The sequence below is a fragment of the Capricornis sumatraensis genome, chromosome 11, assembly GCF_032405125.1.
Source record: "Capricornis sumatraensis isolate serow.1 chromosome 11, serow.2, whole genome shotgun sequence".
Lineage (NCBI taxonomy): Eukaryota > Metazoa > Chordata > Mammalia > Artiodactyla > Bovidae > Capricornis > Capricornis sumatraensis.
Window position 1 is genome coordinate 80,476,291 of NC_091079.1, and position 71,515 is coordinate 80,547,805.

At 44.7% G+C, this 71,515-nt stretch overlaps 1 protein-coding gene across 3 annotated transcripts; it reads left to right on the forward strand.

Annotated features, from left to right (window-relative positions):
* Positions 1-9,891: 9,891 nt before the first annotated feature.
* AZIN1 (antizyme inhibitor 1) lies at positions 9,892-40,655 on the forward strand. 3 transcript variants are annotated; one of them, XM_068984028.1, is made up of 12 exons: positions 9,892-10,241; positions 15,240-15,377; positions 28,498-28,695; positions 30,048-30,221; positions 31,229-31,401; positions 32,962-33,096; positions 34,699-34,780; positions 35,148-35,222; positions 35,809-35,971; positions 37,097-37,212; positions 37,794-38,008; positions 38,227-40,655. In XM_068984028.1, exons 3-12 carry the CDS (start codon positions 28,594-28,596, stop codon positions 38,336-38,338), a joined length of 1,347 nt encoding a protein of 448 aa, XP_068840129.1. In that variant the 5' UTR covers positions 9,892-10,241; positions 15,240-15,377; positions 28,498-28,593; the 3' UTR covers positions 38,339-40,655. The 3 variants fall into 3 exon arrangements, with proteins under 3 accessions (XP_068840129.1, XP_068840132.1, XP_068840130.1); XM_068984031.1 differs by having other exon boundaries at positions 37,100-37,212; XM_068984029.1 differs by having other exon boundaries at positions 28,516-28,695.
* Positions 40,656-71,515: the final 30,860 nt, after the last annotated feature.

Consider the following 71,515-nt stretch of genomic DNA (forward strand, 5'->3'; position numbering starts at 1 on the left):
TGTTATAAAGTAATCAGAGGTCTATGTTCAAGGCACTGTGCTGAATGTTCCATCAGATTAAAGAAGAAAGAATAAAATGCTTGCCATTAAGAAACTTAATACCCTGTTGGCAAAGTTCAGAAAATAATTACAGTAACATAAGACAAGAATCTAAAGGGGATTCCATGGACTGTATAGTCCCTAGGGTCGCAAAGAATTGGACATGACTGAAAGGGGCCATAGAAACAAACCAAACCTCTTGGAAACTCAAGGCTAGGAATGAGGTAGAACATAGCCAAGGGGACCCACTGGACCTAGTTCTGTTGTCTGGACTGACTCTGTGGTTTCTCTTGTCCATGTGTAGAGGTGACATATTTATAGATGAGTCAAAGAGGCAATGTAGTTGAGCAGCCTGAAGCTGGGTCTAGGGCATTAGACATCTTTGGCTATGAAGCTGGACCTTTTCTTTCTTAGCTGCATCACCTTGAGCAAGTTACATAACCTCACTATACTTCCAGCATTTGTTATTTTTTTAATATTTAGTTATTTATTTAGTCTGTGTCGGGTCTTAGTTGCAGCACGTGGGACTTTTGTTACGGCCCGTTGTTCTCTCTAGTTGCAGCCTGGGGGCTTGGTTGCCCCTTGGAATGTGGGATCCTAGTTCCCTGACCAGGGATGGAACCTGCATTCCCTGCATCACAAGGTGTATGCTTTACCACTGGACCACCAGGGAAGTCCCTGTACTTCCATTTTTTAATTTGTAAAATGGGCATAGTAAGACCTACCTGACAAACTTATTGAAGAATTAAATGATAATATAAGGGACTTTAGAGTAGTGCCTGGCACCCAGTGTATTAAAAAAATCATAGCTGTTTGCTTTTATGTTTTTCCAATTTCCCTCTGATTTTCCCATTTTTTTAAACTATCAGTTCGGTTCAGTTGCTCAGTCGTGTCCGACTCTTTGCGACCCCACGAATCGCAGTACGCCAGGCCTCCCTGTCCATCACCAATTCCCAGAGTTCACCCAGACTCACGTCCATCAAGTCAGTGATGCCATCCAGCCATCTCATTCTCTGTTGTCCCCTTCTCCTGCCCCCAATCCCTCCCAGCATCAGAGTCTTTTCCAATGAGTCAACTCTTCGCATGAGGTGGCCAAAGTACTGGAGTTTCAGCATTAGCATCATTCCTTCCAAAGAAATCCCTGTGACTATTAAAGTTAATGCCTATACAATGCCTGGCTCAGAACAGATTTATAGAAAATGTTAGGTTAATTCCACTGGGGACTGTTAATAACAGAATATCATAAAATGGACAAGCAATAGAACTTTATTTTTCACAGTGCTGAAGGTTGGAAGGCTCAGATCAGGGTGCCAACCTGGTTGGCTGATGGCTCTGTTTCAGGGGGCAGACTTCTTGTATCCTCACTTGGCACAAGAGACTTGGGGTCTCTCTGGAGCTCCCCCCAAATTATGTCTAACATTTCTATCACTCCTATTAGCATGTTGTCTTCTAGACCTCCTCATCTTTATGGCTATGCTGTGCTGTGCTGTGTCGCTTCAGTTGTGTCCGACTCTTTGCAACCCTATGGACTGCAGCCCGCCAGGCTCCTCTGTCCATGGGGTTCTCCAGGCAAGAATACTGGAGTGGGTTGCCATGCCCTCCTCCAGGGGATCTTCCCAATGCAGGGATTCATCTGGCATCTCTGATGTCTCCTGCAGTGGCAGGTGGGTTTTTTACTAGTGACACGTGGGAAGACTCCATTTTTATGGTTATCCTCCAAACTATCTAGTTTTCATTCTCCTGTATAATGTGCTAATTATAATGTGCTTTACAACAGTAAAACTTTCCCTTCCCAAATTTACTATTTTCTGACCAAAACAGTAAACCAAGCTGTTACCTTCCTTCTGACCTGTAATTTGTCAATGCATTAATTTATTGAATGTCCCAAATTATTGTATTCAAGTGTTTTTGGTTTTTGGTTTGTTTTTAGCAATTCAACACATGCCTTTTTGGTTCATGGCCAGCTGTGGTCAACTATCTTTTCTAGATAGTATTTCTTTTTATTTTTTTAGGTAGTATTTAGATAATCAACAATCAGGTCTCTCCTGTCTTGTACTTCTGCAATTGATTTTTGGACTCTAAATGAAGATCTTTTCTTTTCATTCTTTTGTGTAGGCCAGGATTCTTGGTTGCAAGTAAGAGAAAACTAGTTGGAACTAACTTAGGTAAGAAAAACAATTTTCTCTGTTGGTATAGCTGAAGAACAAGAAAAATGGGACAACTAGATTGTTGACTATTCCTTTTTCAAGATGAGGGGTGGCTTCATTTTCTCACATTGCTTTCTCCTAGGACTTCTGTGCCAGCAGCTCCTGGTTCACACTGTCATGAGATGACAACAGAAGAAATGATTCCCTCATCCACTCCTTCTTCCAACCAAGGTCTGAATCAAATATGTACCAATCGTTATTGAGCTGCCTCTACAACCAAGATAGGGTGAGAATCTATCAACCTGTAAACCGGTTACTGTGTCCCAGGAAGTCAGAGGGTTGAAAAGATTGTAGTGCCCAGCAGAGTTCAGGGTATGGCAGGGAAGACGTTCTCCCAAAGGAATGAGGAATACCTTTTCTATAAGCAATGGAGGTGGTGTAACAGGAGGGAAGAGGGCAGGGCACAACTTTCAAAAGAATGACACAGCCCAAGGACACAACATAAACTGATTAGAATCTAATGGGGCAGACAAGACTCCTCAATCAGCAAGTGAAATGACACACCCAGAGGTGCCAGGACCAAGGAATGGGCGGTGACCAAAATCCTGGAAATCTCCACCCTTTCCCACAAATAGTTAGAATAATCCTCGAAGTCATTAGCATATGAAATTACCCAGCCTATAAAAACTAACCACGCCACATTTCGCCGCCCTCTGCAATGGCCCACACTGTCTGGAGTGTGCTTCTCTCTGAATCTAAATAAATCCACTTCTTACCTATCTGGTGGCTCAGAGGTTAAAACGTCTGCCTCCAACGCGGGAGACCTGGGTTTGATCCCTGGGTCGGGAAGATCCCCTGGAGAAGGAAATGGTAACCCACTCCAGTATTCTTGCCTGGAGAATCCTATGGACAGAGGAGCCTGGCGGGCTACAGTCCACAGGGTCACAAAGAGTCAGACACGACTGAGCGACTTCACTTCACTTCTTACCTATCACTTTGTCTCTCACTAAATTCCTTCTGTGATGAGACATCAAGAACCTGAGCTTCAGTAGGTCCTGAAACCAGGTACTGTGGATTTTGGCTGGGTTCAAGTCCCAGCCATGTGGGTTCAAATCCCAGTACATGGGTTCAAGTTCGAGTCTGTGGTAAATGGTTTCAGCAGGGCTTCCCTTGTGCCCAGTGGTTAGGACCCTGTGGGCACAAGAGCATGGCTTCTAACCCTGACCGGGGAACTAAGATCCTGCAAGCCACTGGCTGCAGCCAAAAGATTAAAAAAATAAAAGCAGTGGCTTAAAATTAAATGACTTAGCTAAGAAACACCAAGATGAAGGAAGGTTTTCAAATTACTACTACCAACAATGAAGGTTGATACAGATGGTTGAATGACACAAAAATATTATTTTTGTGAAATCCAACCATTTATGTTTCTTCTCCCTATTTTAGTAAAGAAGCAACTAATCTTTTTGTTTTTATGGCAAGAGTTTTTCTCATTTTCATTAGTATTAGGTAGAGCAAATTTAAATAGCTATAGATGTTTATCACAGAACTTGCAAAACTTCAAATTAAATGACAAAGGAACAAAATGTAGCCTGCCCACTATTAACAATCATTTAGGTGCTTATGTGGCAGCAACTAGTCTATTTATTTAAAAAAATAGAGCATATCATAATTCACATTGGACAAAAATAGATTTCAGAGCTCCTATTTTCTATGACCTGAACGAAAAAGTTTAGGATATCTGCCAGGCAGCTGTTTGGAGACAAGCCTATCTTGCTATGTATTACCCAACAAACAAAATACTTATCAGATAACACCTGACAGTAAAGTGAAAATGAGATTAATTTTCCAAGCATTTCCTAACTCCCAAAGATTAGAGGAAGATATGAGGGAGCAAACTCATGTGTCAGCCCACTGATTATTCTAGTCATGTGTGTTACATTTAATTTGTAAAACTGGATTACTGCTTTGCCCTTTAATATGGGTTTCAAAACAGTCCTCTTAAATTAACGGTGAATAGTTTGTTGTTTCTCAAAGTAATAAAAGATGTTAGTGTACAGCTTATGACTTGCTTATCTTAGAAACCACCCAGAATCACTTACTGAGCTGTACCTAATGACATACATTGCCACTGACATGAAAATAGAAATTCTTTTCCCTTAGACTGGGTTTGTGTCTGGACTCTATCATCCTTTGCTTGCCATGCTTACCACTGTCCAACTCTTTGCAACTCTGAACTGTAACCCTCCAGGCTCCTGTGTCCACAGGATTCTCCAAGCAAGAATACTGGGGTGGGTTGCCATGCCCTCCTCCAGGGGATCCTCCCGACCCAGGGATGGACCCAGTGGCTCCTGCACTGAAGGCAAATTCTTTATTTCTGAGCCGCTGGAAAAAGTCAAAGGACAAAGACATGGGTGATATCAAAGATACCAGCGCTGGAATGCAGGATGCCTGTTTTGGGATGCCACAAAACCCTACTGACCCAATCCCTAAATTTTGTGAGAAAACAAAAACATGACAATAAAGTCTCCTTCCAAATTAAGTGAGTCCTCATTAAAAAGCAAGCGTCTTTTAATTTCATGGCTGCAGTCACCATCTGCAGTGATTTTGGATTTTTACTAGTCTATGAAAGACATAGTGCCAGATTCTTGATACTGCTAAGTCACTTCAGTCGTGTCCGACTCTGTGCGACCCCATAGACGGCAGCCCACCAGGCTCCCCTGTCCCTGGGATTCTCCAGGCAAGAACACTGGAGTGGGTTGCCATTTCCTTCTCCAATGCATGAAAGTGAAACGTGAAAGTGAAGTCGCTCAGTTGTGTCCAACCCTCAGCGACCCCATGGACTGTAGCCTTCCAGGCTCCTCCATCCATGGGATTTTCCAGGCAAGAGTACTGGAGTGGGGTGCCACTGCCTTCTCTGGATTCTTGATAAGCAAGTTGCTTTTATGGAAGATTATCAGTGTACAAAAAGATGTGGTGGACAACTGAAAAAGTGTGAATGTTTTAGCTATTCAAAACCTATATATTTTGGTTTTCTATAAAATATACTCTAAGAATGTATCTTAGTAGTTGGTGACAAAAGCTCAGCTTCTCTGTACACTGGTGCCGAATCAAACCTCAGAGACAGAGTTTTGGGTGAAGCAGAAAAGTTAGCGTAATTGCTTTGCCAGGCAAATAGGGACACAGTGGGCTCATGCCCTCCAAACTAGGTGTCCCAGCTTGGGGAAAATAGTGACAAGTTTTACAGTAATTATTGAAAGAGAGTATGATCAGCTTGTGGACATTCTTCTGATGGGTTGGCAGTGAGCTAACTAGGAGTCGGCATCATCCACCTTCACGTCCAACAGGTCTGGGGTTTACATGCTTTGGGGCAGCATATCATCACTGATCGGTAACTTCTCCCTCCCGGAAGGGGTTTCAGTATCTACAAAAAAGCTCGAAGATATTGCTGTGTATATCCATTAGTGGGTTTCCCTTGTGGCTCAGCTGGTAAAGAATCCACCTGCAATGTGAGAGACCTGGGTTGATCCCTGGGAGATCCCCTGGAGGAGGGAAAGGCTACCCACTCCAGTATTCTGGCCTGGAGAATTCCATGGACTCTATAGTTCATGGGGTTTCGAAGAGTAGGACAGGACAGTGACTTTCACTCACTCACTCTTATCCATTGATGGGAAAATACAACCTTGCCCCAAGGCTACTCTTGATTATTTCTCCCTGGTCTTGCATTCCCCTCCCTTCCTTAATTAACAACAGCCTGAATCTGCCCCCTGCACACTAAGGCAAGGTCATGGAGGCTAAATGAAGGCGGTTTTCCATAATCAAAGAAATGAGGGACACAGAAAGCCTCTGTGCCCAGGTGCTCCACAGGGCCCTGCATGGTATCACAATAAAAATTCTTATTAAGCTCTTTTCAAATATTCCTATTAAATTATGATTTTCATGCTCAATTACCATTGGACTGTCACATTTATATATGTGACTATAAGATATTTCTATTATAGGCTGATAATTTTAGGGTTACCCATTGTTTTTTGAGTGACTTGTCTTTATCAACGATCTAATTCATTCAGTCTTTTACACCTATTGGCACAAAAGCAAACAAGTTTGAATCAATAAACCAGGATGATCTAAGTGAATGGTATTATTTTATCTTAAGGCTCTCTATTTAATAATAATACTTTCTCTGGCACTACCTGTGATTTGTGTATGAGTAACCTGACTTGGCAAAAAACCCCAAACCTCAAACCCGAAACACAATTAAACATGCTGTTCTCATTAGGCAGCTATCATTCTGTTAAAGTTACCTACTATGCTGTCTAGTTCATTGCAGTACAGTTTTTAAGGCTCTGTTGCATGCAATAAAAGCTAGTATGATTTAGATTTGAATACACAAATACTAATTGTGAGAGTACATAGTTTGAGTAATAAATTGTTGTGTTGCTTCACTGTATAAACAATGATGGAGTAGGGTCTAGTCCAGTCGAAAGAGTGGACATTTGCTGACTTCATCTCAGCTTCTCTTAACTCGAATCTCTGCCATGTGTCAGTGCCTCTCACTCCACTGAAGTTATTCAGTTAAAGGTCACACATAATTTCTTTCCAGGCCCTTATCATTCTCCTACTGGATCCTTATGTCACACGAGTGTATGTTCCTCAGTTCTTTGTCTCGTCACAACAAAGATTAGGAGTGACGCTTATATAGCTTTCCAAGTGTTCTCCCTGCCACAAATATATAGTCCCTTTTCTTCTCACCCTTACACTCTCCCCTTTTCTAAAATTCAATTCACTCTTATGACTGAAACATTTTTGGCTAAGAATCCAAACTTCTTAACATGAATTTGGAGTTTACCGATGACATGCCATTTTCCCAAATCAGAAGAATCCCTGTCAGGAATATGACATTCTGATCATTCATTCCATCTTGGAACACCCTCCATGTTTCAAGTGCTTGACCTCGCACTATTGTGATTCTTCTCCTACTCCTTGGGCTGGTCCTCTTTCTCTCCTCCCTATCATTTCTCTAAGTCCTGTGCTTAGATCCCTGTTCCTTTAGACCTTAACATTTCCTTAATTACCATGTCTATAGGAGAGGGTCCCAAATTTACAGCCAAAAGGGCTCCAGATCTCTGTGTTTTCAGAGGCCTTTGGACCATTTTTACATGAATATCCTATCGACAGCCTGGACTATGCTCAAGGAAGGCTCATAGTCTTCCTCCAAAACTGGGACTTTCTATTTCTCCGTTTGTGATTCCAGAATTCTCCCTGTTGATTAGTTTCATATCCCCAAATAATTTGCTAACTTCTCCTCTGCCTTCCATTCCCTGATAGCTCAGATGGTAAAGAGTCTGCCTGCAGTGCTGGAGACACAGGTTCGATCCCTGGGTCGGGAAGATCCCCTGGAGAAGAAAATGGCAACCCACTGAAGATCCCCTGGAGAAGGAAATGGCAACCCACTCCAGTATTCTTGCCTGGGAAATCCCATGGATGGAGAAATCTGACAGGCTACGGTCAGTGGGGTTGCAAAGAGTCAGACACAACTGAGTGACTTCACTTCACTTCCTCTCCCTTAACATTCAAAATTATCCCTACTCTCTACGCCTTCATCCATGCCTTCCTCTCTATCCCACATTTCCTGCTTCTCTTAACTATGTAACAGCCACCTTCATTGTTTCCTCTCTTCTAAAACTTTCTATTTTCAATCCCATTGATGCTAGAGAAATCTTAAAAAAAAAAAAAACTTTGAGTATATCATGTTCCCAATTAAATGGTTCCGAAATGAAGTCCAAGCTATGATCCCTACGTTTCACGTCACCCTCCTTTTCAATCTCATTTGCAACCGTACCTATGCTGGAGCCAGAAAGCTAGTTCACAGTTCTTTGAACTGGCCCATTTCTGTGCCTTTTCTTAAGTAGTTCCCTTGCCTGGAATATCTGCTCTCAAAAGTCACTTATTTCCCATGTCTGGAGTGTCTGCTCTCAAAATCTCTCTCCACCTTTCCCCAGTAGCCTTTCTCTCACTGAGCTGCGGTTACTTCCCCCTTTCACTAGATTCCACACAGCATTTTATCTGTTTACAACAATTACTTAGTTATTTGATGTAGTGTTATTTCCCCTGCTAGACTGTTATCAAGATTTCAAGTGTATTCATTTCTAGCCTTCCTCCCTCCAGCAGGGGGTCTAGTAAAGTGCTGTGCTTGTAAATGTTCTGAAACGAAAAGAATTTTTAAGGAATGAAAGAGGAAACCAAGAGACAGCACAGTGAAATATGGAAATATGAAATCGGGAACAGAGTCCACAGCCCCTAGTTTTTTACCTAGTACTTTCACCTCAGAGCCTATGTTCAGCATTGCTACCTTCCTACCCAGGAAAGCTCTCTCTTCCTTTCATATCTGATTTGTAGCAACCACAGTGCTACAAAGTAAACAGATGGTAGGGAAATGCCAGTGGAAAAAAGTCTGTCTTTATCGCAAAGATTTTGGAGTGTGTGTCAATACATATTTCATTTGTGCCGTTGCATCTGAGTTGCAAGGCATTAGCACGGGAGGACTCAGGGTTTCTGATGGGGAGCGCGACGACATTTTAAAAACATGAGAATAAACTAAAAGCCATGTAGGTCGTCCTAGGCTCCCCAGTAAAAATAAGTTTGCTCTGTATGGCAACCCCGTCCAGTGTTCTTGCCTGGAGAATCCTAGGGACGGGGGAGCCTGGTGGGCTGCCGTCTATGGGGTCACACAGAGTTGGACACGACTGAAGTGATTTAGCAGCAGCAGTAAAATTAAAATGACCGCGCAATGAGACGTAGGGAATTGAAGTACTGTGCCCTTGCAACGTCGGTAATGCCCTCTCCAATACAGGTCCTTCATGAATAAGGACCGGGTCGCCTGGCCTCAACCATTCTAAAAAGAAAGCCATAAAAGCCACACTCCTTAAAAAAAAAAAAAAAAACCCTACTGCACCACACTGCAACGTGCGAACACTGGGGACATGCCCACGCGGTCACGAGCCCCTGCAACCACCCGAACACTGGGCCGAGCCGTTCTGGCCCTTAGGAACTCGCTTCCCAAAAAAAGGAGCGCCGCATCCCGCGGGGGCTGGAGCTTCACCCCGGGAGGGCAGTCCCCAGGCGTAGCCTACAGAGGCCGCAAAAAGCGGAGAGCTCTCGAGGAGGTAGGGGGGCGGGAAGCTCCAGGGGTGGCCCCCCTCTTTCACCCTCTTCCAGGCAGAGCAGGTTCCAGGCAGTGCAGGCGTCGCGCCAGCTTCGGGCCCGGACCGCGCTTGGCGCCGCGGCCGCTGGGCCCAGCTCCCAAAGCGCCCCGGCCCGCCTCGGGCGTGAGCGCAGGCGCCCGGGCGGCGGGGGCGCGGGCGACGCCGCGCTCTGTTCAGGTCACCTCCCTTCTCCCCCGCCCGCCCACGTCCGCGCAGCGGGCCCTCCACCGGCCGGGGAACGGGTGAAGGGCGGGAAGTAGCCGGGGGCGGGGGGCGGGGGAGACAGGCACCTGCACCGCGGGGTCGCCCCGCCCCACCCGCTTCGGCTCGCCCCGCGCCGGCCCCCTCTCTCTTCCGCCCGCTTCCCTCCTCTCAGCGCGGCGGCCCCGCGCCGTCCGGCTCGCGCGGCTGGCTGTGACGTCACCAAGCCCCGCCCCTCAGTATAAAGCCTGGCGTTGCCGGCGCCGCCTTCCCACACTCGCTGGCTCTTCGCTGGGTTGCTGTGTGTTTCCTTTTTTCCTTTTTTTTTTTTCCCCCTCCGCTTTCTCTGCCTCTGCCTCATCCTTTCTCGCTCTCCGGCTCTGCGGTGTGACGAGGCCGAATCCTCTCCGCACCCAGCCCTCTCGCCTTTCTTCTTCCTCTGCCCGCGCCGTTGTTCCATTTCTCTCCCTCGGCCGCCGCCGCCGCTGCTGCACAGCTGGTGTCGGTGCCGCGCTTTCCCCCCCACGTCGTCCCCGCAGCCTATGGCCCAGGCCGCCTTGGGTATTTCTGCTCAAGGTAACCACATCCCTCTTTAAAAATTCCGCCGAAAAAGAGAAGACGCTTTACCCGACTCTTTGGGCCGTTATCTCACGTGAGTAGTGACCCTAGGAGCGCGGGCTGGGCCGGTGCCGGGGCGCGGGGCGCCGGGGGGTGGGTCGGCCTGGGGAAGCTGTCGGCCGCCTCAGGCTGGGCCCCGCCGACCGGCCGGCGTTCCTCCGCAGCGTCCCCGCGGCCGGCCACCTCGAACATGGCGGCTGGCGGCGTGTGTGGCGGCGGCGGCCGGTGGCTCGGCGGCGGCGCGGCGGGCTGGGGCGGCTGGCGCGCCTCGGGTGGCCGCCGAGCCGAGCCCCGAGCGGCCGCGGTTGGGTCGAGGGGGCGTGTGCGTGTGTGTGGACTGGGGGGCGCGCTCGGGGGTCTCGCCGCCGCGGGGCTCGGCGTCGCCTCCCGGCGGCAGGCGGCCCCCACCCCGCTCCCGTGGTGCATTGCTGTTTCCGGGGAGGGGGCCGGGCTGCAGCCCCGAGGGGCCCTGGTGCAGCCGCCCGGCCCTGAGCGGCGCCGCGCCGCGCCTTCGTCTCCGGATCCCGGGCTGGCGGCGCGGCCGGCTGCAACCGTCGCGGCCTTAGGTTATGAATGGAGCGGGGCGGGCCCGGCGCCGGCCTCCTGTGACAGCTGCCGGGGGAGGACGGGTGCCTGAGGGTGCGGAGAGCGCGGCCCTCCCTTCTCTGCCGGAGGAAAGTTGACGCCGCCAAGGGGCCCGGCGGCGGGGAAGCCCCGGTGTCAGGTAGCGAGCAAGAGGCCTTTGGCCCCTTCTGGAAGCCTCGGGGCTGCCGCCCCGCCCCCTGCGGCGCTGGCGATTGGGCCGAGTCGCCTTCACTCACCCCGGGCTGCCTCCTGGAGCCCAAGGATTAGTCACCATGGCTTCGTTTTCCCGTCCGCGCCACGATTCCTGGGCCGAGAGAGAGAGAGCGGTGGGCTTCGATGGCTTATCAAGTACTATTTTGGCAATTAACGGTGGTGTTTCAGTACTTCCCTGGTTGCTCAGACGGGTAAAGAATCTGCCTTGCAATGCAGGGAACCCAGGTTCGATCCCTGGGTCGGGAAGATCCCCTGGAGAAGGAAATGGCAACTCACTCCAGTATTCTTGCCTGGAGAATCCCATGGACGGAGGAGCCTGGCGGGCTACAGTCCTTGGGGTCACAAAGAGTCGGCCACGATTAGCGGCTAACAATTTCCACCAACGGTGGTGTTTTAACAGCCTTACCAAGTGTATATCCTAAACGTGTGTGTCTTAGGCTAAGCTACTGGTTCGGCAACCTGAAAAGGTCGGGCGCACTGTTAACGGCCCCAGAATATTTCAGCAGCTTTAACGGGATTTTGTGGTTGCATCGTGGACACATTAAGATATTTTGTGTCCTGTCGTGTTTCCACCCTTCAGCCTTTTGCTTGGATAGGAACCTGAAGGCTCAAGGGAGAGAGTCGATAGGTGACGAGAAAAGGTTGTTATAGATGAGCCTGGCAGAAATACGGCGAATGACTATAGGGCAGAGCCCTGCCAACCCTTTGATTTCTTTTACAAATATAGGATGCAGATGCTGGTTATGAAGGCAAATAAGCCCTGAAGAGTTAGTGGGAAAGATATAGGCTCCTGATGGTCATAGGTGATAATGGAAGGTACCGTAATCAAGTAATCAGTGCCGTCCCTCTTGCCACTCAGGTTTAACTTAAACATTTTCAAACATATAGAGGGAGTGAAAGAATTGTACCCTCACCTGGATTCAGTAAACGATTAACATTTTGCTGTGCTTGTAATTGCTCTATTCATTCATCAATCTTTATTCTGTGTATTTCAAAGTAAGTTGGAGACACCAGAACACTTTATCCCTTCAACTTCAGTATGCACATATCATTAATCTAACACTGTTTTATCTGGTAAATTTTACATAACAGCAAAAACCACACGTCTTGAATACACCATTTGACGAGTTTTGACAAAAATACAGCTGTGTAATACAAACCTTTATCAAAGATGAGAAAAGTGCCATCAAACCCAGAACCTTCTCTTTTGCCCCTTCAAGCTCCATCCCTCACTGCCCACAAAGGCATTCACTGTTCTTTTTATTAACCATAGATTAGTTATTATGGAAGTCTATTCTAGAACTTCCATATAAATGAAAGTATATATTGTGTGAAAGGTTTCTTTAACTCAGAATGTTTTTGATATTCATCCATAGTGCGCTCACCAGTAAATTGTTCCTTTTAACTGCCGAATAGTGGTCCATTATAAGAATACCTTGCTTGATTTTTTTTTTTCTTTAAACAACTTTATTTTGGAATAATTACAGATTTGCAGGAAAGTTACAAAGATAATACAGAGTTATTCATACTTTTCACCTAGTTTACCTTATAAGAGGTGGTACATTTGTCAAAATTAAGAAACGGACTTTGATACATTCAGTTCAGTTCAGTAGGCCAGTCCTCTCCGACACTTTGTGACCCCATGGACTGCAGCATGCCAGGCCTCTCTGTCCATCACCAACTCCCGGAGTTTACCCAACTCATGTCCATTGAGTCAGTGATGCCATCCAACCATCTCATCCTCTGTTGTCTCCTTCTCCTGCCCTCAATCTTTCCCAGCATCAGGGTCTTTTCAGATGAGTCAGCTCTTCACATCATGTGGCCAAAGTATTGGAGTTTCAGCTTCAGCATCAGTCCTTCCAGTGAACACTCAGGACTGATTTCCTTTAGGATGGACTGGTTGGATCTCCTGCAGTGCAAAGGCCTCTCAAGAGTCTTCTCCAACACCACAGTTCAAAAGCATCAATTCTTCTGTGCTCAGCTTTCTTTATAGTCCAACTCTCACATCCATACATGACCACTGGAAAAACCATAGCCTTGACTAGACGGACCTTTGTTGGCAAAGTAATGCCTCTGCTTTTTAATATGCTGTCTAGGTTGATCATAACTTTCCTTCCAAGGAGTAAGCGTCTTTTGATTTCATGGCTGCAGTCACCATCTGCAGTGATTTTGGAGCCCCCCAAAATAAAGTCAGCCACTGTTTCCCCATCTATTTGCCATGAAGTGATGGGACCAGATGCCTACCACCTAAACTCCAGATTTTCTTTGGATTTCACCAGTTTTTAATTTCCTTTCTGTCTAGAGGCCAATTAAGGTGCCACATTTCCTTTTAGTTGCCATGTCTTTGACAGTCTAGAGAAGTGCCAGCCAAATATCCAATAAAATGTCCCCCATTTGAATTTGTTTGATAATTTTTCTCATGATTAGGCTGGGGTTTTGGAGTTTTGGAAAGAATACCAAAGTCATTGATAAAGGCAGTGTAAGGTGAGACATACTGATAACTTTGGGTTTACTGAGTTTCTGGGTAGTTACTGTCAAAGTGATGGGAGGTTTTTAGTGCTTTTTATTGGTCAGCTGCTGACTCAGTTAACTCTAGTTCTCTCTGTGCTATTTGCCAAGATAGTATAGCAAGGGACATCCTCTTCAATCAACTAAGAGATTTGATTGCAGTGTTGTACATGATCCAACTGATATAAACACCACTCTAAATGAGAAAAATAAAGCATTCCCTGTGTCTTCTCCATGCCCCCGCTCATATTTTTATTTAACCTCCTCTTATGGTTGGTTAATCTTAACTGTACAAATGAACATTCTGTTTATCCTGTAAGTAAATGATCCTGTGCCCCCTTTATTTATATTAAAACGTGCCTTTCGAAATTCAGAGCCTTCATTTCCTATCTTTTCTGTTAGGTGGAAATGTTTTAGAGATACTACTGAAGAACATTTGTGAATTTCTGAAGTTTAATATCATTAACATTTCACAGCACTGCTCTTAAGTTGCACTGAGCAACAAAATAGCTACTGATATGTGGGGGGAAGGGGATATCTCAGCTAGAATAATTATCCTGTTCCAAAGAATAGTTGAGAATAAACTCACTCTCTGTCTCCAGTGGCGATGGCTTTTAATTTACTGAAATTACGTTGGTTTGGGGAGAATTGGAACCTTTGTTTTGGAGTATTTAGTTGGAATCTAATGTGATGTTAATAGTCACTGTCACATGTTGATATGGATTCTTTTCTAATTATCCGTGTCATTGAGTATGTGATCAGGATACCCCTAGTAGATTGGAAGAACATTTTACTTCCCCTAAGGGTGCCTCTATCCTGGTTGAGATACGAGATATACTGAAGATGTATCTAGAGTGCTTCTGAAATCTCAGATTCTTATGATTCCTATGTTTCATCATTTTTCTGGTTTCATTCTTACCCCCATCTTCTAGAAATACTGTCAGGTTATATTACTTTAAAATAGCAATCACTGAAGTACAAATAGAAGTGTAGCTTTAGTTGTTTAGGTTAGAGGTGATAAGTCTGTTCAGTCAAACCTTAATAGGTAAAAACCATTTCTAAAACTTAATTATCATTTTGTAGAGTGCCAAGCATGTTTACATTCATATGTTGTTCCTAGTGATAGTAGAGTGACTTAGATGTAAATAGGTTAGGAATGAGAAGGAGGTAAACATCTGTTACTTGTCAGATATGTAAGGCAGGTCTCAAAAGTTATTTCACAGGTATACATAGTGTACTAGTTAAGTCACAAAAAATGTTTTTCTTTTTAATATGTAGTTGGATTTTATACTTAAGCAAAGAAAAACTTGGAATTTGGAAAGTAAAGGAAAGGTTCTGGTTAGTTTCAGATTATTAGATACACAGTGAGAGCACTTGTACATTTAAAAATTTTAGGCCACTTACAAATTTGGGTTTTGGAGTAAGTAAAAGCAAAAATGAAATTGAGTGAGGCCTGGAAACTGAGTGAGGTAGAGCCACTTGTAAGGTGACCATGCCCTCAAATTCAGTTTTGTGTTCTTGCAGCTTGGAAATGCTTACTGTATAAAAACAGCATTTGATACTGTGATAAGCCCTTTGAAAACATCATTTTGTGTAGTGTGCTTTAATGAAACACTTCAAACTGAAACTTCTTCCTGAACTTAATCTTTACATCAGCTTAGCCTTCTTGAAGCACAACCTAGCATTTTTTAACATATGACTTATATATTTTTATTTTCTTCTTTAGGGCGAACTTTCTGACCAAGTATACAACTACCCAGAGGGCCTAGGAGAAGTGCTGTATAGAGAACAGTTCGACTTCAACGCTGAGCCACCTTGGGAACCTAGCTGATGATAGGGGGGTTCCATCTCCTAACTTGTCCATGTAAGTATTTTCACATCTGTGCAGAGGCTGAGGGAGGGTCTTGTAAAGTAGAAGTAAAGGATTCTTGTTCAGTCTTTTCAGAACTCTAAATTGTATTTACCACTTACTCCCTCCCCAACTATTCTTGGGCCATACATTGCAGCTTGCGCCATATCAGTTCCCCTGACAAGGGGTTGATCCCAGGCCATGCCAGTGAGAAAGCCTGGAATCATAACCACTAGGCTATCAAGGAACTTCCCTACTTAGCCATATAGTTGATTCAGTTGTGCACATTATTACTATATTTAAGTATATACTGCAGGCTAAATTTCAATTAAATCTTATTAGTCCAGATTTTAATATAAGTTGGAGAGATGGTTTTTTATTTTTTTAATTAAATGTGGGTGGTAACATCACACCATTCAACCATTTAATTTGGGCTTAAGTCAGAAAAGAAAGTTTATTTTTGAATATAGTAAAAGATTCTACTCTCCATTCCACTCAACAGAGCACTATCCTAAAGCATTGCATTTAAGAGGTGAATCTTAATTCTTGTTTTCTGGTTATGAGCTTCTTGCCAGATACAGTGTGATTTCTAGAGTTTATATTCTTTTTCACAAAATGTGTAATACTCATCTGGTGGAAAAACTGGTTGTTTTCAAAGGTCTTATTGAGAGATGATGATGCATGCTTAGCTCCCAGCATACTGCCTTCCCAAGAGATTTTTAAGGATAGTTTTTGACTTCGCTTACTTGATTTTCTGTGTATGGATTTAACTTTGAATTAAACCTCTGTGCAGAATGCAGTTTCATAGTAAAGTGTTTGAATGTGTGCTGCTAAATTTGTGTGGGTCGTTAATTAAAATTGTTTTATTATTTGTAGATCTTTAGCTGTTGAAATTTGGGTTTAGGTGTTGAGATTTGGGTGTTTTTAAGTGGGCTAGAGAACCTGGAGGAAGTAACACAAGAAAATTTCAAGAAAGAGATCTAATCGGGTAGAGTGTGTTAAAGGAAACCTTTTCAACACATTTACTGTTAATTACTCAAATTACAATCTTACATTTTGTCTTTTAAGTCTTAAACAGAGAAAAATGATTTCTGAAAAGTTCTATTGACTTAAAATCCAGATTGGGGGGTTTCCCATACTGGTCTTCTCCTGGCTATGTGAATTTGAGCAAATTATTTATTTTTTAAATCACAGCTGAGAAATTCAAACTAGAATAGTTCCTTTAACCCTAAATAGGTTGATTTCTCTTTTTTTGAGTATTTTAATCATGCTTTGTTAATGCAGTGTCAACTTTGGAACATTAGCATAACCTAGAATAGAACTGCAGACACTGGATTCCACGCAGACCTGAATCAGAAATATGCATTTTAACCAAGTGGCTTGTATGCATATTAAAAAAAAGTATAGTTGTCACCAATTCAGTGCCAAGCCAGTTAGTTCTTACATTTCATTGGTCATCTATTCTACTTCCAGCATATCTGATATTTTCTCCTAAGTTGGCTTGAAGATTTAAAACTCTTCTGGGTGGGGTATACTTGATTCCATAGTCAGAAGTAGATTCTAAGGTGGAAATTTCATTGCAAGCTTCTTGTTTTAAGCAAGACCGTATTAAAGGATGACTTTATTTCAAATCTCTCTTAATGAAAACTTAACTTTGCATTATATGTCATATTTCTAGTACTATTTCCTCTTAGACTTGAGAAACCAGTATCAGTGAGCTCATACATTGATAAATGATTCAGCTTAAGGAAAAGTCTGTAGGGTAATTAATACTGTAGAATTCATAAAGTCTATAATTTCTTGCTTTTTTGTGTGTGGAGATGTTGTGGTTATAGGCACAGATAGAAAATGCTAACAGTATTAATTCTGCAGGTTCTGGCAGCCAGAGTGCCTGGCTTATTCTGCCCGGGTACAGTATATAGTAAGTGAAACTTTTAATTCATAGTACTTTGCTACAGCCACAATCTCTTAATCATACAATTCTAAAATCAAAAGGTTAAAAAAAAATTATAGCTTCCTTGATATGACCTAACCTGATTTGGGAACAAAAAGTTGACCTGAATCTGAGCTGAATTTGAAGCTATTTTTATTTTGACTTATCCCATTTAGTGCTAATATTCCTGAATTTTGCTGCAGAAGTATTCTGATAAGCATGTTGACTCAGCCTCATGGAGACTGTTAAATAATATATTAAAAGTATATAGATTAAATTGCTATTCTAAAATCTGAGAAATTTTGAAGTCCGAAAGCTATCTATCCCCAAAGATTTCTTGACTAGAATTAGTAAAGATGGCAAGAGAAATTTTACATTCCAGAAATGTCCTTAGATATCAATAGCAGTTTTGCGTTACTAGACATTGAAATCCTGGGATGTTTCCTGTGGAGCAACAATACTATTTGAAAACTTTTAAGTCATTCAAAAGACTTAACACACTGGCCTTCATGGAAAGCAGTTGGCACATAGCACTGCAAAATGTATAGTTAAATAAGCTCTATTTGAACTGCATTTTACTCCCAATTGGAGAAGGACATGGCACCCCACTCCAGTACTCTTGCCTGGAAAATCCCATGGACGAAGGAGCCTGGTAGGCTACAGTCCGTGGGGTCTCGAAGAGTCGGACACGACTGAGCGACTTCACTTTCACTTCACTTTCATGCATTGGAGAAGGAAGTGGCAACCCACTCCAGTGCTCTTGCCTGGAGAATCCCAGGGATGGGGGACCCTGGTGGGCTGCCATCTATGGGGTCGCAGAGTGTTGGACACGACTGAAGCAACTTAGCAGCAGGAGCACATAACTCCCAATATTCCAATAGGATTTCTTTGCAGGTGGTCTAAGCTCTAGGATTGACTTTTTAGAGTTAGGTTTTCAAATCAGGTAGTCATCTGAATTTTTAGATAGTAATTAAGTATCTATCTAGAAACTTTATAAATTGCTTACATAGTAAAGTTTTTTCTTTTGAGTAGTGTGTAGTGTTATATGTGAGCACTGTAAAGATATCTTAATGCTTAACTGATATCTCTGATTAATGAAGGGCTCAAATTGTAGGAAAACTTTGGGCTGCCTTTTAAATTTCTTAGACTCTATGCTGCAGTAGTTTTTCAGTGGGCTAGATTTTTAACTAGAGCTCCGATTATGATTAATAGATCAGCCCAGTGCAAAAATTCTAAAGGCTATTTTAGAAAACCAAGTTCTCCTAACCAGCAGCTTCTATTAGCAGATCTAATGATGAAGTCAGATTAATTATTAGTATATTCTTTTTAATGTTTTGTTCCTATTGATAAGAATGGAAAAGGAATTCAATTAATTGATTTATCTAGATGGAGCCTTAAAATTTTAAGTATTCATGTTCTCTCTCCTGTTTGTTAATATCTACATGCTTTTAAAGGGGCTGCCTTACCTAAATTGAAATTAATTAGGGACATAAAATGCTCTTTATGAATTTACTGCAGGGAGTTATTCCTTTGTGTTTTACTGTTGTCAGTAGGAAGGGCGGGTTTTTGGCTCTTTATGGAGAATAGTTAGGGTAATTTAAAGATTCTGTGATGCAAGTCGATTCAGACTTTTTATTAATGATTATTGATAGTCATCAACAGTCACAGTGATGAATAAAGCTATCATTGAAACACACTAGTTTAGGGACTAGTTTTTAAAGTAAGTGTATACCCTTGGCATGCAAAGAGCAGTATTCAGTGGTACCTTGTTGCCTGTGTAAAGTAGTGCCCCCAAAAAAGCATTCTGTATAAGCCCAATGGGAATAATAGCCTGTTACTGGATAAAACAGGGTTTGGGGGACATGGTACTATTTCTTTAGGCAAATTTAGGCTTTCCTGGGAGGCCCAAATAGAATAGCAGGCAGTGTAGACTATTCTTAAAGGGGAATAAAATGGTTCTTGGGTTTATTACAGAAGATAGTTGAGCTGAGAAAATTAAAGTCACTACCAATCTGTGTATTCCATTACATTCTCTTTAGTCTTAATTTCAGAGTTTTTGAGTTCGGGGTTCTTTGCCCTGAAAAAAAAGCATTTTGAGATACTTAATTCTTTTGATTAGGAGTAAATAAGATATTGTATAAACTGTGTCTTATAAACTATAAAATCTAGGTAAATTGTAGGCTGCTTTTAGGCTGGCCAATTGTTCAGACCAGCATAAGGAGCTGTTGCAAGTGAAATGCTGTCACCTACTAGAAAACACAGATCCTTTCGTCCTTCACCTCCATTCCAGGGTCATCTGTGCACACTTAATTAAGCAGTTTGTCACAAACTAACTGAAACAGCCATTTGGCCATCCTTTTTTTCTAATCCAGTGAATAATGTGAAGAACATTGCAGCATGAATAGAAAATACTTGTACAGCATGCTGAGTTGTGAAGGATTAGGCTGATGATGTTTAGTCTGCCCAAACCATACCCAGCCACCACGAGGTCTTCAATGCCTGTATCTGAGTGACTTGCAGCAGTACCCAAGATGATAAACTCTTTTGGAATGCTCTGTTCTAAACTTTTCCCACCTTTATTATCTATCTTATATAAGCATGCATTTCATTTCTCTAGGATTTACTTGGTGTGAAGTTTTGACTTTTTTTCCTTTATTGTCTAGTTTTGTAAACTTGTGAATGAATTCAGTTGTTCAGATGCTCGATGCATTTGAGTGCTGGGGAACTATATATGACTAATGGCTATTGTTTTGGATGGTGACAGATCATCACAGAAAATTCTATTGGACAGCATCACTCTAGGATAATTTTGCCATGAATGTGAGTAGTATTAGTTGTATTAATCTTAAAATATCTATTAATAAGAATCATAGGAATTACACACTCTTACCTTTCTCCTTACATTTGTCTAGTGAAAAGCTGTTCCTCAATTGTAGAGGCTTTTCAGTCTCATATTCTTGTTGAAGAATTCTTCCATTGCCTAGCATGTTCTTAAAGTCAAGCTCCCTGCTGTCTTTATGTGCTCATCAGACTGAAATTAATATTAGGCTTGCATTAAATATATGACTATGGGTTATTTTTTGGCTACACTTTTCTTGCAATACCTTCATTCCCTAACCAAGTATCAAACCCATGGCCTCTGCAGTAGAAACAGAGTCTTAAACACTGGACTGCCAGGAAATTCCCTATCTCTTGTTTTTTATTACAGAGATCCTTCAGTGCCCAGTTTAAGAGCTGTTAAATTAGTATATCTTAGCTAATCATCAGGGTTCAGTATGATTGCCATGTGATATTTGACATGACCAAAAGCAGGATGGGATGTCCTAGTATGTTCCACATGGCTACTGATAGCAAACTAAAACTCAAAGTGAGATTGGCTATCCTAAGTTCTGGAAGAGCTCCTATAGGTCAGTAAGAAAAAGGGAAGAAAAGAAAAAGACTACCCCCACCCCACCCCACCCCACACACAATAGGAAAATGAACAAAAGGCTTAAAAACAGTTTTTTCTCTACAGACTAGCAGTTTCACTCCCAGGTATGTGACCCTAGACTGTAGCACCTAGACCGATGCTCCCTAAACTCCCAGTCAGTAAGATGGACTCTTGTGGCAGAATGTCAGGTAGCACACTACTTGGCTGTTAATTTGTGGACCAGCTAGTTTGCAGATCACTTTTTAAAAAATATTTATTTTGTTGTGCCAAGTCTTAGTTGTGGCAGGCCGGATCTTTCAGTTGCAGCATGTGTCTAGTTCCCTGACCAAGGATTGAACTTGGGTGCTCTGCATTGGGAGCACAGAGTCTCAACTACTGGATCACCAGAGAAGTCCTGTGGACCGTAATTTGAGTAATGCCCCTCTTGGGTACATAAATAATAGCAAGAGATTATATGGTGGTCAGGGCTTCCCTGGTGGCTCAGACGGTAAAGCGTCTGCCTACAATGCAAGAGACCCGGGTTTAATCCCTGGGATGGGAAAATCTCCTGGAGAAGAAAATGGCAACCCACTCCAGTATTCTTGCCTGGAAAATCCCGTGGACAGAGGGGCCTGGGAGGCTACAGTCCATGGAGTCGCAAACAGACACGACTGAGCTACTGCACTTATGGTGTTTATAAACAGTATAGCCCATTGGTCCTGTTGTGCATCTATAAAGAGTAGTGCACAGCAGTGAAAATTAACAGACTCCAGTCCTGTCTGTCTGTTTGAAGGAATTGAAACTTCAAGTTGAGCAAAAGAAGTTATAGTAGGAAAACAACAGTGATTCCATTCATGGTTCAAAACCAATAAAGCCAATGTTTTATGGGCATATAGGGGAATAAAAAGATTAAATAGCAGGGGAATGATGATTAGAAAAGTCTGAACATGTTTATTCTATAGGGGATGAGGGGATTCAACCACAACTACCCAGTAATGGTGTGCAGGGGCTTCTAAGGTATTCAGTCCTCTTTACCTGGTGTGTAGTGCAGTAATTATAATGTACATGTGATTTGTATAGTAGAAATTAATTTTCCTCTTGGTGAGGTGGCAGTGAGATCTGCCCTTGGGTACTCAAAACAGTAGTTCAGTGCATTTGTTTAAAGGGAATTTCCCTGTGCTGCACCAGGAAAACTAGGAAGCTCGGAACATGATTATGTATTTGGTGGTGTTCATGTTGCATTACAATAGTTATCTGCAGTGTTACTACATTTTAATTACCATAAGGATTTACATAGTTTACTTCCATGCAGGTACACACTTGCTCTAGAAAAAAACTTAGTCTTCACATCAAATAGTCAAGACACTTTTTTTGTTAAGGGAGCCTAATCTTGTCAATCACTTGCAATAGTATATTGCTGTGAAATTCCTTTCTTATTAAGATGTATTATAGAATTTAATGGGAAGCATTTTGCATTGAGCAGCCTTTACCTGAGCATTTCAAACTTAGCCTGTTGGGCTAATTTCCTTTAGGATTTGTGTGTCACCTCCCCCTTTATCTATTTCCTGTTCATTTTTGTTCTTGTCTTATGGGTTGTTTTTTTTTTTTTTAAGTAATTCTTCAGCAGTCATCTTAGTGTTCTTACTCTAAAGTTTTTTTCAACCTTATCACCTGAAAAAGAAACCAAAGGGTATTTATTGTCATTATTTTAGGCTTTCCTCTTACTGTCAATGAAAGCAACCCCGGTCTTGATATCCTAAGTATTCAAAATAGATTGTTACTATCCATCACTTTTTTTTTAATCCATGACTTATTTTTGATCCAGCATGGAAAATTTTTATATGGGCGTATGATCACACAGATTTATTGGCACGTCTTACCTACCAGTTCTGGTATGTGGCTTCCTGGAGGCCTGCTCCAGACCTCATGTTTTTAGTGCCAATGTCATCCTTCTGCTCTTGTGACCAGTTATTTATTTATAAAGGTACGCTGTGTGGTAAGTAACATTTTTGTGTGAGATGTAGAAGGCAAAAGTGATTTTTGACAGCTTTTTTTTTTTTTTGCAAAAGAGATCTTAGTTTCCTGACTAGGGTTGGAACCTACACTCCCTGCAGTGAAAGCGTGGAGTCTCAACCAGTGGACCACCAGGGAAGTCCTGGATTGTGTCTAGTTTTAAAGCTGTGAGCTGAGTGCTGAGTCATCAAATGCCTATGCAAAAATAATCAAAAAGGTAGAAATAACCTTAGGTTTCTCCAGGGTAATAGTAGTAGTATAAATTTCAAAATATCTTACATTCTCATTTTTAATGAGTAAAACTCCTTTTAGAAAACTGGTGATGTGTTAAGATTGGGTTTCCTGCTTAGATGTCTCTGAAACAGTACTCTCAACTTTTCAGCTCTCCCTGTTCTCCTTCCAGGGAGGTCTTCACTTCAGAAATCCGAGACTCATATTCATCCAGCTTGGTGTCAAGTGGGCTGTTGCTGCCAGAATTATCTTGTGATTATTTGAGAGATGTATCAGTTTCTTCTGAAGTACAACCAACTGTAGAAGCCTTTGTAGCAGGTGTGTAACAAAGCAAGTGCCCAGCTGCTGCAGCCACTCCTCTTGGAGCTTCCCTCTTGATGACAGGAGGACTCATGACCTTATGAAGGCTCTAGGGAGCAGTGTGGTTCTTGGGAGCCTTTGCTTTCCTTGGCAGCTCTTCCTAAAGAATGTATTATCAAAAAACACCAATATGAAGGTGTAAATAAGGACTGTTAAACACTTTTTTCTTCCCAGCTATGATGTCCAAGAGGAAATTACTTACTATAACTGTAGTATTGTGATTGCAGCAATTGTATTAGCATAAAATAAGCTGAGCTTTCTTTCACCATATATTAAGATGCTTGTGAAAATAGCTTAAAGGCTCTTGTGAGTAGAGAGCACGTTCTAGGGTCTGTTGATAATAAATTTGGAAGCGTCTATTAAAAATGGATTTGCTCTTAAGTTACAAAGCATTTTAAGGAGAACCTAAGATTTAAATGGAGTAAATTTAGTTAAGTTTAATGTGAAAATAAATCAATGTCCAGCAACACTAGGCGGTAGTATGTAGTGGTCTATAACATGCTGAAATGAGTAAATCAATCCTATTTCTGATTTATACACCATTTTTAAAAATGGCACAGTGTGTTGGGTTGGATCAAGGTGAGGGAGTTTGGTATCACTTGGGTTTGAGTCTACTGCTTCTTTTTTTTTTGGACCTTGCACCTAGCTTGCAGGATCAAACCTAGGCATCCTGCAGTGGAAGCACAGAGTCCTAACCACTGGGTCGCCAGGAAAGTCCTTAAGTCTGCATTCTTAACAGAGAGATTCCTGGAAATTCCCTGTTTTGTGGATTAACTTGGCAGATCTGGCATAGAATAAACTCTGCTCCCAACACATACACACTTATTTTCATTCTAACTCCCTAGAACATGCTGTGTCAGATTTTTGGTTTAATGTTATCACCAAGTAACTATATGCCTCTTGAAAATATTTCAGTCAAATATTTCTTTACTTCAGTGTCTTGTAAAGCAGAAATGTAGCACATAAGCCTTTTTGCAGCAGTGAACTTTAAACTATTTTTGCTTACATGTGAAGAAAATTGCAAGCATAGACTTCTTAGGGTATGATTATGAACTGCTTTTTAGGACTGCTTCAGTGAGATTGGGCATAGGAAAGACTCAAGCAAGATCAGCCTACGCTTATCTACCTACTTAAGCCTTTTCAGTTGTTGGAAATACTGGGCTTCCAAGTGAATGTTTCATTTGAGCACAGGGTTTGTTGGCTTAAAATTTGTTAGAAACCAGCTTTCCTGAAGGTTTTTGTGTTTGGTGGATTCTTTTGAGGAAGCAGTTTTTTCTGGACATGGCTTTTAGTTTTTAACTGGCTTTTGCTTTTACATGTGGGTCACTTGTGTATATCAAGATTTTGGCTCCTTTTAAGATGTGAAAGATGGACCTTTTTTTCCAACACACTATAGGGCATTCCTTGCTGTTGCCACCACAGACCTTCAGTTTCAAAACTCCCATTCTTAGAATCAGTTGTCCTCAGGCCCTCTGTTTCTCAGTACCTGCCATGTGCCAGGAATCTCAAGACCTTCCTAGGGAGCACCTGAGAAGGTACAAGATGGAGCCCTACATGGACCATCTTCTAAGGATAGATGTTATTAGATTGGTTTTAATCAACTTTTATTGCAGGCTCAGTATAATTAAGGAAGTAAAAAATACTACGTTGACACATTGTTTTAGTGGTTTCAAGTGTGTTAGTCCCCAAATCCTTTTTGTCAGTCCTGCCAATGTAGCAAATTTTATTTTTTTGTCACAGTCCTTTTGTGAGTCAGATTGGGATTGGTAAACTAACCCTACTTCAGAAGTGAGAGTTCTATTTCAGTGATGGGAATACAACCACTCTGTATGCACTCTTAAGTCTTTCCTTTAGAGCAAGGAGTACTTTAACATATTTTTATTCATATTGACAGTACATTTATTTGTCAGCTGGTTTAGTTTGACCTTTACTATTAATATTTAAAATCATTTCACTTCTACAAGAGTCTGTAGTGATAGCAAATGTTTGCCTGAGGTGGACCAAAGGACATGAAGAAATTTATCTTTATGATAGTGATGGTTATACTGGTATATACATTAGTCAGAATGAGGGTGTACATTATTGCATGTAAACTATTGATAAGATTAAAAAAGGAAAAAAGTTTAGGGTTTACCTGAGAATTTAGGCAAGAGATACAGAAGGAACAAGGTTGTTATGTAGAAACTAGTCTTAAAAAAGGTTTGAAGACGGTAAGAAGGCATGATAAGATGTTTTGGTACCATATATGAATAAAGTGTAGAGTTTATTAACAACTGTGAGAGTTCATATGTCTGAGAAATGGTTAATTGATTTGGGGATGTCATTGTCTCTATCAAAGAGCCTGAGAGTTGTGTTGGATTTATTACACTTGGCAAAGGTTGGATTTTTTATAGATTAAAGGTTTGTGGCAACCTTGTTTTTGGCAATCTGTTGGTGGCATTTTTCCAAGAGTATTATTTTTTAGTTACGGTATGTATATTGGGGTTTTGGTGGGGTTTGTTGTTGGTTTTGTTTTTTTTGCACACTTGATTGACTAACGGAACTTGGGGAAACCAAAAAATTTATGTGACTCGCTTTAATGGGATGCTCGCTTTATTATAGTGGTCTGGAACCAAACCTGCAGTTTCTCCAAGATATGCCTGTAATTTTGTCATCAGCATCTCCCAAGCTAGCCTGATTTTTCTGTGCCTCAATAAAATGGAATAATACTGTCATAGTGGTTTTTGAGGGTTAAGAGAATATTGTACAAAGTTTTTGGTACACTGCTTTAAAAAATGTTTGCCTTTAGATTAAGATAGTTTAGCAGGCGTGAGATTTGACTGAATCTGTAGATTATGTAGTTTGAAATAGTTTGAAAAAATCCTTAGGAGAACCCTGGTTCAATCCCTGGGTTGGGAAGATCCCCTGGAGAAGGGAGTGGTACCCACTCCAGTGTTCTGGCCTGGAATCCCATGGACTGTATAGTCAGTCAGTCCCTGGGGCCACAGAGTTGGACACTACTAGGCAACTTTCACTCACGTAACCATAACCCTACTTAATCTACAAAAATTTGTGAAGAATGTGGGCATTCAGCAGATAAGACTAGGATGAATGGACCTGATGTTTTTGTGACTATTTAGGATCATAATGTCAGAGGAAAATTAGCCTTCCTGTAAACCCTGTTCAGTCGCTCAGTTGTGTCTGACTCTTTGCAACCCCATGGACTGTAGCACGCCAGGCTTCCCTGTCCATCACCAACTCCCTGAGTTTACTCAAACTCATGTCCATTGAGTCGGTGATGCCATCCAACCATCTCTAGCTGAAGGAAATTGAGGTTCTTCTTGTCCTGACTTTAAAAACTAAAACTTAACATTTGGTAGCAGTTGCCCATGATGGTCCATAATTGATAAGGTTCCCAGGTAAATACTGCGTAGAGAGTAGAAACTACATAGGAATCTGATGAGCTGAAACACTAGGCATTATTAATAGTATAAATGATCTTTTTTAATGTGTAACCTTTATCGTTGTGTTTGCGTTAGTGCAATTGAATATCCCCCTAAAATCGATGTTCTGATTGGTCTTACATTGCTTAAAATAAACATGTATCCTCAAGCCTAAATGTCTACTTTATGGGCACAGATTTAAATCATTTCTGGTATAACAATCTTAAGATTTTCTCAGTAAACTGAATGTAGTTGACTCCTTGGAAATACAGCTGTTATTGTTTTTAAATTATTTTGTGTATTTCATGAAATTGACTAATGCTGTGGCTTATTGACAAATTATTTTGGTGCAACCAAAAAGCTGATACTTCTGAGAACCATTGAAATGAAGTACATTTTTAGGACAAGGGCCTCCACTTGAGGTGAACTCTGGCATAGAGCACGGGGAGGGTAAGAGAAAGGCGGTAATCAAAGAAGGCAGGAAAAGCTCTGTATGTTGCCAGGATCTGGTCTCAGTCCATTAAAATTAATGTGGCACCCAGAAATCAGTCCCAGACAAGGAGCAACGACAGCATCTGTCTCTAGAGCTTGTTATGTTTATAGACTTTATGTTAAAAGAAATCTTTGCCTAAAGTAACCTGGTATGTGTGTATGTGTTAGTCACTCAGTCATGTCTGGCTCTTTGCAACCCCATGAACTGTAGCCTGCCAGGCTCCTCTGTGCATGAAATTCTCCAGGCAAAAGTACTGGAGTGGATGCCATTTCCTTCTCCAGGGGATAAGGACCAGTAAATTCAGCAAAGAAGATAAACTTAGGTATGGGCTGCTCCAGAGGACAGTGGGTGATTTGGAGAAAGAGGAAAATTTTACTTGATTGGGGAAATAAATGTCCATGATGTATATATAGGTCCCTAACTTATACCTAGTTTCAAATTGCAGTGACGTTCTTGCATTTCTGGCAGTTAGCTCTTTCAAGTCAGCACTTGAACAAGTGATTGTAATTTTTTTTTTTACAACAGTTTTTTTGAAGTAGTTGACCTTGGATTGCACAGCTATTAAATGACAAAGCCAGGACTAGGTTTTCTGACTTATGTTCCAGAAACATTTTCACCAAATAAGCTTACCTCAGAGAGACTTAATTGTTAACTTGATTGAACTAGTTCTGTTGTAGCTTGTGGTGTGGGATCCAGATAGTCTGCATCAGAGCTACAGATGTCCTCCTGAAGTCAGCCTCCACTTTCACCCATTCCTGTTGTTTACACATCACCTACTCTAGAATTTTACTTAGAAGACGTTTATCTGCAGTTACCTGGTATCACACTGGTACGTGACTGGCAGTGTATTGAAGTTCAGACTATTTTGATTGCTTAGCTGCAGACATTTATTTCGCTAGCTTTCTTTACTTAAAATGAGTAAAGTTGTTATATGGGAGAACCACAAAACAAGATGAATAAAAAAGACTGGCTCTGCAACTCTATGTAAATAAGATGATGATGTTGATTTGTAACATTCTGGATATGTTTCAGCTACCTTCTCAAGAAATTGTCATATTAAGCTTGTCTTTTTATGTATAAATTCACATTTGCTTTAAAATGGGCACTAAGGAAAGGATATTGGTGATATAGTGTTTCTGAAAATGGTAAGTGATTACTCAGATTCTTCACTAAATTAGGTTCCTCTTATTAGCACACTCCAACTGACAGCTCATATATTAAGTTTAACTAATGAAAAAATAATACAGACTTTGAAATAACTTCTATTTTGACAGTTTGTTGCATATTCTAAGGACCCAGACGTAAGGCTTGGTGGCCCGTCTCTTGTTTTTCCTGGTTTATGACTTTCGGCTTTGTGGAATACGGCTGAGATGAAAGGATTTATTGACGATGCAAACTACTCCGTTGGCCTGTTGGATGAAGGAACAAACCTTGGAAATGTTATTGATAACTATGTTTATGAGCATACCCTGGTAAGTGTGTCGTATCGGATTTCTTAAAATACAGTGTTTATAATAATTTCTGAAATATGAAGCATCATTACTGCTACTTAAGTTCATTTTGTTTTGTACTTACTGATATAGTAATTTTTGTTTATTGCCTTATGGAAATAATTTGTTTTTGTTGGAGCTTATTTCCTATATTCCCCAAATTTGAAGAAGTGTTTTCAGGTTAGTGATGTTCAGTAATAGGATACCCAAAAAGCTTCTCTTGACCTCTACAGATAGGTTTAAGTCTTCTCTCACACTAGCAAAATCCTGCTGCTCTCTTCTGTCATCGCATCTCTTTTTTTGGGGGTTGAGGAAGAATGACACTTGTCCTACCATTCAGTCTATTCTGTAGCCAAATCATTCCACAGTTAATTCTCTCATGTCACTAGTCTTAGTCAATTTTACAACATAACCTGGGTCAGAACATTAAGGTGGCAGCCTGTCTTTGGTCAGTATATTCTAATAATGTATATCTTCAAATAATGTGGATTATAGAAAACAGTAATATTTTCATGACATTTCAAACAATATCTGAATGTTGTATGTTTTAAATAAAAATTATTTTGTCTGCCATCTAACATTGGGTAATTTATTCTCTGGATGATATGTGTAGTCATCTCTCTTACCGCCAGGGTAGCTCCAGCTTCAGAATCAATCATGATCTTTTCCCAGATCCGTAATTAAAATCAGTTTACCTTTTCTTTCCTTCTTTCTACGGCTTGTGGGATCTGAGTTCCCTGACCTAGGGATTGGACCCCAGGCCATGGCAGCGAAAACTGAGTCCCAACCACTGGACTTGGATTTATCTGGCATTGAGTGTACTTCCCCGTGTTTTTAAATTTAGTTTTGTCACCTCTACAAATACTACCAACTTACCTCCTTAAAAATGGATTTCTTTTGTTCCCTTTTACCATCTTTAACTGCAGTTCACATTGGGGATACGGCTTTTTGCTTAGCATTCCTCATGCTACTCACCTTTTTAGGGAATTAGATCCTGTACTGTTAAAGTAGGTTTAAACAGTTAAGGAATGCATGGAAAGTTATAAGTAATCTCCTTCCCTTCCACTCACCAGAAGTAAAATTGGAACAGTTCTGAAGTATAAAGTCAGTCTCATTGACACTGTTTCTTTTTTAAATTTTTTAAATCTAAGAGAAAATTTTCTGTGTCAGCATAGCACAGCAAACAGTCAAGTTTAAAAAGAAACCAGCCTTAAATGTGGTGGTATGTAAATATTTATCTTGGCTCATTTGTGGAGGAAAAGGGGAGTTCTTTCCTACTTAACAATACTCTGTTTTCTGTGGTTCTTCTGTTTCTTTTTTCCTAACTATAATAGACAGGGAAAAATGCATTTTTTGTGGGAGATCTTGGAAAGATTGTGAAGAAGCACAGTCAATGGCAGAACATAGTGGCTCAGATAAAGCCGTTCTATACGGTGAAGTGCAACTCCACTCCAGCTGTGCTTGAGATTTTGGCAGCTCTTGGAACTGGATTTGCTTGTTCTAGTAAAGTAAGTCATTTTTATTACTTTGTTATTGAACTGCCACATTTTAAAATTGACTAATGTTTTGGTGGGACTTCCCTGTTGGCTCAGTGGCAAAGAAATCCACCTGCCAATGCAGGAGACTCGGGTTCAACCCCTAGGTTGGAAAGATACCCTGGAGAAGGAAATGGCAACCTGTTCCAGTATTCTTGTCAGGGAAATTCCATGGACAGAGGAGCGTGTTGCAAAGAGACATGACTTAGCAACTAAGAACAACATTTGGTGACCAGTAGCAGTAGGAGAACAATTGCAAGGAAGTTTGACTTGTGGATGCATTTTTCAAGTTGTTTAAATTTGCCGTTAATACTGGAAATTTACAAACTTTCAAATATACCAATGAAAGGAACATTATGGTGAGATGAGTGAGACTTTATAAGCTTTATCTTTAATCAGAAACTTTTATTTGTTCCTCATTCTTAGCTTAGAGCTAGTTTGATCCAGTTACTTCTGATGACAGCAAGATAATATCCTAAACTGGGAGATTTCTCCGTTGGTAATGACAGGCATACCTCAGAGATGCTGTGGATTGAGTTCCAGACCGCTGCAGTAGAGCTAGTCACATGAATTTTTTTTAATTTCCCAGTTCTTATAAAAGTTATGTTTTTACTATGTTGTGGTCTATTAAGTATACAGTAGCATTATGTCGAAAATATAATGTACATACCTCAAAAAAGAATGCTGTTGAAAAAAATGGTGCCTGCAGACTTGTTCAACACAGGGTTGCCACAAATCTTCAATTTTAAAAATGGAATTATCTGCAGACCACAATAAAATGAGATATGCCTGTATACCTTTTAAAAGGTTTTTAACAGTATAATATAGCAAGCATTACCAGAATATGAACTGTGATGTATGTAATCCTAATTTAACCTTACATAATTTGAATTTAACCAGAAAATAAAGGTATATGGCAGTGATTGAAAAGTAATAGAAAGCTTACCTTTTAGATGACACTGTTTAAAATCTGTTTTTAGACTGAAATGGCTTTAGTGCAAGAATTGGGTGTATCTCCAGAAAACATCATTTACATAAGTCCTTGCAAGCAAGTGTCTCAGATAAAGTATGCAGCAAAAGTTGGAGTTAATATCATGACATGTGACAATGAAGTTGAATTGAAGAAAATTGCACGTAACCACCCAAATGCCAAGTAAGTGTAAAGTTAGGTACAAGGGAATATTTTTTTACCTAGGATTTGGGTTTGTCTTTAGTCTGGGAAAGGGCGGGGGGCATTTATATAGAGCAGTGGTTATATATTGTAATTATTGTAACTTACTACATGGAAAATGCTACTAGCATTTTTATTGGCTGCTTCTGATCCTTCATGGGCAACTAGGATGAGATAAGGATATTTTGGGATATTATGTATAATCTTTAATTCAAGGAAGAAAATCTGGTTGGTAGAATGATCAGATTAAAGCTATGGCTATATTTTCACAATTATATTAACCATTCTAGTTATTTATCATATTAGGAACAGAATGTGTTATGCTCAGGTTTTTTCCTTCTAACTGAGGGTTTAATCTGCCCTTAGCCTCGGTTTCTTGTCCATTGTGTCAGTGTCTTAGGAACCTAGTCCTTAAGTTCCTTCTCTTCAAACAGGAAGTTTAACGTTTTTACTTGTACCCTACATGGGTCCCAAGATTTATTTTCCAACTAAAAACTTTACTGTTTAAAAACAAAACTTTGGGGCTTCCCTGGTGGTCCAGTGGTTAAGACTGAGCTCCCAATGCAGGGGGCATGGGTTTGATCCCTGGTTGGGGAGTATCCCACATACCACACAGTGCAGCCAAAAAATAAATAAATGTAAGTTCGCCATGCTTCAAACAAAAAACAGATTTTAAGACAAAATAAATATTACCATGAACTGGTATATCAAGAGGATTCTATATAGCCTATGCTAAAAGTATACTAGTACACAATTTGCTTTTAATAAGTTACTGTGTGTTATATGTTAACCAAAAATGTGTATCATGTCCATATGATCTTTACATTGATAATTTTCTTACTGACTTTAATGGTATTCTTTGAAAGGTATCCTATAGGTAGAATAACTTTGCTTTTACAAATAGCAGTTTTGTATAATTGTTTTTAGTGATTTGTGGTCACTCAGAGATGGCCTGACAGTGCTGATAACTTTGTCATGGTTGTCATGGTTGGGAAGGAAACGCCAAACAGATTTGGATCAGTAGTCGAAAAGGCTGCTGTTAAGATACAGTAAAAAAAATTTTTTCTTGTTAGATCTATTTGATTAATTGGAAGAATGGTTCTGAATAAGTGGTAGAAAGTTAGCTAGCTAGAACTTTTTTAGGAAATTGAAGCATTTAAAGCCCTGATCGTTTTTGCTGAAAGACAGTAATGGCATTGCTATTCAATTTAGTCTTTCTAGGTGGATTTATGGAGTGATGGACTTCATTTGAAAGTAATGTCGTCTTTCATTACAGAGCCCAACCGACTCTTGCTGCTACAACAGAGTCTTAACTTCCTGCATTTTCCAAATTCCCATCCTTGTAAGCTTCATGCTTTAGTCCCTAATTGCTAGTTTTTTCTCTATACAGGATTGTTTTTCATTAGGTTCACTTGATTCACCCGACGCTGGATTATGGAGCACTGACAACATTATCAACACACTTCCTACAATCTTCAGGCTTCACATGTGCTGATGATGATGTAAACCAACTCTGCCCCAATCATCTTCCCCTTCTCTTAGGGTCTTACTACATATTGCAACAGAAGATAGTATTGGAGGTGAAGAGGGTAACATGAAGTTTGGCACTACCCTGAAGAACTGTAGGCATCTTTTGGAATGTGCTAAGGAACTTGATGTCCAAATTATTGGAGTTAAGTGAGTAGTTGTTTTAAACTTCATTTTGTGGTGATAATCTTAGTCTTTCTCTTTACCAGTTTAGGTTTTCTTTTGTATAAACGTTAATAGATTAAATTTCTAGTTTACTATACATAGTTTTCTTAGTTTAGGAAAATAAATGTTTATACTATTTTGTACTTGTATGTACCTCCCCTTCACTTAGTAAAGGGAGAAAATAGTAAATAACAGTTCAGTTAGTAATTTGAATCACTTCTTTTTAAATTGAGTGGAAGGGTTTACTAGAATTCTGATGAATACCAAAATGGTTGTTGGACATGTCATTTCAATTTTTCTTTTTCCCATCCCAAGACTTTTTATTTTCCCCGTTTTAATCCCTCAGGGGCACTTCAAAAAATCAGTAGACTACTTTTTCCTCTCAGTTTTTATGTATGAGGAACCTGAGACCCAGAGAGTTAATGATTTGATCATAGTTTCTGAACCATGATCTGAATCAGATTTGGAGCAGTGACCGCCAGATTTTAAAATCATTCATAAAGATGGATAAAGAATCACCACTGTTAAACTTGATTCTCCCTTAGCTGACAATATTGACAGTACTTGAAAGTTTTCATATTTCAGTTTATTGTTAACACACAGGAAAATTGATTGGAGGTGTATTCTTTGAATTTTAACATTTTTGTAACCACTGCCACAATTGATACAGAAAGGACCATATTTTAATTAAATTTTTAAATTTAATTTTATTTAATTTTTGGTCTTGTAGCGCAGCTTGTCAAATCTTAGTTTCCCAATAGAGTTTAAACACAGGGTTCCACTGCAGGGAATTCCCTCAAATTTAAAAGTCCAAATCTTTGATAAGTATCACTATTAATGAGCAGGGAATTCCCTCAAATTTAAAAGTCCAAATCTTTGATAAGTATCACTATTAATGAGCAGTACTAACAATTATCAGTATTGCTCAACTGAATTAATGTTCACTTGTAGTTATTTCTCAGTAGGTAACTTTTTTTAAAAAAAGATTTGTTTGGCTACACTGGGCCTCATTGCTGCAAGCTGGCTTTCTCTAATTCTGGAGAGCGGAGGTTACTCTGGCTTTTCTTGTGGAGTGCAAGAGATGCTTGGGCTTTAGTAGTTGCAGCTCAAGGGGTTAGTTGCTCTGTGGCATGTGGGATCGTCCCAGACCAGGGATCAAGCCTGTGTCCCCTGCATTGGCAAGTGGATTCTTAACCACTGGACCACCAGGGAAGTCCCTCAATAGATTTGTATATTTTCAGGTAAAATTGTGCATTCAAAATTGAAGATTTTGTCACCCAGTTTTATTGGGTGATTGTTACTTTTGGTAAAGTAACAATTTATTGTTATTTTACCGTATAAAAAGTGTGTCCCTATCTGATAGCTGTGAAATATAACTGATAACTTATTATTAAAAAAATTATTACCCAAACACTGCCTTTTCTAAAAGGCTGGTATTGTAACTTAGATAATTAGAGGTTCATGTTTCTAATGCTTTAAATATTGAGTAAAGTTAATGTGAATACTTTTTTGTGTGAATATGGTGAGTTAGAAAGGAACGGCCTCTAAAATATGCTGTACCTTCAAATTTATTACTCTGTCTTTCAGATTTCATGTTTCAAGTGCTTGCAAAGAATCTCAAGTATATGTACATGCTCTATCTGATGCGCGATGTGTGTTTGACATGGCTGTAAGTTTTTCCCTTAAATTATTTTGCTTTTTAACCCAAGATGTTATTTAAGACAAATATTCAGCTGCTTTTCTACTTCTAAAATATTCTGATCGTACTTACTTATGACATGCACATTTTAAAACATGGGTGTAGAGAGATGCAATAGTTACTTACTTGTATGTGTTTAAAGACAGTACAGACAATAGCAGGAAAATATAATGAAATAATCCACCTCTGTTAGTAGAAAGCAAGAAATTTACTAAAGGTCAGAACAGAGATTATTTACCTCCCTTAGAGGAGGTAAATAATCTGTGTGTGATGTCCCTGTATGCATTACAATTTGGAACAGCATTTAAAGATTTTTTTCCCCCTCTTGCATCTCTAGGGAGAATTTGGCTTCACGATGAACATGTTAGACATTGGTGGAGGCTTCACAGGAACTGAATTTCAATTGGAAGAGGTAAATATTGTTCAGTGGATGGACACACTGGACTAATGTCTCATTCTTTTCTGCTTACATGGTAGATTTGTAGACTAGAGTTTTTAGAGCAGCAACTAAAGCTGTAATATTGTGTAAAATTTGTAAGAAAATGAATAGGTAATAGAAGACCTTGGAAAAGTTTAAACTCTGTAGCATAATTTTATCATGGAAAGTGTGTTTTCAGTGCTTGATGACAAGGATTAATTCATTCATCACTTACAGAGCTTGAACTGTTTTATCCGTATACACATCAGTTCGCACCTTCCTCCAATATAGAAACTGATTGGAAATTTTGCTCCTTCATCACTAGTGATTGGCTATAGAAACAATGACTTTTCAATCACTAGGAGCCATTTGCCACTGGAATTATAACTTTTTAAATTAATGTCATTCTGATGGTTAGAAAACCAACTTCAATGACGTGAAAGCCTGCTTTATTTCTAAGGTTCATAGTCGTAATTCAGCTAGTTAATTTTCCTAAAAAATTTAATTGCTGTTAATCTCTTAATGTTGTGAATTATCTAATCCAATATTGAAACCATAATATGAGTTTTTAAATCCATAGGTTAATCATGTTATCAGCCCTTTGTTGGATGTCTATTTTCCTGAAGGATCTGGCATCAAGATAATTTCTGAACCTGGAAGCTACTTTGTGTCTTCTGCATTTACACTTGCAGTTAATATCGTTGCAAAGAAAGTTGTTGAAAATGATAAGTTTTCCTCTGGAGGTAAGTTACAAAGTTTATAGTTTTCTGTTAGTAAATCCAATTAGTTTGAAGATGAGTTCATCAGATACTATCACTTGTAAATATAATTTTGGACATTTGATGGGTTATGACATTATGGGTATTTTTCATCCATCTGTAGGGAGGAGCTAGGGAGCGTTTCAAAATGCCATAGCTAACATTCCACTCCATCAGACTCTTCTCGAAGCTGATGTTTAGATGGCTTATGTTAGATAAACTTTCCCAGGTGATTGATTCCCTTTAAGAACCAGTACAATCTCATCCCTATCAAAATAATTTTCATATCTTAAAATTTATTTGTTTTGTTCAATTTTGATTATTTTTCCAGCATAGATTAGTTTGGACTGCCCTTGAACTTCTTGTAAGTGGGATCATGTATATTCTTCTGTTTAAGACAGCTCAGTATAATATTTGATAGAGCATTTCGTTTTACATTTATTGCCAATTAATATTCCACTGTTGGAATGCATATACTTTGTCTCCAGTCTCCTGCCATGAATATTTGATCGTTTCCAGTTTTTGGCTATTAAGGATAAAACTACTGTTACTACATTATTACACAGTACTACAAGTATTGTGGACATTTTTCTTAGGTGAATGATGTAAGAATAGAATTGCTGGGTCAAAAAAAAAAAAAAAGAATTGCTGGGTCAGAGAGTAGATGTTCACAACGATTTCAAAATGGTGTTGCTGTTTTACTCCTCTGCTGGCAATGTATATATGCAAGTTCTGATTGCTCCCACCTTTGCTAATTTCTTTTTTTGGTCATTGCTAAATTTTATCCACTCAGTAGGTGTGTGTTGTGGTATCACAGTGTAGTTTTAATTTGCATTTACCTGGTGAGTAATGATGTAGAACAGCTTTTTTTTTTTTTTTTTTTCTTTTTTAAATGTGTTCATTGGTTATCCTCCTTGGTGAAGTGTGTTCAGTATTTTAAGTTAACGGTTTTAAGTTATGTCAGTATATATCACTTTATATTTTGAAGAATGTGAAACCTATGAGTCAATTCTATAAATACTAATTCAGACTTTGATATGCCTTTTAGCTGTTTTACTGTAAGTTCATCTTTGCCTTTCCTGTTTTTGTGTTTTGTTTTTTTTTTTACAGTAGGAAAGACCGGAAGTGATGAACCAGCCTTCATGTATTATATGAATGATGGTGTTTATGGTTCTTTTGCAAGTAAACTGTCTGAGGACTTAAATACCATTCCAGAGGTTCACAAGGCAAGTTTTATTACAATTATTATAAAACCTGCTTATTTGGCAGTTTCTGAATGGAGCTGTTATTTTTAGGATGTATCCCAGTTTAAAAATTGTATCTATTTTTGGATGTGGTGGGTCTTCTTACTGCACAGGCTTTTCTCTAGCTGTGGCAACCAGGAGCTCCCAGGCTCTAGAGCACAGGCTCCGTAGTTGTGGTGCATGGACTTAGTTGCTCTGTGCCACATGGGGTCTTCCCAGATCAGGGATCGAACCTATTTCTCCTGTGTTGGCAGGCAGTATTCCTTGCCACTGAGTCACTAGGGAAGCCCTCATCCCAATTTCAAAGAAATATTTTAGAATGGGGGAAGGTTGCCCCTTTTGGGGGGGGTTTGTATTTCTCTGAGTCCTGTTAAGTCCTTTGTTCTGTAAATTGCTTCCTTAGATGGAGTTAAGGAGGAGTATCACTGCCCTTGGCTCTAGGCCTTTCTTCAGGGGCACATTTGATTTGAAATGGTGAAAAAACGAACACTCTTATCCACCTTCAAGTTCATTGCCTGCCTGAGTTAAAAGCTTAACAAAAAAAATACTTTTTTGTCCTACAGAAATACAAGGCAGATGAGCCTCTGTTTACAAGCAGCCTTTGGGGTCCATCCTGTGATGAGCTTGATCAAATTGTGGAAAACTGTCTTCTTCCTGAGCTGAATGTGGGAGATTGGCTTATCTTCGATAACATGGGAGCAGATTCTGTCCATGAACCATCTGCTTTCAATGATTTTCAGAGGCCAGCTATTTATTACATGATGTCCTACAGTGATTGGTAAGATGGATTGTTTTTTTAAAGCAGATTGGATATCTGAGGTGACAGGGTTTGCTAGTTTTAATTCTACAATGAATGCACAACTTAAAAGTAATAACAGAATGATCTTTTAAGCGTAATTGGAAGACCAGTTATTTTATAGTTCTTTTCATTGTCTGTTTGTTGTGTGGTTGTGTGGTCTTTGTGCTTAAACTCAGATGTCTGGATTTTTCCCTCAGGTATGAGATGCAAGATGCTGGGATCACTTCAGACACAACAATGAAGAGCTGCTTCTTTGTGCCTTCTTGCATTCAGCTGAGCCAAGAAGACAACTTTCCCACTGAAGCTTAAGCAGGCATTAACGCTTCTGTAGATCTGAAGTTGCAGGTTAATAAGCTTGTCTGGTCTACATTCCAGTGTGGAAAAAATTTAAACAATCTTATTCTGTTAATTCTCTTGGAAACAAAAACTACTAGTAATAACTATTTGGGACCAGACAAAATCAGCTCTATAATTCACTGGGGGTAATTGGGAGATTAAGATAATGTATCCAGATTTAAACCTACCAGTTTGCCCTACCCCTTAAGCGTTTAAAATAAAATATGCAACAAAATGGATGACTTAGTGGAGATGGAAGCCCATTAATTGGGTTCCCCATTAAACCGTTTACATACAAGTACACAGTTTTTATACTAAGGATTCGTGTTTAAAAGTCTTGTAAAGTTAATGTCTTTCACCCAGATATATCAACTGTCAGTGGAAGACCAGTGTGACTTCATTAGATACGTTTAGTGTATTTAGAATGTGTAAATTTGTGCTTTGAACTGTAGTTTAATAAATGTAAAATTGCATCATAGTATTTGTTGTATTTGACCTAATGTAACCTTGTATGATTGCAATAAAATTTTGTGTAGATTTTACTGTTTTTTCAGGCTAAAATTTTGGGAAAGGGGCTAGCTAGCAAAGGTAGTTTTGAAATAGATGTGTATCTGGGCTGTTTCGAAGGTTATTTTCCTTTATAGCCCATTTAAGTTTAGTTTGGCTTAGTACATTTTTCAGTTATTTAATTAGTAATTTAAGTAAAATGTTTGGTAAATCATTGTTGTGATGTTCAGATTCATTATGGAGAGTTGATGTGCAGTAAGCATGATGTTTAACAATTTTAACACCAAAAATGTTAATCCTGCATAAACCAATTGTAATAATTAATAGGTGTTTCTGTATAGATAGAATGCATAGAGTACCTTAGTAAATCTTTGAATCGCAAATCTTTTGGCTGAAATGGAAGATTCTATTAAATACTTGGAATAAACTTTGGGGAGGGAAATGCAGAATACTCTGCTGCGCACTAAATCTTAAAGAAGGGCTACATCTATATCCAGAAACCTGACGCTCCTTTGCACGGAATATTATTTAAATTCAGAGCTGTGAGGGGATGGGGTTGAAGCACACCGATTTTCAGTTTCTCGATTGCAGTGATTTCAAATTAGGGTTTGTTTTGTTGTTCACTTAGTTTCCTGTTATTTCCCATTTGTTCAGCAGCTTAGTGTAATTAGTTTCATGCTTTTCATACTAAAATTTTATGGTGATTGGGGAAGTGAGTTAGAGTCACTAACCTGACAGTTGTTGCCAGGAATTTGCGTTGTTCATGGCTAGTATATTAGTAATCCTAGATCTCAGAATCACAATAGTAATAAAGTAAACAACAGGGGTCATTTTTCCCTAACTTACTCTATGTTCAGATGTGGAATTTCTGTCTCCCAAGAGGAAATGTGACTTCACTTTGGTGCCAATGGACAGAAAATTCTGCGTGTGCTACATAGGAGAAGTTTGGGATGCACTTAATAGCTGGTTTTTACACCTTGATTTCAAGGTGAAAAGAAATTGATCATGAATCTAATAAATTTCAATCTTTTAAACCAGTAGGTGCTTAATATTTTTGATTTGATTAATTCCCATTTGAATTTTATGGGTTCTAGTAATTGAAAAAGGACTCCAGTCCGCTGTCATCTAATTACCTTTGGAATTTTCCAAGGTATAATGTGGGGTTTTATGCAAAATTCCAAGCTACCATGCAACTTTTATTAACTGTAATGAGGAGGAGGAATTGCTCCTAACCTTCTTTACATGTTGTGCTTTTTGGTTCAGAAATGCCAAATCTTTTTAAGAGATGGTACAACTTTGAGTCCTTGGCTTGACTATACAACTTTGAGCTTCGTGGCATGTCAGTTTTGCCGTATTTCAAGGAGAGCTATTCTGTGTATAACAGCTCAGAGTTGCAAGTACCACATGTGAACGATATGGTAACTTTAAAAAATGTTTGTGTTGTATTTGAAGACTGTTTGCCATAAATCTAAAGTTTGATCTTAATGTATTTCAATTTGGTATGCTAAAAAAAGTACTGAATTAATGTAACAGTCTTTTTTAAAAAAATATTGTAAGTTCAGAATTTAACTGAAAATATAAAACCCAAATGATTTCTATATAGTAAATTGAACTGTAAAGGTAACTTGTGTGTGATTCTGAATACACAGATAAAATGTTTTTAATTCCTCCTTACGTTTTAGTTTTGCTTTGGCTTTTGTTGCGAAAGAGTTGAAATTTTACGTATCAGCTTTTGTGTGCATTGACTTGCAAGCATTCTTTCAAAATCTTACTTTATTACATAATAAATTGAATCTGGTAAAATGATTCTGGGTATTACATATGGAATACTGAAGACTTTGATAAAATATATATATATATATATATATATATATATGGTCACAGATTTTTCTAGGGTCACTTTTTTTAGACACATTAATTCACCAGCTTCCTAACAGTTTTTAGACTTAAATAGTTCTGTATAAATTAAGCTAGGGATTCCTTCTGAGTAAGATGGGCACTGATATCAGTGAATGCAAATTTAGATTTAAAAAGTCACACCAGTTCTCTTTTTGTCCCTTTCTGGGGAGTTACTCTCAATTTCCTCGTGGTAATTAACAGGTAGGTAACTTGACCAGTAATATAGTGAAGAATGCTTGCTTAATTGGTTTGGAAGAGTGAAAGAAAAAGTTAGTAATTTTCTATATTCAAGTTGTGAATAAATCCTGCAAATACTTTACTTTAATCCCTGCCTCACCCATCCTGAAATAGGAATAGAAGTATGGTGTACAGTGTCAGCACTTGCAGGCTTTTGTGGGAAGAAACCTGGTTTACGGTTAACAAACCACAACTAGTTGTAGTCTAGCTTTTGCTGGAGGCTGATCTCTACCTACTTAAAGGAATAAGCTCCCAGCTTTTGTATGATGCTTGGAGCAGGTAAGCACCATCTGACTGCTTAATTCCCTGAGCTGTATGGCTTCAGTTCAAAAGCAGTTCCATTTTAATGATCTTTCAAATCCCAGTTCTACCATACTACTGCTCATGCCTGTCAAAACCCTGTGCAAGTGATGGCTTAGTGAGAAATTTAGCACTGGGTCAGTTAGGAGAAATCGGAAAGTTAATCCACAGTTGACTAACAGATGAAGGGATAATGCACTGGCAATAGAAAAGGAGTTGCATAAGAGTGCAAGAGAAGATCCTCTGGTGAACTAGCAGGATTTGGCTTTGATTAAGTTTAGTCCCAGAGTCTAGTTAAAGCTTTTCCTAAATGACGGTGCCAGACTTCATCCCGTGCGTGTGCCTGCAACCCTGTCCCACTTAGTCTTTAGCAACAGTATGCCGAGGAAGGGGGGACACAAAATTGAGCTGAAATTCAGAAAATTTTTAATTCTCTGGATTTCACTGATTTCCTCTCATCTATTTTCTTGTTTCTTAAATTACTTTCTGTGAGATTTTCTCAGCTCCATATTCCAAGTCTATTTTTTAACCTCTGAAATTTTTACAAGCCAATGGCCTCCAAGAAAGTTTTTCATAAGTTCCCCTCTAACCCAGTCCCAGATAGTCTTTTTGTCTCTGTTTTTGGATTGGACTGTATGTTTTCATCACTAGAGGCATTCTTCAGATGTGTAGTAACCCTTCTGAGTGGGGACTAAAAAGCTAATAGAAGCTCTGAGCGCGTGTGTGGCTTGTCAACTCAATGTGCTGTGTCCTAGTGGAGCTGTTGGGAAACCTCTTAGGTCACCCTGAAGTCTTTGCCCATTTTCAGTGACTACTTTTCATATCCCCTGCTGGAGGAGTAATGGGCCATCTGCCAGCATTCAAGAAGACAAGTGGGGTCGAAAGGGTTGGGTTTCCGTATTGAGTGTGCAGTTAGGGGACTACCCCTGCCCTTAGCAGTGCTCCATGTCTGTTACTCCAGAGGCCTGTGTGCCCTCTTGAGACAAGGAGTCTCCAGTCCTGATGAATGAGTGGGCTCTTCTTGCTCAGCTGTGCAGCGCAGAGAAAGGGATCCGGAAATTGAATGCTTAGACTTGCAGACCATCATTTTGCTCCTGCCTCCAGATGGATCTGCTGCCAGTTTCTCTGCAGTGTTTTGGAATTTGAGGGTTTTTTTTTTTGGGGGGGGGGTGTCTCAACCCCCTGCCACCTCCCACCCTGCCCCTGGTTTGGGATTCCAGTTCCTACAGTTGCTGAATCATTAACTAATCTGTGTACTTTCCAACTTCATCTTCTCATGTCTCCATCCTTGTTTTTGCCTTAGTTCAGGAATAAACATGTTTGACGTCACCATTGTAAACATGTCTCAATATATTCTACATGCATAGACATAGTCAAATTAGGAGACCTTTTAAATTTGGGGAGATTAAACTATCCATCTGCTCATGGAGCTAAATTTGGGGGGTGGCTTAAAGTTTCATACTAATTTCTGCATTTATTTAAAATTCTTTTAAGCTTACTGAGGTGCTTTTAACTTATAATTTGTGCAACATATAGTCACATGCTCTGCTTTTATTGCCCAACCACTGTTAATGCACTTAGGCAATTACCTTGTATGACTGCTCAGCAATGCCCCTCAGCTCTAGTTACTTCTATGACTTACGTTTACCCTCTTAATGGTCTCTCTCGCTGTTCTCAACAGGAATAAAGAAAGCAAGGGCATTTTTGAAGTTTGGCTTCCTCCTCTGATTCTACAAGAATACACGTAAAGAGCTTGCTGGGAGAGGGAGAACTTTAGTGTTGCCCAAAAGAAAAGCATCATATTGAAATGTTTCTTAAAAATTGGTTTAGCTAACATTTCCTTCATGTTCTCCCAGCTGGAACTGGGTTTAGAGTGTTTTAGGTTGGTATCGGGGGAGGGGGTGTAAAACTTCATTTGAGAACATATGAAAAGTTCACATTGTAGAAAATACTGCCCAAATGGTGCAATGCTACCGTCCCCGCCCCCCCCTTTATGTACAGTCAGTTTTGCTAGAACTTGGCATGCGCTTGCCTAAAAACCTTTACGCTGTGAGATCAGTGTAAAGACGGGTAATACGAGGTTGGGAGTGCTCACGCTGTCAGTGAAGCAGTACAGTATTGACGGTAACCACTTTTAAATGGCTGTACAGTTGTACACATGTTAAATACACAGATACTACAACCACTGTGTCACTACCTTGAAAAACACGCATGTTTTATGGACATGGAAGGGTTGCAGCTTGTGGATTGTGAAGGGGTGGGGATGTGTTAGTTGCTCGGTCGTGTCCAACTCCTTGCAATCCCATGGATTGTAGCCTCTGTCGATGGAATTCTCCAGACAAGAATACTGGAGTGGGTTGCCATTCCCTTCTCCAGGGGGTCTTCTGACCCAGGGATTGAACCAGCGGCTCATGTCTCCTGCATTGGCAGGAGGGTTCTTTACCACTAGCACTATCTGGGAAGTGGTGGGAGAGGTTATCTGAAATTGGAAGGTTGTACCACCAGAAGCAAAGAGAAACTGGAGAGCCTCTTGATGAAAGTGAAAGAGGAGAGTGAAAAAGTTAGCTTAAAACTCAACATTCAAAACACTAAGATCATGGCATCCGCTCCCATCACTTCATGGCAAATAGATGGGGAAACGATGGAAACCATGACAGACTTTATTTTCTTGGGCTCCAAAATTATTGCAGATGGTGACTGCAGCCATGAAATTAAAAGATGCTTGGTTCTTGAAAGAAAAGCTATGACCAACCTAGACAGCACATTAAAAAGAGACATTACTTTGTCAACAAAGGTCCATAGCAGTCAAAGCTATGGTTTTTGCAGTGGTCATGGATGGATGTGAGAGTTGGACCATAAAGAAGACTGAGCCCTGAAGAATTGGTACTTTGAACTGTGGTGCTGGAGAAGACTCTTGAGAGTCCCTTGGACTGCAAGGAGATCAAACCAGTCAATCCTAAAGGAAATCAGTCCTGGATGTTCATTGGAAGACTGAGGCTGAAGCTGAAGCTCCAACACTTTGGCCACTTGATGAGAACTGACTCATTGGAAAAGACCCTGATGCTGGGAAAAATTGAAGGCAGGAGGAGACGATGAGACAGGATGAGATGGATGGCATCACTGACTTGATGACATGAGTTTGAGCAGACTCCGAAGTTGGTGATGGACAGGGAAGCCTGGCGTGCTGTAGTCCAAAGAGTTGTGGCGTGGGGTCACAAAGAGTTGGGCACAACTGAGCAACTACACTGAACTGAACTGAACCACCAGTTGATGGGTGGGTGTAGCTTGTTGCACCCTTGGTGAACTGAGGTAACTGGTCCATATGTGAGGAGTGTGTATTTTGCATATTTGTATATTAAAAACCACAAAGTTCATGTTACCTTAACGTTGATCCCCAGTGAACCAGTCACCCTGGAACAAGCAGTTTCAAAACTGACTTCCTGCACGCTGTTGGGAATAGGTTTGAAGACTGTATCAATAATAAAGGATCATGCTAGCGTCTTCACTATTGCAAGCCCACTTGAATGAGAGCGGTTTGATGGCAATTAAGCAAAAACACAGGACACAGTGGAATTAAAAGCCTACCTAAGCCATTTATTCAAGGGCCAGCATCTCTGCAGCCTCATGATACTGCTATGTGACACACAAATAAGGGGTTCAAAGGGTCCTAGAAACATTTTCCTCTAATTTCTTCATTTCACATTTGCAGAAATGGAGACCCAGATAGGTTAAGGAATTTGCCCCCCCAGTTTTACAATGAGGATGTATCAGAGCAGGGATTTGAACCTAAGAGTGGACAAACCTGTGTCATTGTCTTAGGTTGGGTTCCCTGGACACAGATGGAAACAGAGCTGTGTGCAGGTTGATTGGAAGTACTCCTAGGACATGGAAAGCAGGAGTGGGCAAAGAGGGCAAGCTGTGCTTAGTTCCAGCGGAGGCCTTAGCTGATCTTATGTGGGGCTCGGGAGCTAGGATGGCCCTTCAGAACTGGACCAAATGGAGAACTGGGGGCTGGGACCTGGTATCCCAGGATTAGCCAGTCATTGGCTACAAAGCTGCACCTTGGGAAGAGACGGAACCTTGGGCAAGCAGTTCCCCTCAGAGGTGAACAATGTTGTGAGCCAGTTCCCAGTGAGGAATGCAGCCCTGAGCCTTCAGCGGGCTGGTAGCGGGGATGGGTCCACTGGCCCTCAGAGCTTCTTGGCAGAGTTTCTACTGTACTCAGTCATTAGAATAAAACAACTATATCATGTTCAGTATTTATTTAAGAAGATCAGAACCACAAATTCTGCTAAGTTGTGTATCAGGGACTTCCCTGGTTGGCCCGTGGTTAAGACTCCAGGCTTCCATTGCAGGGGGCTGGGTTTGATCCCTGGTCAGGGAACTGAGATCCCACATTGCTGTGTGGTGCAGCCAAAAAAAAAGTGTATCCATTTACTAGGGCTGCTGTAACAAAGTACCACAAACTAGGGGGGCTTAAGCAACAGAAATTTATTGTCTCACAGTTCGGGAAGTCCCAGATCAAGGTAGTTCCTTCTGAAGCCTGTGAGGAAAGAAAGGGTCTCTTCTAAGCCTCTCTCCTTGGCGTGTAGACCGCCGTCTTCATGTGGACATGGCCTTCTCCCTGTATGTATGAGTCTGTCTCCACACTTCCCTTTTTTATGGGGACACAAGGCATACTGGATTAGGGTACTCCCTAATGACTTCAGATGAAATTTCATCATGTCTGTAATGATCCTGTTTCCAGAGAGGTTCACATCCCTTGGTCCTGGGGATTAGGCCTTCAACATGTGAATTTAGAGGAACACAACCTATAACAACTGATATGTATTGTAGCTATTTGGAACCAGGCACTAGCTTGACCCTTGACCCCTGGCTTGATTGCCCTGTGGGCACCCCTCCCCCGCCCCGCCCATCTCATTCCCCTACAGTAGCTGCTTCCTTCTGCCCCCTCCCTTTCCTCACTTAGCACATTTTCAAACTTTCCCGCTCTCTTTATCTTCCCTTTTCCCTACAAGGTTAAGGGATTTGGTGGGGTTTTTTTTTTTCCTATTATTTAAAAATTGTTATAAACTAAAAAAAAAAAAATCTGACCAAAAAACCACCTGAAAACTCCAGCAGAAACCACTGCTTTTACTTTCCTGCGGCACTGCCTTCTAGATACCTGCGTTCATTTCAAATTCCCACCCCTCTTCTCCTTGTGGGAAAAGTTTGACCATCTTGGACACACTGTCCAGCATTTTACTTCTGCCACTTCCAATCATCTTGAACTTTTTATCTCTAACAGTACAGAGAACAGGCCTCAGGCCCTGCAGGGGCACCATGACTCTGGAGGGGAACATCCAGGGAGACTGTCTTGAGGTCAGTTCACCCCTCCGGTGAGACTTCGGGGGCACCTGCAATGCCTAGAAAGGGTAGATTCAAAGGGATATGAAGACTTTGCCACCCTCCAGATGGTTCTCTCGGGGACATGAGTCTGAGGTCAGGCCTGGCTCAGAGGACACCTGGAGGTGTGAGAGCATGTCCAAGAAGTAGCTTCTTCAACCCAAATGAGCCTCCTCCACCTCCTTTTTTTTAATGGCCCCATCAAGTGGCACGTGGGATCTTAGTTCCCTGACCAGGGATCAAACCCATGCCCCACACAGCATGACCCAGAAAATCCACAGCGCCAAACGGCCTCAAGGCGGCAGGGCCCAGAGGCAGCCTGAGACCGAGATCTGGAGCCTTGCCTCCTCTCTTTGACCTGAACTATTACATGGCTTCTACCAGTTGATCTGCTACCAGCATCTCCTCCTTGAGCCACCATCCTTATGGCTGCAGGGTGAGCTTCTGAAACTGGTCTGATTCAATCACTCATCTGCTTTACAGTCAGTCGTCTCCGCAGTCCCGTCTGGGACCTGTGCTTTCTAGGCCCTGGTCAGCCTTCAAACAGACAGTGCTATCTTGCTACACATCCCGTGAGATCCCACAGCGCTTCTCAGCGTGGCTCCTTCATGCCGTGCCCAGGGGTGAGTATAACTTTATCATTCATTCGTTCATTTGCTTGTTCGTTCTCCAACAAATTTTTGATATTTCGAGGCCAGGAACTATTCCAGCATCGGGGTGGCAGTAAACAAAATACCCCCAAGCCCTAGCCTGGATTGAAAGTGTCTTTCAATGGGGACTTAAGATCCAGGAGGTGTCCTAGAGCCTTTCAACTCAGGTCTGAATTCTGAGAGCGAGGCCAGCCCCAACGTGATCTTCAGGCCTGCTACAGTAAGTGGTCTGACCCTCCAGGGCACCCCATATCTCTCATCCAGCATGCGGGGCGGACAGGAGTCCACAACTGTGTAATATTCACACAACTACCCACCAAGCAACCGCAGGTGGCTCAGCGCTGCACAGCTCCCCAACTCTCTGCTGCTTCCTCCTCCAGCCTGTGACCATGAAACAGAGCTTTGATTCTGCTTGTTGGTCTTGCCTACTGCCTGACTCAGAGTTCATGAGGCTGCAGTCAAGCCTAGTGGTTAAGAACACGGACTTGAGGCGTCCTAACTCCATTTCTACCACTTACCAGCTGTGTGACCCTGGACGAGTTATTTAACCTCTCTGATTCTCAGTTACCTCTTCCATACTTTGATGTAAAACAAATTGTACTCAAACTCTGAGCTTCATGTCTTCACCTATAAAAAACAGATTATAAGATTCAGTGAGCTTTTACCTTTAAGGTAAAAGACACTTGCTCCTTGGAAGAAAAGTTATGACCAACTTAGACAGCATATTAAAAACCAGAGACATTACTTTGCCAACAAAGGTCTGTCTAGCCAAGGCTATGGTTTTTCCAGTGGTCATGTATGGATGTGAGAGTTGGACTATAAAGAAAGCTGAGCGCCGAAGAATTGATGCTTTTGAACTGTGGTGCTGGAGAAGACTCTTGAGAGTCCCTTGGACTGCAGGGAGATCCAACCAGTCCTTCCTAAAGGAAATCAGTCTTGAATATTCATTGGAAGGACTGATGCTGAAGCTGAAACTCCAATACTTTGGCGACCTGATGTGAAGAGCTGACTCATTTGAAAAGACCCTGATGCTGGGAAGATTGAGGGCTGGAGGAGAAGGGGATGACAGAGGATGAGATAGTTGGAGGGCATCACCGACTCAATGGACATGAGTTTGAGTAAACTCTGGAAGTTGGTGATGGACAGGGAGGCCTGGCGTGCTGCTGCTGTCCATGGCGTCACAAAGAGTCAGACACGACTGAGCGACTGGACTGAACTGAACTTTTACCTTTAAAGTACTTAGAAAAGTGCTCAGCATGTGGCAAAGTTTAAGCATGTGTTTCCCATTGTGTCGCCTGGGTTCCTGCTTGTTGATCTTCCTGGGGCTCAGAAACCTCTCACTCCTGATGACTCCTGGATAAGATGTTTTGGTAATGGAGACTGCCTGGAATTACTGATGACTCTACCTTCTTCCAAAAATTATTTGAAATATCCTTCATATAAAATAGAAACTAGAGGGACTTCCCTGGCCGTCCAGTGGTTAAGAATCCACCTGTCAATGCAGGGGACACGTGTTCAATCCCTGATTGGGGAAGATTCCACAGGCCAGGGGGCAACTGGGTCTATGTGCCACAATTACTGAGCCCACGCTCTAGAGCCTGTCTCTGCAACCAGAAGCCTGTGCACTACAGCTAGAGAGTAGCTCCCTCTTGCTGCAACTAGATAAAGCCCATGCACAGCAATGAAGACCCTGCGCAGCCAAAAAAACAAGCTATCACATGGCAAAACCTGTGAAACCACTTTAAATAAATAAACAACTTTAGATAAAGCAAAGGTAAGGTTAATCCAGAAGTGATCACCGCTTTTGGTCCTGCTAAGGTTTGACCCCACTTTGTCTCTTAGGTTCCTAGCTGCTGCTGCTGCTGCTGCTGCTTCGCTTCAGTCGTGTCCGACTCTGTGCGACCCCATAGACGGCAGCCCACCAGGCTCCTCTGTCCATGGGATTTTCCAGGCAAGAGTACTGGAGTGGGGTGGCATTGCCTTCTCCTAGGTTCCTAGCAGCCAGCGTTAAAAGGGAAACACTTTAAATTCAAATTTTAGAACTGTTTAACAAAATTCAAAGCATCCATAGGATATGAGTGAGGCTTTCTTTCCACAGTGTAGAGCACAACGCCAGGGCCCATTAAGCCCAAAATGTTTTTTTTTTTCTAGCAAGGGCCCAGATGCAGGTGGCTGGCCTTCCGTGTTGGTGGGAACCGAGCCGGCTTCTTACGCAGCTGCCAGTCAAGGAGGGCTCAGGGGTTGGGCGGCAATGGCTACTCTTCCCACTAGATGGCACTCGTGGATCATTATTGCTCGCAGCTCCTCGACGTTGTAGCAAGCAGTTTTTCCGTTTTCTTAGCCGATTTCACGTGGTTATTAAATTCGTCTGTTCTATCATGTTTCTGAAGTCACACAAACCTCCGCCTCTCTGTCCTTTGTACTGTCACAGTGGGTTTTGAGGTCGGAGGGGTGGGAGCCAGGAGGAAGAGAGGATTCTTCCTCACTTTCCCTCCCCTCCTCCATCCACCCACCCTCATTAGCATGAGCTTTTGCCACCGCAAATCCCAAACAAAGTACAGGTTTGCAGTTACCATGACAACTGCGGGAGCTCCGCCCACTAACAAGTTACCATGACAACTCTTAGACCAAGGGGGAACCCTTGTTCTTGGGCTGAGACAATACAACCAAAGGCTGGAACATCTGGATGCTCAAGAAATGTGGTTCTTAACATTTAGAATGCGGCTTTTTCCTTCAAGTTGGGGTGTCAGGCCCACCAATGACATGCCTATGTCACACAAAGCCAAGTTAACTCAGTCTGATGCATACAAGAAACCCACACACCAGGCAAGCCATTGGAGCCTCTCGGTCTTTGAGGTCAGGGTGGGTTTTTGTAGGACCAAGTGGTTGAGGTCAGCTGGAAAAACAGGGAATGATTCGGGCTGGCTGGTGGGTTAGGAGATAAGGGACTGTTGATTGGTTCAGGTTCAAAGAAGGAATCTACTTTACTTTGGTGAACCTTCCCTGTGTGGCTATGGCTTCGCTAGATTCATGGGTCAGTTGTTAGGACTTAAAGTTAAGATCTTGAAGGCAGTCAGTTAGCTGGTTTCTCAGTCTGCCATCTTCCAATAGCGCTTAAAGACATGGGTGTATCTTTTTCATATTCCCAGAGTGTGGCACATACCAGAAGCTCTTTGAAGGGTAGGAGAAGGAACTCACAAACACCCCCTTCCTTTTTGTGCTTCCGGTTCTTCCTCCTGGGCTTGTCCCACGATGGGTGAGCAGACAGGGAAGTGGATTCATGGAACACACGAATTCACTGAGGCACTTACTTTATGCCAGGCATTGGGCTAGGTACTGGGAACACTGTGATGGGCAAACCAAACAGGACTGTGTCCTGACGGAATCAACATAAGACTACACAAAAGAGCCTCAGCTTTGAGGGAGCAGCATTGATACTAAAGAGCATATGATGGGGAACATGGCTTGGTCAGATTTCCTGGGGAAATGATAGTTGCAGTGAGATGTGAACGAAGAGTGAACCTACCTCTTGACATAGGTAAAGAGATGGAGGGAGAATGTTCCAGACAAGGGGAACAGCAAGTACAAAAGTCCAGGAGATGGCAATTCACGGGCTAGGGAAGAAGGCCAGTTTCCCTGGAGGGCAGAGCCTCAGAGCACAAGCATGGTGCAGGACAGGGCCAGCCCAAGCAGGGCTCTGCTGGCCTTTTTATGGATTTCTATTTTTATCCTAAGAAATAGGGAGGTGGCATTACTGTTTTTATAGCTAGGGCTGGGGTGTGTTTTAGAGACATCAAATGATTTGGCAGAAATCCTAAGTGAAGCAGCCATGAATCCTGGAGCTGCTCCTGGGGGTGTGCATAAAGTAACTGATTGTGTTTCAAAGGGATTTGTCTGGCTTCATTCTGGAGAAGGGACCTGAGGGAGGGCAAGAATTGACAGTGGCAGCTTGATGAGACTCTGGCATTGGGACCAGATGGGGGTGGTGCAGTGGAGGGCTGTTTCAGAGGTAGATGGGCACAGAGCTGGATAAGGACGAGGGGATGGAAGACGCACTACGCCTCCAGCTTGTGTGATGGCATGATGGGCTTGGTCACTGACACGTGGGTCCCCAGAAAAGAGGACCAGGTTTTGAGGGGAGGATTGTGAGTGTGGTCTTGGACATGTGGCATTTGAGGCGACTCTGGGGTGGGGATAACAGTAGGAGGCTGGGTCTTCAGTCTGGAGCTCAGAGAGAGGCCCAGCCCAGAGGCCACATATGGTCTGCGTAGGTGATAACAGCACAACTGGCAATTGTTAACTGATGAATGTCTCAGTTCCCATGCCCTTCTGGGGACATCACTGTTGTGACCTTTTGGTCATAGTAGTACTTTAGGGGGGTGGGGGAGTTTGGGGGGAATTTGGCTCTCTTCCAGAATCCCCAGGCAGGGTCCACTGGGACCAGTGTAGCCCTGAAAGTGAATCCAGGAAGAAACCAAGGCACCCACACAAGTGGTGACATCCGTTGGTTTGAAGGTGGCCGCTTGGAAAAGCAGGTGTGACCATACCCAAAGGTCTAACCCAACCAGATTTTACCCTTTCACATAGCACCCCATGTTCACTCACATCGCATCAGCTGGCCCCTCAATTATCTGAGGTTACTGAGGTGACTAGTGGTAAAGAACCTGCCTGCCAGTGCAGGAGTCATAAGGGGCACGGGTTCAATCCCTGGGTTGGTAAGATCCCCTGGAGAAGGGCATGGCAACCCACTCCAGTATTCTTGCCTGGAGAACCCCATGGACAGAGGTGCTGGTTGGCCTACAGTCCATGGTGTGACAAAGACTCGGATATGACTGAAGTGACTGAGCACGCGCGTGCCCACACACAGACTGAGCATGCAGTGTGTAAGAGACTGAGGTAAATGGGAAAACACAAGCTCACAGCAGAGACTCACTCACATCTCCAAACGCTTGTGTCCAAGATTTCAGTGCAGTCTCTTCAAATTCAAAATGTTCTGGAAACTCACAAGTTTTTTGTTTAGTTTGGTGTAAAGTCATTTGGCCTCATAACCTGACAGAAGGGACGTGAAGATGTTTATAGTCTTTATTTACCCTTTTTGCTGTAGGAATGTGGTGTGTTTGATTACAGGGTGTTGTTCCAGAGCCCACAGCTAGTGATGGAGGTGGTGGGGTTACCTTATACTTACTCGGTGAAAAATCTAAATTCCAAACACATTCCTTCAGACTCTAGAAGGGGGCTGGCTAGTGAACCATTTTATCATCAATCGTTTACTACTCAGGGGAGTATACAAGAAAACGTAAGCATGCTAAAAATGAAGATCCTGAAAGTGTGAAAAACATAATTTCATGTTGGTAGAAACAACAATTGTTTTTTGAGCACCCGGAACACTGCTAAACAGTTTCCTAGACACTGAGGAGGGTACGGTGAACAACACAACCCCTATATGTTCACAAGACTGACAAAACTGTATTTTAAAAATTCTATAAAGGATGTGCACACAGATTAGCAGATAGAAAGCTCTGAAAGGGCGGACAGTAAAATTTCAAGAGCGTTTCTTGATCCAGGCAATATGAGTAATATTTTTTTTCTCCTCCACGTCTCCAAATTTTCCTCCAGTGCTCAGGACTCGTTTTTTAATTATTATTATTATTATTTTTAAGAGAATCAGTTCAGTTCAGTCGCTCAGTCATGTTCGACTCTTTGCAACCCCATGGACTGCAACACGCCAGGCCTCCCTGTGCATCACCAACTCCGGAGTTTACCCAAACTCATGTCCAACGAGTCGGTGATGCCATCCAACCATCTCATCCTCTGTCGTCCCATTCTCCTCCTGCCCTCAATCTTTCCCAGCATCAGGGTTTTTTCCAATGAGTCAGCTCTACGCATCAGGTGGCCAAAGTACTGGAGTTTCGGCTTCAACATCAGTCCTTCCAATGAATATTCAAGGCTGATTTCCTTTAGGATGGACTGGTTGGATCTCCTTGCAGTCCAAGAGTCTTCTCCAACAACACAGTTCAAAAGCATCAATTCTTCGGCGCTCAGCTTTCTTTATAGTCCATTCTCTTTAAGAGAATGGTGATCTTTAACTAACTAGCAATATCAATGAACTAGACCAGATCCGTCTTCCCCCTCCGCAGCCGCCGCGGCATAGCTGTAGATTCGGGCAGGAGGCTCAGTGCAGTTCTACAGCGCAGCAGTAGAGGGCGCCGCGCCCGCGGAGCTCCGCGGGGCCGCGGCCGCGCTTTCCTCCCCAGCAACACCGGCCCGCGCGCCGCTCCGGAGGCGCGGCCTCCTGGCATCCCCCGCCGGGCCTCTCCCTCGCCCCGCCTCCCGCCCCAGCCGGGCGGCGGCCTCGCCGCGGCGACCTCCCCTGCGCCTCGCCCCCAGGGCCGGGCTGGGCTCCTGGCAAGAGCCGCCCGCGCCGCGCGGGAGGGCGGAGAGGGCCTCGCGCGCCCGGGCCGCCGGCCCCCCTCCGCCCCCGGCGCCGCCCTTCCCCTGCCCCCGCCCCTCCGCGGGGTCGGCCGGGCCGCCGGCTGACTCGTACTTTGGAGCCGGATGGGGAGACGTGACCGCCGAGACCAGGGCTGCGCCGGGAACAGGCGCGGGGGCGGGAGGAGGAGGCCGGGTTTCTGGGCACCTGGCGGTCGGGGCGGGGAGCGGCCAAGCCCTCCCCGCGCGCGGGTTCCCAGGGGAGGGGGAAGGGACGCGCGCTCCTCCCGGCGCCCGCGGCCCCCGCCCTGCGCCCCGGCGCGTGTGTGCGTGCGCGCCCGCGCCGCCTCCGTTCCCGCGGCTCGTCTGCCCCGCCGCGCCCCGGGCCAACCCGCCGCGGGGAGTCTGGCCCGGGAGGGCGGCCAGGTCACCAGTCGGGTCCGCCGTAGGTGGTCAGGCCACCCTCAGGGAGCGGGGAAGGAATTTATGCCGTCAGAACACAGCCAGAATCGACTCCCAGCGTCGGTCCTGCTCGGTTTCCTCGTCTGTAAAATGGGAAAAGTCGATATCCACCTCCCAGTAGGCTCGCATCGAGACCAACCAACACTGGTTACCCTTCATAGTTTTCTTGTCGGTGGTGAGGATTCAAAGGGCGAAGAGTGCACAAGCATTTCAGTGACCCACCTTCTCCTTGGGTTAAATGCCTCAGCTCTAGGTTTTCAAGTGTGGCCTTTCTAGGACTCTGATTGTGAACAAGCCTTGATATGAAAAACTCAAAAAACCCAGGATCTTAGAATCAAAAGGCGGGGAGGGCTAGCCCCACTGCATTTAACTGCTGGTCTTTCAGATTCCAGTCCCAGCTCTCTGCCACTTGCTGTCTGGCTGCTTCACCAAGCAGTGGAGTGTCACTCGGCCTCGGTTTTCTCAGCTGTCAAATGGGAACACTGCTTGGTGGTGACAGGGTTGGGTGCTCAGGATTAATCTCCCACTTTCACAGACTCTCATGCGTCCTTTTGGCAAAGTTGCCCTTTGTCAAGAAATTCTTTCTGGAGCTGTAGATCCTCCCCAGGCTCAAGGCTATATATCTGCACCCCCTTGTTAATCAATGTCATTTCCCTTGGAGGAGATGGGCCATTGCCAAGTTCCTCAACCTGACTTTCCTTTATCCCTGACTAGGGTTTCAGGGTCATCCTGTGGACAGATGCTGAGAAAGCTGAGAGGCCCAGATAGGGACATTTTCCCTCAATGTGTGAGTTCCTAGCAAAACAGGAAGAAAAGAATGCTTACTGAAAACTACCCCCATGCTGGGGTGATTTATCCCAAGGCTCTGAAGAACCTTGGAGGTGGGAATCATCTCCTTTTTGCCCATAAGAAAGCAGAGGTCCTGTTGCCTGGCACTCCCAGTCTGTCCTTAGCTGGATCCTCCTCCACCTCTGAGGACCACTGAGTGTCACAGGAGGTGGTGCCACCTCCACCTAGGGCCCCTTCCAGCTGCCATGTGGCATTGTCAACGGGAAATGGCTACAGTTCCTATCATTGCCTGGTCCTCCCGCTGGTGAGGTTCCCCCATGGTTATCACTGGTTTGAAAGGCCAGTTGGCTCTTGGGAAACAAACAGAAGCCTCACCCACCCTTCCTGTTGGAAACTTTGGCCTCAGCTGCAGAGTGGATGCTTGGGAAACACATTTCAACTCCAGCCTTGGGGCGTCCAACTGCTCCTGGAGATCTTTGTCAGTGCGGCTCTCAGGCCTGGGGCCCCCTACTCTGAGTCTGGACCCTCTCGATGGTGACCATCTGCATCAGCAGCTCTCACCCCTGGCTCCCCGGTAAAAGAATGCTGATGCCTGGGACACCCCAGACCAGTGATATCACCTGGTGGGAAGGGGGCCCATGCTTCACCATCTGTGTGTTCTAAAGCACCCCCAGGTAATTTCAGTGTGCTGTTGGGGTTGAGAAATCCTGAGGGAAATCAATACAGAGTGTGATCAAAGAACAGAATAGGAAAGTATTTGAAATCTGAACAAAGGAGGATTTGCATTAGAGACCAGCTAATAAAAGCCATCCAAGGCAGGATGGCTCCTGCAGCTGTGGCTGACAAATTCTTGGAAAGAATCCATCAGTCTGGGAACTGGCATGACTCGGTGCCCGGGGGGGGGAGGGGGGGGGGAGGCAGAGGGCGAGACCCCGCAGCTCCAGGTCCCCTCTGGGCCACCGGGCCTGCTTCTCAGATCCACCTCTATGCTGCCAAGCTCCGATGCTCTGTGAGCCTCTGTTCTTCCAGTCCAACTGGATTGCTTGCTGTTCCCAGAACTCGCCCGCTGTCTCCCCCTCCAGGTTTTGGTTCCAGGCATTTGTTTCCGTCTGGAATGTCCTTTCCCCCATCTGTTCAAATCATTCCTCTTCAAGGTCCCTGCCCTCATGCCAGCTCCACCAGGAGGCCTCCTCCCGGGGGCTTCTGTAGGCGCCTGGCCCTCCCCCCCACCCTCCCCACCCCCGCCCCAGTTCCCGGTCTGTCACTGCCAGGGTGTGCCCAGGGTCGTCTCCCTGGCCAGGCTGTGGATGCAGGAAGGGACCTTCTGTGGCTTCTTCCTGCCCCGCCTGTCCCTGGAGTTGGGGGCGCCTTGCCTGGAGGGGCTGCACGCATTTCCTGAATGCGACAGAAGTTGTCCCTGTTCCCAGGCAGGGTGGACAGTCACACAGATCCACCCTCTCCGCTCAGGCCCCTTTGCTGCTAGTTCCATGGCCCCGCCGCTCTATTTTCTGAGTGCCAGGGGGGGCTTGTGGTTAGCCGGCAGCGACAGGAAAGAGCCGAGCCCAGGCCTTGACCCAGCACGTGGTGTCCCCAGCACCGGAGCGGCTTCCTCGGGGGAGGGGCGGGTCGAGAGAGCGGGGCGGGAGACGAGGGCGTGGAGGCCTGCATGCTGGTGCGGTCTCTTCCCACAGACACCCCCCCCCGAAGTCTTAAAGAGGGTTGGGGGTTGGAACCCCGCCACTTCGGGGGGCCGTCGGGGGCCAGCGCTGGTGCCGCGGGACCGCCTGCTCCTGGAGCCCACCCGCCCCGGGGTCCCGCGCCGCACGGCCAGATCGCGGAAGGGGAGGGGGTCCTGGAGGCGGCCCGCCCAGTGCCGGCGGTGTGGGGGCTTGTTCCTTCCTGCGGTCGCCCGCCGCCGGCCCGCGCCGCAGGTGACCCCGGCAGCTTGCCAGTGGTCCCCGCTCCCCTCGGCCGCGCCCACCCCAGCGCTCCCGCTGCCGCAGACGCCTCCTTGGGGTTTTCCGGCTCTGAGCGCCTCAGATGACCTCGCCGGCCGCCGGCCCGGGCCGCTCCCTCCTCCCGCTCCCCCCAACCCCCCCGGCTTCCCGCCTCCCGGGCCGCGCGGCAGGGCTTTCTGATGAGTCAGCGGGAGCCCGGGAGCCTCCAGCCGCGCCGGGGCATCTGCTCCGGTGACGCACCGTGACTCACGGGCGCCCGGGCAGCCGCAGTCCCCGAGCGCGCAGCCCCGAGTCGGGACGCCGAGCGCAGGCCCCCGCGCCACCCCCACCGGCCCCGGGCGGACCCCGCTCCGCTCCCCGCGCGGGGCATCGGGCTCCTCCCGCCTCCAGCGCCCTCCCCACCCCACCCCCGGCTCCCGCCCGCCTGCGGCGCTCTCCTCCCCGCGCCTCTCCACTCCTGGCCCCAGTCCAAGCTGACATCAGACGCTGGCCGCCCGGCCACCCTCTGAGTCAACAGTTTCCGAAGCCGAGCCCGCTGCCAGGGGCGGGGAGAAAGCGCTGCCTCCGGGGGAGGCGGAGGGGGCGGGGCGGCTGGGTCCGGCAGCCGCGGGAGGGCGGAGGTGGGTGGGGACCAGCGACGCTTTTTTTTACAAGAAGTCACGGGGGTGGGGGGTGCAGGGGGCGGTTAGGGGGAACAGAGAGGGTGAAAACCGCCCTGCAGAGCGGCGGGGGTGGAGAGGAAACCTGCGCCCAGAGCCACGTGCTGGAGCCGGCGCGGGGTGGGTGGCTCGCGGAGGCGTGGGGGAAGGAGAGGCCGCTGCTGGGAAAGGCCCCAGGCCACGTTTCTCGGGGAGGAGATGCGCCGCGGCGGACACGCTCGGCCCCAAGCCAGCCGGGGACCTTCGTGTCTGGAGAAGGCGGCCCAAGATCCCTCTGATGGGAGCAGCTCTGGCCGAGCCTCGGAGGGCCGGCCCTGCCTGCCCAGGGATGGCCTTGCAGAAATGCCCTGGCCTAAAGGAAACGGCAACCCACTCCAGTGTTCTTGCCTGGAGAATCCCAGGGACGGGGGAGCCTGGTGGGCTGCCGTCTCTGGGGTTGCACAGAGTCGGACACAACTGAAGCGACTTAGCAGCAGCAGCAGCAACCTAGTTGCCTCCTCTGCCCGCGGTGGGATGGGGTTGAAGCTGAAGGGTCTTCTCTCTCACCCCGCCCCTGCCCACCACCACCTCAAAGAGGATATCTGTCCAGGGGTGGAAGAATTTGAGAGGCTGAGTAAACTGGGGGTGGGTGGCCATCCAGTGAAGGTGAGGAGAGTGGTAGGAAGGAAAAAGGAAGCACAAAAAGAAAGGAAAATCTTAAGAACCTGCCAAGGACGTAACCGCAGTCCTTGGAAAGGTGAGTTTCCTGTTACCTGAGGTACTAGGCCAAAATCCTGAGGAGAGAAAATGGATTAGCTGCAGGAAGGAAGGTGGAGTCTGAGCTTTTTTTGCTCTGGGTAAGAGGCTGGAGTCTCTGAAGGCTATTATCTGCCACTGTCTGGGTTCAGCAACCACTTTGAGAGGCTGCCTCCTGTGGGTCTAGGATGTGAAAATGAAAGTCACTCAGTGTGTCCCACTCTTTGCTACCCCATGGACTATACTGTCCGTGGAATTCTCCAGGCCAGAAGACTGGAGTGGGTAGCCTTTCTCTTCTCCAGGGGATCTTCCCAACCCAGGGATCGAACCCAAGTCTCCTTCATGGTGGGTGGATTCTTTACCAGCTGAGCCACAAGGTTTCTAGGTAGCTCAAGGACAAAAGACCTTTTAAAGAGCACCCGCTTGCACCTAGAAGTTCCTTGACCCTTTGCCCTGCCCTTGTCAGACAGGAAGGAATGGAGAGGAGCCAGGAAGACAGAAAGGCAACAGACCTCCACAGGCGCCTGGGTTTCCTCCCCTCCTAGTCCATCTCATCTCACCCCACCCTATACAACTGCTGTGGGTGGGGGGCTTCCAGCTGGAATTCATTCTCAGTCTCTTTCCGGGATTTGACTTGCCCTTCTTTCCAAAGCCACGGCTCAGCAAGTGATGCCAGCCCCGGGATGGGTGTCCGGGTCTCATCTTGCAGGCAGAAGGAGCACAACAGCTGAGTGCCCAGAACCCATCCGGGTTTGTGCAGAGCTGTTTGTCAGTGCAACCTCCCAGGACCAGTGAGCTGCCTCTCACCTTGTGTGACCCTCGTTCAGACCCAGGCAGAGCAGAGCTCCCGGCCCCCTTCCCCTCGTGCACACTTGGGAGAAGTCTGCCTTCTCCCAAGTGTGCAGGTGGGTGGCTCATTCCCGCCTGGTCAAAACCACATTGAGCTGGACTCCTGGGAAGTTCTGTCCTCCAGACCTCTGTAGAAGAGGTAAAAATGACAGCTCTTGGGAAACCAAGGGGTCTCATTTGCTGAGGTGGGACAAGATGCGGAGCCCTGTGGCATCCAAGAGCAGAAGGACTGGCTGGGGATCCTCATGGGCGCTGTTAGGAGCAGAAGGTCCTGGGCCCTGGGTGGTTGTGCTTCGGGGGAAGTTGGTGGGCTGGACCAGCTGGGGTTTATCCTGGGAGCTGAGGCCACGTGCAGCAGGGGCCTCTGGCCGGATACTGAAGCCACAAACACTGCAACCCCCAACTTCCACTTTTTTTTTTTCTTCATGCTGAGAACGCCCTCTGTAGGGGCTGCCTCCTCCACTGTTTCAGATTCTGCTTTTGCGTGTGTGTGTGTGTCAGAGGCAGTTATCATGACCTCTGTCGATCTCTTTTCTCCCACTCCCTGATCTGCGTGCCTGTGGCCCTTGGCACCTGCACTGTCAGCCTTCCCACGCTCTGCTTGGCCTGAGAGAGAGAGGTTTTGCTGTCTTCAGCTTCCCTCTCTACCCAGAGGCCTGCTGAAAAGGCCCAGAGTTTCATCTTTGCAACTCCTTCCTGGTGGAACGCATGAGGAAGTGAATTAGCTGTCAGCTCCGTCCTCTTCTGCTCCATGCTTGGCCTGGCAGCCTTCTTCGTGTCTGAGGGTGCTTCCTGTTTGCTGTGTCTGCTGCCTCCGTGAGAGCCTCATCCTGAGTTTTGACCCACCCTGCCCTTTGCCTCCCGATTCAGCTCAGCCTTTGTGACCCTGGCTTGTTTGCCTGATGGACCCCTGCAAGCTGCTTAGCAGGAAGAGCCTGTGTGCCTCCCCTTAGAACCTTCCCTATGGGCTTCTCTGGTGGTTCAGGCGGTAAGGAGAGTGCCTGCAATGCAGGAGACCCGGGTTTGATCCCTGAGCCGGGAAGATCCCCTGCAGGAGGGAATGGCAACCCACTCTGGTACTCTTGCCTGGAGAATCCCAGGGACAGAGGAGCCTGGCGGGCTGCAGTCCATGGGGTCACAAAAGTCGGACACGACTGCGTCACTAGGCAGAGGATCGATGGGACCTAAGTGTACCTCACTAAAGCCAACCCACCCATTGACTGTACACGCGCACCCAGGAACGCGGGTGGCCCTAACTGAAGCTAACATGTCATGTGTAAATTCTGCAATGCTATAACAGATAAAGTAGGGGCTACCTTCCTTTACAAAACATTTTCCAGGCGTGTTGTTGAATATGAGGTTCCTCATATGCATTTGGAGAACTCGTTTTCCTCGCAACTTTTGGGGAATGGATATATTGAAAGTGAGATACGAATTTAGGAGACGAATTGGCAGAGATCGGTCTGTTTTCAGGGAGTCATGTAACCAAGTTCTGTATCACTGCACATGCCAGAAAAGTTGGAGAGGAAACCGAGCCAAACTAGGAACACCCTCAAAGGACTTGGCGTTACTCCTCAAAACATCTGGCACTGCATGGTAGCATTTGTCACGCCACTGAAAAGCTAACCTTCTCCAGTTGTCATTGACCAGTGGAGCAGAGGGCCAGGGACCCTCTGTGTGAGAAAAATGTGGTTCCAGCTCTGGTTTTTCTCTGTCTGAGCTCCACTACCTTGGGCCACCTGCTGATCTGTCTGTGCCTAGGTTTCTTCTGTAAAATAGAGATCCTTATACCTACTTCTTGGGGCTCTTTGGAGGACCAGAGGAAGTGATTGATGGCCCAGAGGGTGCCCAGTGTACACCTGAAACTATCACAACGTTGTAAACCAACTATACTCCAATAAAAATTAAATGGTTTAGCTGTTGGGGGTAACAACTTCCTTAAGTGTAAAATCTTCTCCATTGGGGTTCTGTCTAGGTTCTGTCCAGGGTCAAGAACGTCAAATTGAGAGAATGTTTAGCTATTTTTCAGAAGCCACTGGAGCAAAAAGACCAACATCTCTAGGAGAGGTAAGGAATTTAAGAGCAGCACAATCTGCCAGCCAGTGGTGGATTTCAGGCCTGAGAGAAACTTAATAATGAATCATTCTGAGGCCTAATCAGTGGCAAAGATGACCTTTGTCCAGACATTGGCATGTTTGAGCCTTTAATGCAGGAGGTGTTGAAAGAACCTAATAAATGCTTATTCACTGAGTCAAATCCAAGAGTTTGAAGGAAAAGTGAAAATTTTATATTCTGGGTACCCCTGTGCCAGGTGAGATGTGACCCTGAGGGAAAACACTAAATCAGACCCTGCTCCGGTGGATGATGGGTCCCAGAGCCTCACACCGGGCCCTGGACTCTTGCTTCTGTGAATGGGAGCAGATCACATTCCCAGGAAGGACAGATTGACGGGCTGCATTGGACACCATTGGAAGAGGGAGTAAGAACTGTTCTTTGCACCTCACCTCAGCTCTTTCTGGGCTTCCCTGGTGGCTCAGACAGTAAAGAATCTGCCTGCAATGCAGATAGACCCAGTTTCAATCCCTGGGTCAGAAAGATCCCCCTGGAGGAGGACATGGCAACCCACTCCAGTATTCTTGCCTGCACAATCCCAAGGACAGAGGAGCCTGGCCGGCTACAGTCCATGGGGTGCCAAAGAGTCAGACATGACTGAGTGACTAACACTTTAAGTTTCAGCTCTTTCTGGTCCATCTGACACCAGTCCAGAGAATGTATAGTATATTCTCCTAGGACTCCATAACCAAGGAACCACAAACTGGCTGTCTTAACACAACAGAAATGTATTTGCTCGGAATTCTAGAGGCTGGAGTTATCAGCAGGGCCCTGGTCCCTCTGAGACTCTGGGTAGAATCCTTCCTTGTCTTTTCCAAGGAAGGGCCCTCGTGTGAGTCCAGGGCCCAGCATGAGGCTCTGGGACCCATCACCCACCGGAGCAGGGTCTGATTTATTCTGGGCACAGGGGTACCCAGAATATAAACTCTGCACTTTTCCTTCAAACTCTAGGATTTGACTCAGTGAATAAGCATTTATTAGGCTCTTTCAACACCTCCTGCAATCCTCGGCATTCCTTGGCCTGCAGCTTTTTCACCCCAATCTCTGCCTCTGTTAGCACATGGCGTTCTGTGTGTGTCTTCACATGGCAGTCTCTTTATTAGAACCGCAGTCACATTGAATAAGGGCCCACCCTAATAGCCTCTTCTTTGTTTGTTTTTTAAAAATATTTATTTCTGTTTATTTGTGCATGCTAAGTCGCTTCAGTTGTGTCCAACTCTGTGCGACCCTATGGACTGCAGCCCACCAGGCTCCTCTGTCCATGGGATTCTTCAGGCAAGAATACTGGAGTGAGTTGCCATGTCCTCCTCCATGGGATCTTCCTGATCCAGGGATCGAACCCACGTCTCTTATGTCTCCTGCACTGCCAGGCGGGTTCTTCATCTCTAGTGCCACCCTATTTGGCTCCACTGGGTCTTAGTTGTGGCACACAGGGTCTTTAGTTCCAGCATGTGGGATCTAGTTCCCTGACCAGAGAGCAAACAAGGCCCCCTGCATTGGCATCACGGAGTCTCAGCCACTGGACCATCAGAGGAGTCCTCTAATCGCCTCTTCTTAATTTAATTACACCAGCAAAGACTGTTTCCAAATAAGGTCACATCCGCAGGTGCTGGCCGGGGGGGAGGGGGTTTAGGATTTCACAGTATCTTCTAAGGAAAAACAGTTCAGCCTGTAACATGTGGTAAGAGTGATGCCTTTGATAAACAGGCTCCTGCACAGGCCAAGAGGGTAGTCAACATGGGTGTCTTGCCCTGTGCCAGCAAGGGGGCAGATAGAAACAGCAAGTTAGCATCCACCTGTCAGGAGTCTCAGGAACACTCATATCCTTTAATCCAGCGACGCACCACTAGGAATCCAGCTGGAGAAAAGCATCAAAAATGTTGTAAAACTTAATGCACAGAGGTCTTCTCAGTGTTGTTTATTAGAAACAACTTTAACGTCCAACAGTTAAGGATGGTTATTAAAATAAGCCGCATCCCACATGAGGGGGTGCTAATAGATTTTAGAAATGATATCTCCAGGAAAAAAATTTGAAGCATGAAAAAAGTGAAATGATATATTCCATATGTTGTCAATTTTATTTTAAAAATGAACACGGAAGAAAAGTATCAATATAATGTTAACAGTCTCCCCCCTTCCTACGAGAGATTATGAGTGATTTTTTTAAAAAATTATTATTATGGAGCTATATATGTTCTCCACATTAGCTTGATAACTAAGGAGAAAAAAGCCCTAATGTTATTTTAAAAATAGATATATAAATAGTTTCCTGGAATATACATTCCAGGAAAGTTCTAGCTGGGAGGAGAGTAGCAGCTGCTGGGTGTCCAGCTGATTTCTGTGTTTATAAGCCACAGCTGTAACCTCTCTAGAATTTCTCAACATGTAGCTGGATGGCTCCTTGCCTCAGAATTACCCATGATGCTTATTTTAAAATGCAGAATTCTAGGCCCCACCCCAGGCCTACTAAACTGGGCCCAGGAATTTGCATTCTTACAGGCTCTGCACACTTGAGTTTGAATTCCCCTTATCTTAGAGGCTAGGGATACCCACTCATCAGTAATCCAGCATGGATCCAGCATGGTTTCTCACATCAGTCGTTTTGAGGAATAAAACCAAATAAACAGAGAAGTTATTGTTTTTCTAAAGTTTACTCTTGGTTGTCCCTAGGACAGGAAGCTGCAAACCAAATATTCAAAATAATAGAAAATTCATAATTATATTTTATTTTGGAATTAAGCAACAGCAGGTGGTGTGTCTTAATTTACGTTAGGCTAATAATGAAAACGAGTTAACATTCCAGACTCTAGCCTGATAAGTGATAAAGTGTTAGTCCTTCACTCGTGTCCGACTCTCCGCAGCCCTGTGGATTGTAGTCTGCCAGGCTCCTCTGTCCATGGGATTTCCCAGGCAAGAATACTTCAGGGGATCTTCCTGACCCAGAGATTGAATCCAGGTCTAACCTGCGTTGCAGGCAGATTCTTTACTGTCTGAGCCACCAGGGAAGCCCCTAACCTAGGTTGGAATTAAGAAAAGCAGTTGCAGGAGAATGTCGGCCCACAGGAAAAGCTTTGCCCTATTACCAAGCATGTATTCCACATGCCGTTAGTTCAGCATCGTAATATAGATGTGATCACTTTTAACTCACAACCTGAAGCTCTAATACTTTGGCCACCTGACGGGAAGAACTGACTCATTGGAAAAGACCCTGATGCTGGGGAAAATTGAAGGCAGGAGGAGAAGGGGACGACAGAGGATGAGATGGTTAGATGGCATCACCGACTCGATTGACATGAGTTTGAGTAAGCTCTGGGAGTTGGTGATGGACAGAGAAGCCTGGTGCACTGCAATCCATGGGGTCACAAAGAGTCGGACACGACTGAGTGACTGAACTGAACTGAGATGCCCTTAACGAATGGTTTAGGGGAACGATGTTAGAAGACGGAATGTTCTCTACTTTGAGGTGTGTGCCGGGTTAGGGCAGGGGCTGGCTGAGAACACCCTCTGGGTCCTGTGGGCTGTGACTTGTCCAGACCCAGAGGAGCTGTAGCTTCGGGTTGGGGGAGAGAAGGGAGGCAGCTGTGCAATTAGCCATCTCGTCAGTAGGTGAAACTCAACACCACAAGGAGGCCAGCATTCAGGGTATTAGTCCACACTTGTTGCTTCAGGGAGAAAAGATGAGCCATTGGGAGAACGAAATATCCCGAGAATGAAGACAGCCACGTGTGGGAGTCATGATTAAAAAAAAAAAAAAGAACTGAGAGCTCCAGCAGCTGTGGAACTCTGTCTCAGCCTGAAAAGGGCATGTCCCCTCCCAGGGCCCTCTCTAGAGTGATGGCTTCAGGCTTCAGGAAGCAGGTCGCCCTGTGCCTGACCCAACCTGTTTAGGTGGGAGGAGGGCGGGCTGGAGGGGGGGCAAAAAAAATGGTGGGCAAAGTGCGTGGCCACCTTTCAATAACACCTTCCGATTGTGCTGTGTTGTAATCCCCAGCGCTCTGGCCTGAGTGGATGGGAAATGAGAGCTGGGTGGGTGGATCCTCATCCGCTCACCAGCTCGGGGAGGCCCCCAGCCTTCAGGCTGAGTAGGGAGCTGGGGAGGCTGGGCCAGACAGGCCTTCTTCCCTGCGGCACTGGGAGGGAGCGCGGGAAGGCCTCTGAAAGGGTTAGGGCCCATCGAGAGAAAGAAATGTCAAAGGAAGCCCTGTATCTTTCATACAACGTGTAATTAACTCTCAACAGAAAGTGCCACAAATTCATAATGGGAGCTGACAGCGAAGGAGGAAAACTCCGACAAGCATGAGATTTGTCGTGGGTTTTTTTTTTTTTTTTTTTAATTTTTAAAGGAACACGAACGGTTGCAGCTATAATCGTGGACCTCCTCCGGTGATAGTATCTCCCCAGCAACGAGCCAGATGGTGCTGTCTCCTGCCTGACCCGGGGTGGGTGAGCAGGAAGCGCCGGTACTCAGGGGATGTGGGCCGTCTGCAGCCACCACGCTCTCCTGGGGAGCCAGCCCCAGAGCCCTCTCCTGGCCAGGAGCCGTCCTCGGAGTCATCCCGGGTCTCCAGCCAGCAGCTCCCGAGGTTGCCCTTCCGGTGGAGCCCAGGCCTCCTCCCTAGTGCCCTGCCCTCCGCTGGGCGGCTGCCGGCTGTGAGGAAGGGTGGGGTGGCTGGAGAAGAAAGGCAGGGAGCCCCTGGGTGGGGTGGCTGCAGGTGGGCAGGGCCTGGGCAATCGCCAGAACAAACCAGGGCCAGCGTTCTCCCCACTGGGCACAAAGAGCTCCAAGTGAGAGACACGCCCGCCCCATGTGCAAGCGGGAGGCTCACGTTTCCTGACAGAGGAGGAGGCCCGTTCCCAGACCGTCCTGGGTGTGGCCTGGAGGCTGAAGCCTGCTGGGCAGGCGTCACCCCACAACCACCACCCCACTGTGGACTCCTGGTGACCCGTCTGGGTGGCTTCAGCCCTCCTTATCCTCTGGTCTGCACATGAGGATGGAGAAAGGCCTGGACAGGCTGCTTAACTCCACAGGACATGGGCATCTGCCTTTTCTTCCTCTGAGAAAGAGCCTTCTTAGGTTCCCTCCCCTCCCCCACCACAGACACACTAATGTGTGTGCTCACACACACACACACACAGACACAGTCACACACACACACACACACACACAAACACACACATTCATTAGCTCCCAGTTTAAATGAGAGAAGGTCCCGCCCAACTATACTCAGACTGGTCAACTCTATTGTGCAGACCTTTCCACTTTCCCCAGGCCGTTGCCTCAAAGAAGTTAAGACTAGGCCCCAAAGAAGTCAGGCCTAGCAACGTGTAACAAGAACCATTGTACTGACCAGAGTATATCTTTGCTGATGCTCACGGATCCCCTGGGGCAGCTATGCCCTGCCAGGGAAAAGGATGGGTCAGGAAGTTACTGAAACCTTCCCTGGGCCTGGTGGGCTTTGGGTTTTACAATGAAAGAGTTGGTAAATCAACTTTACTCCAATAAAAAAGGTAAAAGTCAAATGAAAAAAAGTTAAGAGAATACTTTTTTATGCTCTCTTCATCAGTCAGTCAGGCCGAGAGCCACAGGGTCGCAGGGCGGTCCACACAGCCCCTGCAACCCTACTGCATCAGGTGGGCCCTGCGGCCTCTGCAGGCAGGAGGGGCAGGCATGGTCCTCTGACCACCGCTGAAGCCAGTGGTAGTGGATGAGAAGTGGGCAGTCTTTGAACGTAGGGCTTTTCTCTGTCCTGTGTTGTAAACTATGAAGAGGACATTCATGTATTGAACATATATTTATTAGGCACCCATCTAGGTGCCAGAAAAGAAACAATATTTCCTGCTCTCAGGAGCTTACATTTGACACAAAAGCCTGGGAGCTTCTCTGCACTCATTTCCTATAGCTGCTTTAACAAAGCACCACAGATTGGGTGGCTTAAGCAACAGAAATGTTATTTTCTCACAGTTCTAGACGTTAGCAATCTGAGATCAAGGTCTTGGCAGGGTTGGTTCCCTCTGAGTCACCCCGATTTCTTTCTGCGTCTTCACAGGGTGTTCTCCCTGTGTGTCTGTGTGTCCAAATTTCCCCTTTTTATAAAGACACCACTCATATAAAATTAGGGCCCACCCTAATGGCCTTCGGAGAAGGCGATGGCACCCCACTCCAGTACTCTTGCCTGGGAAATCCCATGGACGGAGGAGCCTGCTAGGCTGCAGTCCATGGGGTTGCGAAGAATCAGACATGACTGAGCGACTTCCCTTTCACTTTTCACTCTCATGCATTGGAGAAGGAAATGGCAACCCACTCCAGTGTTCTTGCCTGGAGAACCCCAGGGACGGGGGAGCCTGGTGGGCTGCCGTCTATGGGGTCGCACAGAGTCCGACACAACTGAAGCGACTTAGCAGCAGCAGCAGCAGCAGCAGCAGCAGCAGCTAATGGCCTTATTAACTGGATTATCTCTGGAAAGACTTTATCCTCAACAAAGGTCACGTTCTGAAGTACAAAGGGTTAGGACTCCAGTGTGCTTTCTTCTCTGGGAGGTGGACACAATTCAAGTCATAACAACCTCTACAGAGACGTATAGGAAACTATGAAGGCGAGTCAGTTGCCTTTGAGGTGCCTGCAGTCTCCTGCTTCTTCCAGGTCTCTGGTGAATGTATCTGATTGGTGGAACCTGGTCATGAACCTGTGCCCCGCTGCAGGGCAGGCTGGGAAATTCAGTTTCTGGCTTCTCACCTTGGGAAGGATGGGCGTCTAATGTGGGATTTTACCCAAACACAGGAAGAGCATTCAAAGGATTCATGGGAAAGTGGCCACAAAGCACAAGAGAAATCTGCTATGTAGGTGCTTTCAGATTTTCTCCAAGGGGACCCACAAGCAGAGGATGAGAACAACCATGTTGCTGTTTTGTCTCCCCTTTAGTGCCTGGTGTTGTGTGCTGCCCACTGCAGAGACCAAACGTTGGTGACCACAAAAGAATCTGGCAAGTCTAGAAAATGGTGAACAGCTAAGGTTTAATAAGAATTTACTATGTGCCAGGAATTTTTCTGAGCTCCTTACATGCTGCTTACTTGCCTCATTTCATCCTCGAAGCAGCCTTAGGAAACAGAGCTGATGATGACCTCCCTTTCACAGGTAACAAAACGGAGATACTGAGCGGTCAAGCAACCACTTAGTGGGTTAGAGAGCCAGGGTTAGAACCCAGCTATTTCAATCCGAGACTGGGAGCTTACCCACTTTGCTCCCTAAGAGATGGAAGAAGATGATGTAAAATGGGGGGAGAATCTCTCGGCAAGGCTGTGGGGCAAGCGGGTGAGTGCTATTAAGTCATTTGCCCAGGTGGCAACCTGGGAGCTCACCAGAGCCACCCCTGGGTGGCAGATGCATTCTCTGTGAGCCAAGGTGGGTGTGATGTCGGTGTGAGGCACTCCTGACAAAGTCCTCGGGAATCCTGGGAGGGAGGCGTGGGAGGAGGCAGGGGGGAGGAGGGAGGGAGTGGTGCAGGCTGGCCCAGGAGGCCCTGCCTGGCATGGCTGAAGACAGCTTGCGTCAGAGGATGCTGGGCAGGGCGGGCACTGGCTCCCCTGTGAGGCAAGGAGGCCCCAGGCTGGGCCCTTGCCAGGGTGCTGCCTGGAGAGGGCTGGATGTTCCCAAAGGTTCTCCCCCAGGGACCCAGAGGAACAGCTGGGTCTTGGAGGGGCCGGAGGGCTGCCAGGGCAGACCCTCAGTGTTAAGAGCATCTGTGTTGCATTAGGGCTTCCCTGGTGGCTCAGACAGTAAAAAATCTGCCTGCAGGGCAGGAGACCTGGGTTAGAAAGAGCCCCTGGAGAAGGGAATGGCAACCCAGTCCAGTATTCCTGCTTGGAGAATCCCAGGGACAGAGGAGCCTGGTAGGATACAGTCTGTGGAGTCGCAAAGAGTCGGACACGACTGAGCAACTAAGACGCACTCAGGTCCCTGCCATAACGCCCAGAGGCAGAGCCCTGGAACCTCTGTGCCTGTGTCTACCCCTGTGCCGAGGGATGTTGCAGTGCTGCTACTTGAAAGACTTCGGGTGGGGGCGGGGCGGTGGGGTTGTGGGAAAAGGAACAGGAGACAAAAGTGGATGAGACACATTTCCAAAGCCCCAAGCATGCCTCACTGGAGATCTTCTCTGGCCCTGGCCCTTAGGACATTCCAAGTCCAGAGAGTAATTTCAACAGTGTCCACACACGCGGGGTGTCTGTCATTCACTTCTGAGCTCCCCTTTTGAGAGAGATGGGACCAACCTAGCAGCCTCCCTTTTCAAAGGGAAACAGGGTACATGGTGGAAGGTGGACTTTTCTTAAAAGCAACAGAAGAGAGAGAAAGGGAAAGAGTATTTGCCTTTAGCACCGATAATAAGGTAAGAATCGGATGCTTTCCTATATATTAGCAGGGCATTTCTAAAACATACAAGAGTAACAAAAGTAAGAAAGAAATGTGAAGGAAAAGAAATTATCCATTGGAAGTTTTTGATTTTTAAAAATTTTCGGAGGTTTTTATTACAGTAAGTGACTGTGAAATGAAAAATGAAAGTGTGAGTCACTTAGTCATGTCCAACTCTTTGTAACCCCCTGGACTGTACCTCTATTCATGGAATTCTCCAGGCAAGAATACTGGGGTGGGTTGCCATTCCCTTCTCCCAGGGATTTGGGTCTCCTGCATTGCAGGCAGACTCTTTATTGTCTGAACCAGTTAACAAAATAGATCAGCTTCAAAAATGTTTACAAACGTCAGTGATATTCCAGAGTTTTAAAACCAAGTTACATCCACAATAACATGAAAAATAACCAGGGTGCTCTAAGGTTCATATATCTCCTCCCAGATAAGAAGCAGAGAGGGGGATATTCTTAGAATTTAAAGAATGAGGTGGGGCTGGGTTGCCAGATAAAATACAACGTGGCCTGTTGCATGTAAATTCTAGATAATACAACGAGCATTTTGTTAGTATAAAAGCATGGTCCAAATATTGGATGGGACATACCTATATGAAAAAAAAATTATTCATTGTTGAACTGAGATTTAAATTGAGCTGGCCGTCATGTATTTTCATTTGCTCAATCTGGCCACCTTGGATGGGCATCCCATCCACTCCAATGGGGGAAGGGAGAGAAGTGACTTCTGGAAAAGAGTCCGGCCTGTTTGCCTGGTGCCTTGTGTCAGGGACTCTAGGGAGACCAGGCTTCTGGCTCCAGGCCTGCCTCCCAGGCCCTGGGAAAAGGCCCTGGGCCTCTTCTCGGAGCTCTGGCTCCCTGGAGGGAATAGGCAGGGCCCAGCAGCTGCAGAAGGAAGCCTGGAAAACAACCTGGAAACAGTTCAGGCTTCTCCGGGCAGCTGCCAACACATCTACAAGTGCGCCAGGGCCCCCGACCACACCACAGGCCACCTCCTGTGGGCCTGAGAGGTCACCCTGACCCCCGAGCCACACCTCAGCTGATGCTGTAGACGGGCCAGCCTGCACTGACCTCTCCTTCAGGCCCGACGCTGAATTGCCCCACATTCTCTGGGGCTGAGGTCATCGAATGCCCGTGGGCCTTTCCTGCAAGGCTGCGGTGCCAATCCATGGGCATTCACTGGGCGACTAGTTGTGTGTGCTGCCCACAGGTACCCTGGGGAGGGGTCTGCTCCCCAGGATTCTGCGGAAACCCCTGAGTGAGGGTCCTGCGATCTCTCCCCTGAAGGTAGGTGGAGCCTGCCTGCCTGAGGCCTCTGGGCCAGCCAAAGACCCTCCAGCCCCTCAGGCCCCCTGCTCTGCTAGTCCTGCTCAGGGGCCTTCCTCCCAGAGCTGTGTGGGAGCCGTTCTTGTGTCCTTTCCCAGCGAACAAGGAGGGCAGAGGGCGGGAGGAAGAGGGGCAGGCCTGCCCTGGGAAGTTTCAGCTTGCAATGTTGGATGGGAGCACTCCCTGGGGTGCTGAGAAAGGAAGGAATGAAGGACAGCTCGTGAGAGAGCCTGGCTTCGATAAGTGTCTCCTGTGAAGTGCTTTTAGTCCCATTTTTACAGAAGGTGAAACTGAGGTCCAGAGAGGTCATGGAATCTCTCTCAGGTCACACAGAAATGCTGGCCTCAGGATTCCCAGCCAGACCTCTCTGAGTGTTAAACCTGGGTCCATTCTGTGCCTCTTTGCGGCCCAGGAGAGTTCCGATCTAGTTCAGGAGGAAAT

Bases quoted from the DNA above. Each gene is read 5' to 3' on its own strand.
- AZIN1 (XM_068984028.1), top strand. From the start codon at position 28,594: ATGAAAGGATTTATTGACGATGCAAACTACTCCGTTGGCCTGTTGGAT. The intron at 31,402-32,961 runs GTAAGTGTAAAG...CCCTTCTCTTAG, and splicing joins CGTAACCACCCAAATGCCAA to GGTCTTACTACATATTGCAA. The intron at 38,009-38,226 runs GTAAGATGGATT...TTTTTCCCTCAG, and splicing joins ATGATGTCCTACAGTGATTG to GTATGAGATGCAAGATGCTG.